Source organism: Spinacia oleracea, chromosome 6 (assembly GCF_020520425.1).
Source record: "Spinacia oleracea cultivar Varoflay chromosome 6, BTI_SOV_V1, whole genome shotgun sequence".
Lineage (NCBI taxonomy): Eukaryota > Viridiplantae > Streptophyta > Magnoliopsida > Caryophyllales > Amaranthaceae > Spinacia > Spinacia oleracea.
The window spans coordinates 105858968-105931056 of NC_079492.1; the positions used below are offsets into that span (position 1 = coordinate 105858968).

The 72089-nt window shown below is 36.2% G+C and overlaps 1 protein-coding gene and 1 long non-coding RNA gene across 3 annotated transcripts; both read left to right on the top strand.

Annotated features, from left to right (window-relative positions):
* The first annotated feature begins 12423 nt into the window (after window positions 1–12423).
* On the top strand, window positions 12424–38892 carry LOC110802534 (uncharacterized). Of its 2 annotated transcripts, none has more exons than XM_056833829.1 (3): window positions 12424–12791; window positions 12943–13071; window positions 38639–38892. In XM_056833829.1, exons 1-3 carry the CDS (start codon window positions 12476–12478, stop codon window positions 38722–38724), a joined length of 531 nt encoding a protein of 176 aa, XP_056689807.1. In that variant the 5' UTR covers window positions 12424–12475; the 3' UTR covers window positions 38725–38892. The 2 variants fall into 2 exon arrangements, with proteins under 2 accessions (XP_056689807.1, XP_021863651.2); XM_022007959.2 differs by lacking the exon at window positions 38639–38892 and adding an exon at window positions 13222–13461 and having other exon boundaries at window positions 12425–12791; window positions 12943–13109.
* Window positions 14770–21700, top strand: LOC130464318 (uncharacterized). Its single transcript, XR_008924697.1, has 2 exons — window positions 14770–14956; window positions 21305–21700. It is a non-coding gene; the product is annotated as an uncharacterized lncRNA (long non-coding RNA).
* Window positions 38893–72089: the final 33197 nt, after the last annotated feature.

Below are 72089 nucleotides of genomic sequence, written 5' to 3' on the forward strand. Positions count from 1 at the left end.
TATTAAGGGACGGATGAAATAATGGATATCCGCATTATGCGCTTTTGAAATACTCCGTATTACATAGGAAAGTGCCTTACCAAGTTTATATTTTTGGGTCTGCTATTGACGGATACTATAGATTGAACAAATCCTGTTCAAGTGAAGTCGTGGATATCAGGTTTTTTTTTATCAACCTGTAACTATTACAATGACATGTAGTATAGTTTGATTGTTACTACGCGTAAATATTAAATATAACGCCTAAACTTTGTTATGTAATAGACCATGGTATGGTTTACTTGTTTTTCTGTTGAGCTATTCCATATGACATACTACGTATATATGGGTCGGCGTAGATGACAAGTACGGAGTAGGCACTAAGTATTCATTCGCATCTATAGTAAATTAGTAATACCTCAAGTCTTATATGTGATCAGTTACACCATCAAGTAACGTGTTCACACCTATAAATAAGCCCACCGTATTTAATGCCTATCGCATTAGTTAAGGAAATATAAAAGTAACACCAGCGTAGAAAATAAAGTAACGCCAGTCTATATATGGAACCTCTAACATGAAACTGAAATAAAAAAAAGAAAAGTAACGACAAATACAATGTATAAGTAACACCAACATAGAAAGTCAAGTAACATCAGTTTATGTAAAGAACCTTTAACATGAAATTGAAGAAACTGCAATAAAAAAAAGTAACACCAACATAGAAAATCAAGTAACACAAGTCTATATCCGGAACCTCTAACATGAAGTTGAAAAACATGCGACAAAACAATAAAAGTAACAATGAATACAATTTATAAGTAACACCAACATAGAAAGTCAAGTAACGTTAGTCTATACCAGGGCATCTAACATAAAATTGAATAAACTACAATAAAATAAAATAAAAATAGTAACAACGAATACAATGTATAAATAACACCAGCATAGAAATCAAGTATCAACGGTCTATACAAGGAACCTCTAACATAAAACTGCAATAAAGCAAGAAAAGTAACAACGATTCCAATGTATAAGTAACACCAACATAGAAATTCAAGTAACACCAGTCGCAGGGAACCTCTAACATGAAGTTTAAGAAACACCAACATAAAACAAGAAAAATAACAAGGAATACAATGTGTAAGTAACACCAGCATAGAAAGTCAAGTAACACCAGTTTATACAAAGAACCTCTTACATGAAATTGAAGAAACTACAGTAAAACAAAAAAGTAACAACGAATACAATTTATATATAAAGTAATCCCAACATAGAAAATCAAGTAACATTAGTCAATAACCTTTTCCATAATAATTGTTCACATCACACCATCAACTTGATGGTGTGGCTGGTGAAACAAGAAATGCGTTGATAGTAATATCATCATGTGAACGGAGAACTAAAGAAGATGCGTGGATAGTAATATCATCTAGCTAGATCGATGTACTCCGTCAATCCGTATATCACATTTGTATAATAAAGAAAGAAACTATAAGAAGTCAATTTATTAAAGGGCTGGGATATCAAATACGGAGTAATCAAATATCATTGTCGATCAAATTGTCAATATCAATGTCGATCAAATGTTCTAGGAAACTCTACGCGGTGATTTTGTAATTGTTGTGATAATATGAAAATTAGAACAAATTTATTCGATGGGATGAATTGATTGATGAATAATCGTTGTGTTGTGGACATCTACTGTCATAAAAGACGATTTCGCATTATATTTCGGTGCAGTAAAATATAATGCGGTCGCCCTCTAAGATTAACGCAACTCCGACTTTGTGTGAGATGGAGCCATAACATATACCCAAAACCAAGAACAATTTTGTGTGAGATCGAAAAGAATGTGTTTTTGATTTTTCTGGAAGAGTGTTTGAATGTTTTTGGAATGAACTGAAATTTTGATTAAGTAATCAGAATTAAGGAGAGCAACAGTCATAAACGGCTGAAACAATGAAGATCGTAACAACAAAAACGGACAGAAATTATCAATGTTGTAACTGAAGCCATTAATGGTTAATAAATCCAACAGTTACATAACCAATACAAATTACCGTAACAAGGATTTAACCAAAACAAAGCCCAAGGCCTGATCCCCGAGCCCGTCCCGGTCAGCACGCGAGCGTGTATTATGTGTCCACACATACTACTCTCACACTTTCTCAAACAAAAATTACATCCCCCAATAAATAAACAAGGAAGTGAAGAGTTCTTTTAATATAGGACTCTCTTATTTTGAACTATTTTCTTTGTATTTCACGACAAGAATTTCCAACGGTGATTTGCAAAAGCCTATACGTAATAACGATAATTATGTATATGCTATGGTACGGTTAAATAACTTACTTTTCTCCTCTTTTATTATAGGACGATGACACAAAAGCCGTTAAATAGCAAATAACTTTTCCTAAAAAAACCCCTAACCCCCTTCATGCGTTTATAGTAAGGATGATACTACATGTACACCTACTGTACAAAGGATCTTGTACACCAAGCTTCCTATTGATTGGGATGGTATCTTTAAAGATGCCATCTTTTCAACTTCCTCCAAAATTTTCAGAATATTTTGTTTTGAATTTTAAATTTGAATTTCAAACTTTTTACAATTTCCAATAAACATAATTAATATTTGCTGATTTTTTTTTCCATGGGAGAGAGAAAACATTTTTTCTTCCCTTGTTTTTTCACATGAGAGAGAAAACATTTTTGTTTTTCCTCTTCCAAAATTTTTCGGCGCCATTGTTGTTAATGACGAAGCTCTTAGCGGGTTTAATCGAATTTTTCGATGTTGATGACGAAGCTTTTGGTGGGTGTAATCGAATATTCGATAGTGATTTTGGGCGACATCTTGAAGAAGAAGATTTGATACTTTATCGAATGATGAAATACAACCGATTGAGAAATCACAAATTAATTTCCGATTTAGTAAATTTGCTATTGAAATTTCCCAAATTAAATTCGGATTTGATAAACTAACAATTTTTGATCCCAGTTGAAATTTAGATTTAATAAATTAACAATTTTTTATCCCAATTGAAATGTATATTTGATAAACATGGAAAAGATGTTATAGAACCATATCTTTCTTCATCCTTCGATGAAGTACCGAATATTTTTTTGACGGATATGATTTTACTGGATTAGCTATGATTTTAATTACAAGATCGTTTTTATTTTAAGAAAATCACATAATGTAGTAAAATCATACCAAATCTAAATAGATTAAAAGAATATCAGTGGCAAATGTTGATGTGCTGATACCCCCTTGTCATAATGGTCACTGCTATGTTGCTTGAGTTTCTAATAATTTACGTGCACCCGTGTTCAAATCATAACAACAACAAAAAAAACAAGATTTTTTTTACTTCGACGATGAATTTATGGGATCATTTTAGTTTTTGGGGAAAAAATAACTTTTTTACTTTGACTATGAAGTTATGGATTATTTTAGCTTTAAGAAAGCCAAAAAATAAACTAAAATCATACTCAGTCTACACAAAAGTAGATTAAAACAAATATGTTGCAATTGTGAATGCGTGGATACTCTCTTGCCATAATGGTCACTACAAAGTTGGTTGAGCTTATAATCTAATTGCGCGCACCCGTGTTTTAATCCTAACAAGAGGAATATACATTTTTTTAATTAACTTTGACTATTAATTTATAGGATCATTTCACTTTTAAGGAGATATTAGCAGCTACACATCTCATTTAGGCAATAATTACCACCAAGTGCGATATACATAATTTTATAATTCCAATATATCCGTCCGATAATAGGGCAATCAATAATTATATTCCGAGAATCCCGTAAAAATAACGAGTTTTCATAAAGTCATAGTTAAAGTTTAATAAATACTCTCAATGTTTTGATTTCCTTCTAACAGAAATGATCCCTTAAAATCTTAATTAAAAAGTTCATTTTAGATCATTTTTTATTTCCTTAACATTGTAATTCTCTTTAAAATCAAAATCCACGATAAAAAAATTGTTTTGCAATTAGATTAGAAGCTCAAGCAACTTTGCAGCGGGACCTATAATGATAAGTGGTTATTAGCACATCAACGTTTGTAACAGATAAAAGATGTAAGCAACTTAGATTATTACACGCAAATACAAAGATTAGGAGTTACATATTGTTAGGAGTTATGCATCTATCTTACTTGAGTTTGGTTTTATATAAATTTAATTATTTTCAAAAGTTAGATGATCCCGTGTAATCATAGCCACTCTTGGTAATTAAAAGCTACCTCTACGTATTTATGTCCTAAACAGTTTATTTACATCGTACAACTATTTACCATTTTACGCGTTTAGAAATACGGTAACAAAAAAAATCATTTAGTGATCGGTAAACAATTTATCTAGCACGAGTATCGGATGTGTTGATACCCCTATCAAATTGTTTAAAACGAATCGTACTCGACCATCCTTAGATTGTTGTACCCGTGTTGATCCTTTAAATGTGGATCGGTATTTTTAATTTGGGGGTTATTTATTATTATTATTATTATTATTATTATTATTATTATTATTATTATTATTATGATTATTGTTTTTATGCGTTCTTGTTACAATTTACGGAATCATAATGCATCATCTATAATCAGATTGCATATTTCAATATACGACTATTGTCACTTTAGAAAAGCCATTTTCATCTTCATCAACCTTAGCGAAAAAAAATATCAAATTCATAAAATAATCCAGCTTTTGTCGTCATTCAAGAACAAAACATCAACATAGCTAGCTAGTTTTCTTCTACGTCTTATTCCAATCCTACATTGTTGCAACTAAAACTAATTTAGAAAACGTAGATTCAATTAATAATTCAATTGAGCATTTTATCAAACATATTATATGATTACAAAGGAAGTTTATGTAATATAAAATCCAACTCATTAAGTCGATTAAACAAACACCATGCCATTATAACCAAGACCAAGTAGATTAAGTTATAATAATGTAGATCCTTCGGGTCCTTTAATTTAGGTCTTTACAAGATATAATAATGTAGATTAAACAAATGACAAACGCAAATCCCTTAGGTGTTTACACGACTCCATTGAAATACGCTCATGTCATTATAACCAAGACCAATTACTAATTCATCTAATTTATATATGCTCCCCATAGATGACTGAACAACAATGGAAGAAACAGGAATCACAATCTCCCGAAAAAGGAAGCAGCGACGCATGGATGTAACATATGTTGCCTGCATTTGTATACAATTTGTTAACACACAAAAAAAAACCATTTTAAAGTTGTCATCACCATCACCATTAAGAACAAACGCAGCTTCCCGCAATCCCGCTGCTTCAATTGCTTGCTTTTTACCATATCAATGGTATTTTACGCAATCTTCTGAAAAAAGGAAGCACAATTTGATAATTTTGTGCAGAGGTTTTGTTGAACAAAAATTGCAGAGTTTTTGCTGAACAATAATGGCAGAAAAAAGGAAAGAGAAGGAGGAAGATGAAGGGTCAATGACTCAGTTGGCGCTAAACAAAAGAATCCCGCCCAGTTCTGTAAAAGGGCGCAATTTGCCTAAATATTATCCCGCCCATTTCTCTATTTTCATTCCCTATTTTCCCACTAATTTATGAATGAAATTGATGACATGTCAAAATACTATAAGTGGTGTACAAGATGCTTTGTACACTAGGTGAACATGTAGTCTTTTTTCTCATAGTAACTAATTTAAAAAATGAACCATGTATTTCTTTCAGAAAATGAAAAGCATCCGATTTGATCCCCTCCCCTTTTTTCCGGGTGATAAGCTATGCTTTTAAATGACAAATGGATCAAAGTATATACTCCCGATCCGTTCCATAATGTTCTTCACTTTTCCATTATGCGCGGTCTCCAATGCACTATTTTAATCATTAATAGTTTTAATTTCGCATTTGAAAAAATTGTAAAAAAATGATATTTAGAAAATTTATATTGAAATAAATCCAATGATATCCCACAAGTTAATATTTTTACTCTTAATTATACTATTGATTACGGTCAAAGTTTTTCAACTTTGACCATATAAATAGTAAACATGATGAACATTATGGAACAGAGGGAGTATTACGTAACTACGTAAGTACGCAACAAATAGGAATTAAGTGTACATGTTGAACTAGCATAAAGCCATTATGTTCAGTAAGGATATAATCAGGGTGCGTTCTGTTCACCTTAAAAAAAATAAGTTTCAGGTCCAATAAGTTCAGATAAGTTCCCATAAGTTCAAATAAGTTCCAATAAGTTCCAATAAGTTTCACTATTAATATAATAATATTATTATTATTTATTATTTATTATTTATTACTTAATTTTTTTTATTATTATGTTATTATTTTATTATTTATTACTCTGTATTTATTATTTTATTATTTATTACTCCGTATTTATTATTTTATTATTTATTATTTATTACTTATTATTTATTATTTATTATTTATTATTTTATTATTTAGTACTCCGTATTTATTATTTTATTATTTATTATTTATTATTTATTATTTATTATTTATTATTTATTATTTATTATTTATTATTTATTATTTATTATTTATTATTTATTATTTATTATTTATTATTTATTATTTATTATTTATTATTTATTATTTATTATTTATTATTTATTATTTATTATTTATTATTTATTATTTATTATTTATTATTTATTATTTATTATTTATTATTTATTATTTATTATTTATTACTCCTTTCCATTCCTTTTTGTTGTTCCCATTTCCTTTTTTGGCGTTTCTTTTTGTTGTTCCCCTACTGAATCTTTACTATTTTTGGCCATAGTTTTTTTACCAATTTACCCTAAGATTCCCCACTATTTACCAAAAAACCCTAAGATTCTACACTTTTTCTACCATCTTTTTCCCCACCACCCTTATTTAATTATTTTCCCATTTCCCATAACCCCACCCACTACCCGTCTCTTTCAATTCTCTCTCATTCACTTCACCCCCCTCTCCCACCTCTCTGATTTCTCTCTCTCTCTTCATTTTCTCTCTCCTTCATTTTCTCTCTCCCTCCCTCTATTCATTTCTTGCTCTGTTTCTCTCCTCCTCTACGTTTTTCACTCTCTCTCCTCCAAAACATCTCTCTGTTCTTCATATTTGGATGTGAGGTCGCCGCCACCACCACAACCAAACCTCCGCCGCCGACACCACTCTCCGTTAAAGTCGTAAAATACGGAAATATGGCTTTAGATGGTGAAATTCGACTACAAAAACTCTAGATCTAGAGTTTTCATGGTCGAATTTGACCTCTAAATCCTTAAAATCGTGAGTGATAGTAAGGATCAAGTGGGTATTAATTTTTTTTGTATTTTTTTGTCGAATTTTCTGGGTGGTTTTTGTCGAGTTTTAGGTTGATTTTCGTTGAATTTTTCGGTTGATTTTCGATGATTTTTTGGCAGATTTTTTGGGTTATATTTGGTCGATTTTTGGGTTAAATTTGGTCGAATTCAATTGGTGGTTGATTTTGGGTTAAATTTGGGTTGAAATTGTTCGCATTTCTGTGTTGAATTTGCTCGATATTTGGTTGAATTTATTCGATTTTCTGGGTTGAAATAGTTCGATTTGGGTTGAATTTGTTGTTCGATTTTCTCAGTTTAATTTGGGTTGAACTTGTTCGTATTTCTAGGTTTAATTTGGGTTGATTTTTGTTGAATTCTGGGTTGATGTTGCTCGATTTTTTATTCGATTTTGGTTGAAATCTGGGTTAATTTGTCGATTTTGTCGATTTCTGGGTTGATAAATCGATTTTCTTGGTTGATTGCTTTCGATGAAGATAGTTTGTCGATTTTGGTTGAATATTCTGGGTACAATTTGTTCGTCGATTTTGGTTGAATATTCTGGATACAATTTGTTCGTCGATTTTGGTTGAATATTCTGGGTATTCTGGCCTTCTGAGTATTCGAAATTCTGGGTTTAATTTCTTACAAATTCTGGGTTTAATTTCCATTTATCTTATTTCTTTAATATTTTCTCTCTCTTCACTTTATTTTAAATATATAATTTCTTACACCCAATCATTATTCTTACACCCAATAATTACTCATATCCCAATACAACTCAAGATTCCATATTTCTTAAAAACCCCCCAACATTCCTTAGGGGAACAACAAAAAGGAATGGAGGGAGTATTTATTATTTATTATTTATTATTTATTATTTATTATTTATTATTTATTATTTATTATTTATTATTTATTATTTATTATTTATTATTTATTATTTATTATTTATTATTTATTATTTATTATTTATTATTTATTATTTATTATTTATTATTATTATTATTTATTATTTATTATTTATTATTTATTATTTATTATTTATTATTTATTATTTATTATTTATTATTTATTATTATTATTTATTATTTATTATTTATTATTTATTATTTATTATTTATTATTTATTATTTATTATTTATTATTTATTATTTATTATTTATTATTTATTGTTTATTGTTTATAAAATTCTAATTATTAATAATCAGTTTCAATAAGTTCCAATAAGTTCAGATAAGTTCCAATAAGTTAAGATAAGTTCAGATCTGATAAGTTCAGATAAGTTCAGGTCAAATAAGTTGAACAGAATGCACCCTCAATAAACTGCAATAACCTTAATTTGAGCGAGTATGACTCAAGAAAACATGTATATATGGTGCATCTAGCTCTAGATCAAGTATATCACCTCATTTCTGAAGGAAATAATGCCTTTGGTCCAAGTATGCATTCAATGCTAAGTCTAATAAATGCGGTTAAATATTAATTAATTAATCAAGTTAATAATTCAGTGAGATCAAGTGAGCTTAATGCCTAGCTAGAGGCCGCTTCAGTTCAAGTGGAATTAATAATATTAATCCACAACTTACTCTTGACTGAACCCGTAGGGTCACACAAATAGTACGTGAACGGATCAAGTATTTAAGTAAATTAAATACTCTATATATGAATATTCCGAATCGACGGATCTTGGTTCCAGTGGGAGCTGAAATCGTCAAAAGGCAAAATATGAATACGCCGGAAATGATGATATTGCCGGAAACGGAAATATGGATCATAACGGAAATATAAATATTATCCAAGTCGTAGATGTTGCCGGAAACGAAAACATGGTACGTATCGGAAAGTATTATCGGAAATAGAAATATGGCCGGAATTGGAAATATTGCCGGAAACGGAAATATTACCGGAATCGGAAATATTTCCGAAATTGGAAATAAATTCCGGAATCGGAAATATTAAATATTGTTCGAATCAGAAATGAATTCCGGCATTCGGAAAACGAATCGGAAGCGCGACGTACGAAATGATCGTCGGACGAGCTTGCTAGACGCAAGGCCTAACACGAAGCCACGCCCGACCTAGCGTAGCCCGCGCGCACAGCGAGCAGCAAGGTAGGACCAGCGCGCGAGCAAGGCAGGCCCAACCGCGCAGCAAGCGAGCAAGGCAAGGCCCAACAGCAGCGCCCACGATGGGCCGCGTGCTGCCAGCGCCCTGCCTTGTGCCAAGCCGCGCACCAACGACCCTTGTGGGCTGCGTGGCTGCAATGCTACGTACGACCAACTCCTTGGTCGTTTAGGATTGCTTGATTAAATCGTTTTCTTAATTCTACACGAATTAAATGTTTTTGTGTTCAATTAAACATTAAATTCTAATGGATTAATTTAACTAGAATCCTCATAGATTTGTTTATTTGAATCCTAGTAGAAATCTAAATTCGTTATTTCCCCCCTATAAATACGTGGTTCATAATCACAATTTATATACAACAATTCAATAAGTATTCATATAGTTTAAGTTCAAGTATGAATTTAATAAACTGCCTAAGTATATAACTAAGCTTTCGAATAAACATATATAATACCTTAGAGAATATCCTAGTTGGTTGAATCTAAGGCGGATCCGAACGGGCTGTGGACTATCTACGGAGGGGCGACATTTGGAGTCCTAAACTTGGGACGGATTCAACAGGGGAAAGATGAATCACTAAGAAGCTATGTGAAGCATTTCAACCTAGAGGCTGGACAGATCCCAGACTTGCCCGATGACGTCTCTTTTGATAATTTTATCAGAGGATTGAAGAAGGGATCCTTTAAGTTTGACCTGGTCAAGAAAAGCGTGAGGACTATGGCCGAAGTCTTGGACGAGGCCTAAGCATTTGTCCATGTAACAGAAATATGCAGCGCGTCAAAGGAGGGAAGGATTGGAGAAACAACAGACTCCTCAGGCTAGAAAGATAAAATGGACCGAAAAGCCCCACGAGTAAATGGCACATGGGCCCTCTCAAAAGAGCATGATACCAACTCTCCTGGGCACAAGAGAGAACGTCCACAGGAAAGGGAATATTTTGATTATAACACGGACCTCCTCACGATGCTGAAAGACGTCGGAACCAGGTTTGACCTTGAACGACATTTCCCCATGAAATCTCCTGCTGAGAGTCGAGATCCAAAGTTATATTGTCAGTTCCATGAAGACATAGGACATGAAACTAAGAACTGTAGAAGCTTGAAAAGGGCTCTAGACGGCCTAGCCTCCAAAGGACACCTCAAGAACTATTTACAGAAGAATGCTCACGGCTTTGGAAAAAACCAATACAAAAAGAACAAGTCACCTGCCTCACCTGCGGAGGGACAGCACAGCGAAGGAGGGTTTGTAGCCGTCATATCTGGAGGACCAGCCGTCGGAGGACCCACCATGAGGGGACAGAAAGATTATGATCGCCTCCTGGGGCAAGTAATGCTGTCAGCAAAGTCACATCTGGATCCATTCCCACGGATAGAGATATGTGAGTCGGGTGGTGGACGAATAGCCACTCCGCATGATGATCCTCTTGTGGTCGAATTCAAGATATCCAACATGAGGGTAAAACGCATTCTAATAGACACGGGAAGCTCGTCCGACATAATGAGCCTGGAATGCCTCAATCGCCTAGCACATGATCCCAAAACCATGGAAAGTATTCACTATCCCATCATTGGTTTCGGATGGAGCATTATACACCCTGTGGGCGTCATCACTCTGCCGGTTCGAATTGGGGATAGGGAAAATGGACGGAAGATGGAGGTGGACTTCCTGATTGTTAAGGACTTAACAGCATATAATGTCATCTTGGGACGACCCACCTTGAACAAGATTAAAGCTGTAGTCGTCACCCATCTGATGCTTTTGAAGTTTGTGTGCAATGATGGGGCGATAGGCACCATACATGGAGACCAACAACAGGCTAGGGACTGTTACCTTAGTTAATCGTAAAAGAAAGATTGAACTGAATATTTACTGAATATTTTGGTCAAAATTACATATTAAGCATATCGAATATCAATAAAAGAAAATATATTTACTGAATATTTTGGTCAAAATTACATATTAAGCATATCGAATATTTTTGTCAAATTATCATATTAAAATATATAATATATAATACGTAGTAGGACGAAAGTTACATATTTGATGATTAAATAAGTACGTTCAAGATTTACTAATCATGTACGTATTAGATTTAAGGGATAAAAGTTTCAGTAAATATTTTATAAAAATGACGATCAACTAACATTTTTTGAATATACGTGCATGCACCAGATCTAATCTAGTTAAGCATATACTCCCTCCGTCCCATATTTATAGTTCTGTTTGACCAAAAATATGGGTTTTAAGTAAAATGGAATATACTACATGGAAAAGTGGAATAAAGTACAAATGGTGATTGAGTTGGATGGAAAAGTGAAATAAAGTACATGGAAAAGAGAATATAGTACATGGAAAATAGAATATAGTACATAGAAAAGTGGAATATAGTACATAGGTGGGGTTTTCAATGCATTTTTAATTAATATAGTAAATGAGAAAGTGGAGACCTTAATAGCTAAAATTAGAAATATGACTATACTTTTAGGACGCCCGATTTGAAAAACATGACTATAATTTTGGAACAAAAGGAGTATAAACCACCTTTTGATAAATCTAAGAATTCGTAATTCCTTTCTAGCTAAGAATTTGTAATTCCTCGATTAGTTAATCGTAAAAGAAAGATTGAACTAATGTGTGAGTTGAGACTCGATTAGTTAGCTCTAAGCCGGTTTAATGAAAGAACAAACCAATATCCACCTTCCCAAAGAGATTCTCTTTGATCGATCAATATGAATGCAAAATCTTCTAAGAAAATCATTCATACTGAATTCATAACATAACATTATATTACGTACGTAACTAGCTATTTGATAATGTTTAACACATGCATACGTAGTACTACGTACGTAGCATATATATAGAACATAGTACTTGCATTGGAGGAAGTCAATGAGCATCGTAATTAATTATGCTTAATCTGCAACTTGATGATTACGTTCTCTATATTTATTATTGCATTCTCTACTCTATATAAACTCACCTTCAATCTTTCCAGTCTCATTCATAATCCTTACCTTATATTTCTTAATTATCTCATTCATAAACATAATGGGTTCAATAACTTTTATGGCGGTGGGAATCATATTTTTGTTGTCATTAACAATTATGCCCTCATCAGCACAACAAGCTTCTCTATGTTGGGAGAACATTACACCTTGTTTGGAAACTGCTAGAGCTCAAAATTATGCACCCGCTGCGTTACAACCGTGTTGTCCAGCTATATCAAGCGCTGTTATGAACGACACGGCATGCTTCTGTCTCGCCAGGACTGATATAGTTTCACAGCGTAATGCTCGAAATATTTATAATAATATAATTTTCACAACGTGCGAAATTACTACTACGTTTGATGCAATATGCCCCGGTATGTATACATGCATTTTTATTATATTTTACTTTTATTTTTAGTGGTAATGACTAATGAGTTACAGGGGTAATATAAATTATAAATTGTTAGAAAATATTCGAACGTGTGACCTTTGACATATCATACGCTTCTCGGTGTTCCTTCGCAGATACTACTTCGCCAACCCCAAGCGAATCTCCATCAACCCCAGATGATGCAGATACTCCTTCACCAACCCCGAGCGAAGCTCCATCAACCCCAGATGATGCAGATACTCCTTCACCAACCCCGAGCCCAAGTCCATCAACCCCAGATGCAGAAATGGGCAACTAGCTAGTAATTCTTTTCTTGACAATTAATAAAATAGTTTTGAGTTCAACTTATGCCACTTTCTTTACTATGTGCGATCTAGCTTCTGAGTTTAAACATTACAAATATTGTTTTGCAGGTACTTCAGACAATGGTGGCTCCCAAAAGATCTCAAGCAAATCAATTTCAGGCATGTTCATGATCATATAAATAAATGTATCGTTGTAGTGGAGATGAAGGCGCAGATGTTCTTCGTTATTTTTTTTGTCTTTGTAATAATTGGTGCTAAGTGATGACACGTCCTATGCTTCTTTTTTTTCAAAAATTAATAAATGGGTGACTGTTGTATGCTTTTGTTAATAAATTCGGTTTTAGGCCACATTTTTTGAATTTGAAGGGACATTATGATGTGAATAAAATTACAAGAAGTGATTTTCATATATGTTCATATAAGTTGAGGATAAATATAAGCTACTCCAGTTCAACTTATACCTATTAAATAATTTTTGATACATACGTATTAATAAGTTTACAATTTTTAACAAATGGAACATACAGTGAATAAAATGTACCATTGCTATAACTTTTTTTTCCTTACACTAAGGCTATGTTCGGAAAAACTAGCGGTAGCGGGCAGGTTTTAGCGGTTGAATAGCGGGTAACGGTCAGAGTAGCGAGTGGCGGCCAACAGTAGCGGGTAGAGGTTAGCTGTCAAAATAGCTGTTAGATACGGGCCTGGGCCGCGCCCGTCATCAAGAGAGAGAGTCCACTTAACAAGACCAAAGGAGGTTCCACCTTAAAACCATATGGCAATAAGGGGAGTTGCCCCTTGGCCTTATTAAGTGATTAACTCTCTCATATTTTATCAAAGTGGAACTCCCACACATGTTGTTTGGGAAGGCTTGCTTCAACACCCCCCCTCACGTGTGAGGTCCCTTTTTTAGTTTGGTCACGTGTGATGTTTTATGGGTTAGAGCGCGTTTCTCGACACTCCCCCTCACACGTGCCATTTTAATTTGGCCTAGAGTATTAGCGGTCCAAGTTCTCAGTTGTGGGCTTGACTCTGATACCATGTCAAAGAAACAACTCAACTAAAAGCTTAAGTTGATGGTTGAAGCCCCAAGATAAGTTTTATACTATATCACGCCCCCTCACGTGAAAGCCCTTTGAGCTTGAATTGTGGATGCAGCATAGACCTCCTTATACCCAGCACGAAATATTTCACTTTGAAATGAGGGGTGGATGAGATTTGAACCCGTGACCTTTGTGTCACGTTGGCTCTGATACCATGTCATAGGACCAACTCAATTAAAAACTTAAGCTGATGGTTGAAGCCCAAAGATTAGTTTTATACTCTATCACGCCCCCTCACATGAAATTCCTTTGGGCTTGAAGTGTGGATGCAGCATAGACCTTCTCATACCTAGCGCGAAATAATCCACTTTGAAAGGAGGGGTGGATGAGATTTGACCCCGTGACATTTGCGTCACGCTGGCTCAGTGGCTCTAATACCGGCCATGTCAGAGGACAAACTCAACCAAAAGCTAAAGACGATGGTTGAAACCCCAAGATTAGTTTTATCAATTGGTCTTGTGCGCAACAGGTTTACGTTAATATTAACGTACACCATAATTTCACACGTGCGAACTTATTTCACCCAATTCCTTCCTCCTTCCTTTCACGCAATTTCAAGAGGAGAAAGAAAATAAGAAAACCGCAAAAACTAGAGGAGAGAGAAAGTCGCAGAGAAATGCGATTTGGGTTCGAATTTGCGATGGATGCACCAATGGAGGATCGAAAATCTGCTATTGTGAAGGAGAAAACGCGAAAAAATATGCGAATTGGAGCTTGAATCCCTCACGCGATTGATCTAGGTATGTATGCAACCTCTTTGAATTTATCTCTTTTTTTGATAGATCGAGGAATTTAGGTATGTATTCAAAATCTTTAGAATTAGTAAATGGTTTTCTAGATTGATGGTGAAAATTTCGTTCATCTATTCGTATGCCTGGTTGATTTGATTTTGATTGATTTTCTAAGCAGTTGTGTTGTTATTCTGTTTTGTTCTTGCCATTCTTAATTAGTCAATTTAATACTCTAAAATTGAGCTTGATTTTGTCTCCATTAGCGGATGTAACATCACTATCGTTGTAATTGAAATTGGATTGAATTTATTTATTACTGTTGCTTGTTGGGATTGATGGTTAAGTTCTAGTACAATGTTGGTGAATCAGATTATTTCATTAAATTTGTGGTTGTGAGGATTGTTGTTCCTGGTCTTACTGTTTCTGTTGTTTTGGTTCTGATGATCTGATATTCTATTTTGATCTAGTGATGTTGTACTGAGTGTTCCTATGCTACTGTGTTTTTCCTGGTGTTGTTGTTTGGTTTAGGAAGCAAGTTGACTTTGGATGACCTTGTGGTTGTGTCTTTAGTTCACTTGTGGGGTTTTTGTTGAGGGGCTTGAGTCTTGACTGCATAGCTGAGGTGTGTGGTTAGCTGGTTTTGTCGCTGAGCTAGTGTATAGTTTGTGTATCGGACTGGTGTTGGGCTGCTTTTCTATTGCAGCTGCCTCTTGACAATGATAAACCAGTCCAGTGTCCACTGCCATAACCTTCTATTGTGAATATAAGTTTTAGTTTGATAATGTCCAGATTTTCATACTTCTTTGCTAGTTGTCTTCCAATTTCTGGTTGTCATTGATCGTTTTATACTTAATATTTACAAGGAGATCGTTACCCAGAGATGTACAGCGAGTAGCTGCATCCTTAGAAATCATCCTAGCCTTGCCAGCCCTTTCTTCTGAGAGTTTCTGAAGCACAAATCCCTCTCCTTTACACTCTGAGCATATACCAGAACCGCCACAATCTTCACACATTTTTATGGAATATGACTCATTCAGTATGATTCGGTTATATCTTAAGAGAATTCAACAACTAACTGAAGTAGATACTTATAGGGTAGTCGAATTCAAACAAACAGCAACAACAACTAGGTAGATAGATTGTTGTCATTGCTTGGTGCTTTGAATACTATTATTAGTAGGAGTATTGCTACCATCATGAATGCTACTAGTATTACCATGATCTGGCACCATATGTGAATGTGAGTTACTAAGCACAGGGAATTTGAGGAAATAAACAGGGTCTATCCCATTCCCAGTCATGGTGTGATCCTCTTGATCTGTATAATAGTTCTCCTGATGCTGCTGGAAATGCTGAGGATGTTTAAGTGCCAACTTTGGCCCAAAATCTGCAAACTACATAACATGTTGATTATGAAAGGGTAGTGGAATAGAGCAACCAACAAATAACACATTGATTATGAAAGGGTAGCTAGAGTAGACAGAAGGTAAAACAAAACATATCAAATTATCAAGTACTAAAACAAGAAGCCACTACTTTTTTTAAGGTTAAGATTGTTAGCAGATGAAACAATGTACTACTATAAATTCTAAAGCCATGATTTGTCTTTCATCTTCTACATTGTGTGTGTGTTTATTTTTGTAAGCCTATTAGCTCAACTGGTCGAGCACCGTGCAACTTGTGCGGAGATGTAGGTTCAAATCCTACATAGGCTATTGGTTTTACTTGAAAAATAAGTCGGCATTTTGGATAACTTTTACCAATTTAGGGATGAATTTAATTATATTGATAGTCGTATCTCAGTATATCAAAACACAACCCAATAGTATGTAGGCTATATGGGACTTGAACCCACACCATATACATAAATGCACATTGCTCTACCATTTGAGCTAATAGCCTTACTGTTCAAACATTTGCATATTGGGTAGACTAGTACAAAACTTTTCTTAACTTTTAACATTTTCCATAACTTTAACCTATAAAATTACAACTTTAACACAGAAAAGTACAATGTGTGAAAATAAAAATAATGCAGGACTCACATTAGCGGAAGAAAGGTAAAAATATAAAAGTAAGAATTTTAGCAGTTAAAGTTAAGTTATTAAAAGTAAAAGTTGGGTTTGAGATGACGGAAGACTGCCTTAACTTTTAGAACAATTTTCATAACTTTAACCTATAGAACCACAACTTTAACACAGAAAAGTACAATGAGTGAAATAAAAATAATGCACGACTCACATTAGCAAAAGAAAGGTAAAAATATAAAAGTCATACTTTTAGCAGTTAAAGTTAAGTTATTAAAATTAAAAGTTAGGTTTGAGATGACGGAAAACTGCCTTAACTTTTAGAACAATTTCCATAACTTTAACCTATAAAACTACAACTTTAACACAGAAAAGTATAATGTGTGAAATAAAAAGAATGCACGACTCACATTAGCTGAGGAAAGGTAAAAATATAAAAGTCAGGCTTTTAGCAGTTAAAGTTAAGTTATTAAAAGTAAAAGTTGGGTTTGAGATGACGGAAGACTGCCTTAACTTTTAGAACAATTTTCATAACTTTAACCTATAAACTACAACTTTAACACAGAAAATTATAATGTTTGAAATAAAAAGAATGCAAGACTCACATTAGCTGAAGAAAGGTAAAAATATAAAAGTCAGACTTTTAGCAGTTAAAGTTAAGTTATTAAAAGTAAAAGTTAGGTTTGAGATGACGGAAGACTGTCTTAACTTTTAGAACAATTTCCATAACTTTAACCTAAAGAACTACAACTAAATACACATAAAACTACAATGTGTGCAATAAAAAATTGAAGGACTCACATTAGCGCAAGAAAGGTAGAAATATAAAAGTCAGACTTTTAGCAGTTAAAGTTAAGTTAATAAAAGTAAAAGTTAGGTTTGAGACGACGGAAAACCGTCTTAACTTTTAGAACAATTCCATAACTTTAACCTATAGAACCACAACTTTAACACAGAAAAGTACAATGAGTGAAATAAAAATAATGCACGACTCACATTAGCGAAAGAAAGGTAAAAATATAAAAGTCATACTTTTAGCAATTAAAGTTAAGTTATTAAAATTAAAAGTTAGGTTTGAGATGACGGAAAACTGCCTTAACTTTTAGAACAATTTCCATAACTTTAACCTATAAAACTACAACTTTAACACAGAAAAGTATAATGTGTGAAATAAAAAGAATGCACGACTCACATTAGCTGAGGAAAGGTAAAAATATAAAAGTCGGGCTTTTAGCAGTTAAAGTTAAGTTATTAAAAGTAAAAGTTATGTTTGAGATGACGGAAGACTGTCTTAACTTTTAGAACAATTTCCATAACTTTAACCTACAGAACTACAACTAAATACACATAAAACTACAATGTGTGCAATAAATATATTAGATGACTCACATTAGCTGAAGAAAGGTAGAAATATAAAAGTCAGACTTTTAGTCGTTAAAGTTAAGTTATTAAAAGTAAAAGTTAGCTGAAGAAAGGTAGAAATATTTAATAAAAATATTAGATGACTCACATTAGCTGAAGAAAGGTAGAAATATAAAAGTCAGGCTTTTAGCAGTTAAAGTTAAGTTATTAAAAGTAAAAGTTGGGTTTGAGATGTCGGAAGACTGCCTTAACTTTTAGAACAATTTTCATAACTTTAACCTATAAACTACAACTTTAACACAGAAAATTATAATGTTTGAAATAAAAAGAATGCAAGACTCACATTAGCTGAAGAAAGGTAAAAATATAAAAGTCAGACTTTTAGCAGTTAAAGTTAAGTTATTAAAAGTAAAAGTTAGGTTTGAGATGACGGAAGACTGTCTTAACTTTTAGAACAATTTCCATAACTTTAACCTAAAGAACTACAACTAAATACACATAAAACTACAATGTGTGCAATAAAAAATTGAAGGACTCACATTAGCGCAAGAAAGGTAGAAATATAAAAGTCAGACTTTTAGCAGTTAAAGTTAAGTTAATAAAAGTAAAAGTTAGGTTTGAGACGACGGAAAACCGTCTTAACTTTTAGAACAATTCCATAACTTTAACCTATAGAACCACAACTTTAACACAGAAAAGTACAATGAGTGAAATAAAAATAATGCACGACTCACATTAGCGAAAGAAAGGTAAAAATATAAAAGTCATACTTTTAGCAATTAAAGTTAAGTTATTAAAATTAAAAGTTAGGTTTGAGATGACGGAAAACTGCCTTAACTTTTAGAACAATTTCCATAACTTTAACCTATAAAACTACAACTTTAACACAGAAAAGTATAATGTGTGAAATAAAAAGAATGCACGACTCACATTAGCTGAGGAAAGGTAAAAATATAAAAGTCGGGCTTTTAGCAATTAAAGTTAAGTTATTAAAAGTAAAAGTTATGTTTGAGATGACGGAAGACTGTCTTAACTTTTAGAACAATTTCCATAACTTTAACCTACAGAACTACAACTAAATACACATAAAACTACAATGTGTGCAATAAATATATTAGATGACTCACATTAGCTGAAGAAAGGTAGAAATATAAAAGTCAGACTTTTAGTCGTTAAAGTTAAGTTATTAAAAGTAAAAGTTAGCTGAAGAAAGGTAGAAATATTTAATAAAAATATTAGATGACTCACATTAGCTGAAGAAAGGTAGAAATATAAAAGTCAGACTTTTAGTCTTTAAAGTTAAGTTATTAAAAATAAAAGTTAGGTTTGAGATGACATAAGACTGTCTTAACTTTTAGAACAATTTTCATAATTTTAACCTACAGAACTACAACTTTAACACAGAAAACTACAATGTGTGCAATAAAAATATTAGATGACTCACATTAGCTGAAGAAAGGTAAAAATATAAAAGTAAGACTTTTAGAGTTAAAGTTAAGTTATTAAAAGTAAAAGTTGGGTTTGAGATGACGGAAGACTGCCTTAACTTTTAGAACAATTTTCATAACTTTAACCTATAAAACTACAACTTTAACACATAAAATTTCAAGGTGTGGAATAAAACAGATTGCCGACACACATTAGCTGATGGAAGGGAGAAATATAAAAGTCAGACTTTTAGTAGTTAAAGTTATGTTATTAAAAGTAAAAGTTAGGTTTAAGATGACGGAACACTGTCTTAACTTTTAGAATAATTTTCATAACTTTAACCTATATAATTACAACTTTAACACAAAAAACTACAATATGTATAATAAAAATATTGGATGACTCACATTAGCTGAAAAAAGGTAGAAATATAAAAGTCAGACTTTTAGTAGTTAAAGTTAAGTTATCAAAAGTAAAAGTTAGGTTTGAGATGACGGAACACTGTCTTAACTTTTAGAACAATTTTCATAACTTTAACCTATAGAATTATAACTTTAACACAAAAACTACAATGTGTATAATAAAAATATTAGATGACTCACATTAGCTAAAAAAAGGTAGAAATATAAAAGTCAGACTTTTAGTCGTTAAAGTTAAGTTATTAAAAGTAAAAGTTAAGCGTGAGACGACGAAAGACTATCTTAACTTTTAGAACAATTTCCATTACTTTAATTTACAAAACCACAACTTTAACCCATAAAGTTATATTGATTTTCTTAACTTTTGTTGATATTCCTATCTTTTCACTTAAGTGAAACCTCATAACTTAGTTTGCAACTTCCAAGCATGTAGGCTATGCGGGATTTGAACCCACATCATGTACATAATTGCACATTGCTCTGCCATTTGAGCTAATAGCCTTTTGTAGTAGCACTGGAAAAAGCAATAGAATCAGATGAGGCAGGATGCCAATGCAAGCGTATTATTCTGGGCAAGCTTAAGGTAAAAGCAACAGCAGCAACCTCCAAGTCTTGGTGAAGCGCAACTTCCAATCCTTCTAATCGTCCTCAATCCCCACCAAACCCTACTATAATCACCTCAGCCTCAGCCTATAACCTTCCCAGGAATGTTATGCCCCTCCGAAGCCTGACATGAATCATGTTGTCTACAGAACACTAGAACAACCACTGCAGCAGGCCCACGGCTCGCTCAAGTCAACATCAAAAGCTAATAGTGCAATGTCCAGTGGTGGCACACTTCCCTGCAAAAGCTGCACAAGATTACGAGAACCAATGTAGATGCTTACTTAATGTAAACGTTGTGATACTGCCCATTTGACACCATGTAAATAAGCCAAAGCATCCATTTGTAAGGCGGGGACTCCGAAAGTTTTCAAGCAGCTACCATGTATTTTCTGCAAACGTTCATCCTTCATGATCCCGGCTGCCCCGCCTGTCAAAGACCTTTTTTGCCTATGTAGGATGCATTTAAATCACTTTCGTGTGCCCTCGATAGGAAACTAATTTACGACTTTTTGCAGGCTTGTTCACATGTGGAAAACAATGAATGATTGCCATCAAGTTCAGAGTCATATCTCACAGTAGGTGCTTCTTCTGGCCAGTCACAACGCATAACCAACAACAAAGAGTCATCGTGAAGCAGCAATGCAGCTTGAGGGTGGGGTCAGCTTCTGGTATAACAACCATTGTAGACTCACAAAGTCTCAAAGAGCTTATTTAGAAGCCTTGTACAGGTGGATTCAGCTTACTGACTTTTGCCAAAAATCAAAATTTAAGGTCTGTGCTACAGCTTAGAAACTCTCTATTGGTGCAAGTCCTAAACAAGGGCCTCTTTTCTCAATTGGCTTTTCTTAACAAACGCTCTCTCTCTCTGTCTTCCTCTCCCTTTCACATGGATCTCAACCTTTTCTTCTATATTCTTTTAACCTTGTTTTCAGCTATTATACTCCCATACCTCTCTAACAAGCCAGCATATCTATGCTAAGTAACAAAATCGCAACAACACCAAACACCCTAAAACAAAATCGCAACAACACACATAGAAAAACAAAATTTCAAACATAATTCGCAGAATAAATCCTAAAAATCTCAATAATCGATAAAACCTAAATCAAAATAAAACATTGAAAATTATGGACAATGAAGAACAAACAATAAAACTTACTAGAAAACCTAAATCAAAGCTAAAATATGAAAATCTAAATATCAAAAACCAAAAGAAATGAAGAAAACAAACCTTGAAGAACAATGGAGGAGAACGCAGAAAAATCGCAGTAGAGAGATTCGTAGATCGCAACAGATGAACGGAAGGTGGAAGAAAATGGTGAGAGAAATTGCAGCCAAGAGAAGAAAGGGAAGAGAGAGAAGAACGCGTGAGAGGAGAGAGAAAGAGCAGAGGAGAGTTGTTTCACGGTATACATTGAGTTCACACGTGTGAGCTAATTGGGCTTGCTTAAAGTGGGCTTAGTGTACAGTAAACTAATGTACAACCATTATAAACAAGATTTTGTGTAGTTTTATACTCTATCACGCTCCCTCACATGAAATCCCTTTGGGCTTGAAGTTTGGATGCAGCATAGGCCTCCTCATACCCAGCGCGAAATATTCCACATTGAAAGTAGGGGTGGATGAGATTTGAACCCGCGACCTTTGCGTCACGCTGGCTCTGGTAGCATGTTAAATACGGGCCTGGGCCACGCCCGTCATCAAGAGAGAGAGTCCACTTAACAAGACCAAAGGAGGTTCCACCTTAAAACCATATGGAAATAAGGGGAGTGGCCCCTTGGCCTTATTAAGTGATTAACACTCTCATATTTTATCAATGTGGGACTCCCACACATGTTGTTTGGGAAGACTTACTTCAACAGTAGCGATTGATAGTATATGTGTTTGGCAAAACTAGCAACTGGAATGCAATAGACAATAAAAATTATTAAATTTGATTAAAAATAATAATTACCATGCCGAGATCAAACTCTGGAATTCTGATCAAACATATTTCTCACTTCTTGACAAGTTTATTTTATATGATACAAAGTCAACATGAAATAATATTGGAGCGATGCTTCACGTTGTTTTTAATCTACAAAAGGTCTTGTGCGCACAAGGTGTATAATAAATTTATTGTACACCAAGATAACTTTTACCCATTTTTTTGTGACTTTAACTTAGTTTTGATTAACTTTTATATTAGTAAAAAAAAAGTTGATAGATAAACATTTTAAAGAGTTCAATGATTAATTTTATACATTATTAGTGATTTTGAAGAAATAAGTTTTATTAAAATGAAAAAAATTATCACTAAAAAATAGATAACTTTTACATATATAAGCTTAACTTTTAAGCATTTTAAGTTAACTTTTACTCTTGTGTACAATATTTATTGTACAACCCTTGTATATAAGAATTTGTGTTTAATCTATCCGGATTATTTGATCTTAAAATCATAGACCACCAAAATTTAATACATGCAAATTGTTGATTTATGAGAGCCAATTAACAAATACTACCAGTACCATACCTGTAGTCATGTGGAATAGCAATGTCTAGTTTGATTTGTTGTTGAAAATTGAGAATCAGCATTCGGCAAGTTCAATTACTGAATGCCTATGGGCTATGAATACAAGAGTATATATTACGGAGAATAAAAACAGGACCTTTCTTACTCTTTTTGCTGAAAATCACCTACTATAATATTTTTTTTTTTTAAAGAGTATAAAACCAACTTTAACATTATTTTTCTCAAACGCATCTAACCGTAGGAGCAATAATTTACATTGATTATAGGAGTACCATCTTTATGATTTGATATTAAATTTTTAAAAACTCCATAAAATTAAGCATATTATTAATATTAGAAATTCAATGAATTACATATAGGGAAAGAGATATTGAGAGAGAGAAGACATACATGAACGATGGTGGAAGCTGCAAATTTAGTTCGAGAGAAATATCGAGATGGGTGATGGAGGAATTTAGGAGATGAATACTTGCACCGCTACTATTATAGAATGAACGCTACTTTTTTAAAGATTTATGAAAATCTACCTAGCCGCTACGTACCTCTCCCGCTACCCGCTACTTAAATCGCTACTTTGTCGAACACCTTTAATTTTACCAACTAGCGTTTTGACTACCCGCTACTCCAATCGCTATCGCCGAACACGCCCTAACATAACTTCTACTCTACTACTACGTTGTCTATCTTTTTCCCAAATACACTTAGGGGGCGTTTGGTTCGCACGGGGTAGCACTACAAAAAAGCAGCCCATTAACGACAACCCATCTATCACAGGACCCAAATCCCGTCGTTATTATGATGGGTTTTACGACAGGGCCTAAATCCCGTCATAATTTTAATGGCTTTTACGACAGGGCCCAAATCTCGTCGTTATTGTAATAGATTTTACGGGGAAAAAAACTTGAAACTGCAAAAACCCACCCACAAATACAAGTAAAAACCTACAGCAATATCATATTTTCTCTCCTCCCTCGTTTTGTTCCTTTCACTCCATCAAACAAAGGCGATGAAGGCGATGAAGTCCTCTATAGAAATTGATCAAACTCGCAGGGTTTCATGAAATTCCTCAACAAAATCGAGCTTTTCAATTTTGATTAGTCTAATTAAGCTGCAAATCAGAGACTATTTGAATCAAAATCGAGTTGTATCAAGTTTTATTTCCGGATGCAAGTTAATTAGGTTTTTTTCCTCCAGGTTTGAGTATTATCAGGTATTAATCTCTCTTTCATGGTCGTTTTTTTCTCTTCAATTTAATTTCTGTGAGAATTCCAATTTTATTTGTGAGATTATAGAGTTTTTTGTGAATTTCATGACAAAATTTTGTTTGATTTTCCGTGAATGTGCTACTTAATTTGATCGGAATTCCCTGCAAAATTTACTAGATTACTTGTCATTTAGTTGCGAATTCGTATCTCCTAGTTATCTGATGGTTTTGTTTGCTCATTAGTGTTTTATTCCGATCAACTACTAGTTATTGGATCTGAATATGATTATGGAGGGGAAAAATCTGCTATTATATTTGTGTTCTAAATAAATCTGTGTAACATTGAAGCATCAGGCACTTGGTATACCTATTGTATAAGAAAATGTTGTAATTACCTCTTTCAAAAAGATTGTCATAATGCCTGCATAACCATCGTAAAGAGTGTAATGGTGTCATGTGTATTACTATGTTTTTCTTTCAGCTATGTACACCAGAACCTTAACCTTTACCTAAATTACATGACATGAAAGAAGTAATTCAGTTATAGAAGTCTAAGGTGTGAGTATGTCATAATCATATTTTTCTACTAAATAAGACAATCACACCCAAAGTTCAATAGCTCTAGAACATATTGCATATGTTATTATATATGTTTCCCTCAAATGATTCTGTCTAGGAATGTGGGTTTGAATGACTTTGTTATTGTTAGCAATGTTTAATGATGGCTCTGTTAAGTGTCAAGTATGTTTATTATGTTTCCTTCAAATGATTCTGTCTAGAAATGTGGTTTTGAATGACTTTGTTATTTACTATTAATAATGTTGTAGGATGAATAAGGAAAAAGGACGAGAATGGATGCACTTGAATGATAGGTTTGGCAAAGCATATAGAGATGGAGTTTTAGAGTTTTTAGATTATGCATTTTCTAAAGTTGTAGATTTTCAACTTATTACATGTCCATATAATAGATGCAAAAACTCATCTCATAATGATAGGAAAACAATAAGTAATCATTTGATTATTTATGGGAGGGACAAGGGGTACACGACTTGGTATTTTCATGGGGAAAGTTTGGTGGATGTGGATCTTGAAGAAAATGAGGAGAATAATGAAATAGACGACGAGGATAAGGAAGAGGATGAGATGAGAGAGATGTTGGCTGATATGTTTCCTGATATTGGTCAAATGGAGGGAATAAAAGTAGAAGAGAATGAGCCAAATGACTATGCAAAAACCTTCTATAAGTTGCTTCAAGACAATGAACAACCATTATATGAAGGCTCAAGGTGCTCAAAATTGTCAGCATTAGTGAATTTGCCTCATATCAAAAGTCTCGGTAGTTGGAGTAATGAGTCATTTGATATGTTGTTAGATTATTTGTACAAGAAAATCCCCCCTTCTAACTCTAGTTTGCCAGATTCATATAATGAGACGAACAAAGTGATTTAAGACCTTGGGTTGTCATACAAGAAGATAGATGCATGCCTAAACCATTGTATGTTGTATTGAAAGGATGATATAAATCTAGAGTGTTGCAAAATTTGTAAGAAATCTAGATGGAAGGAAGATAATCATATCGAAGTGGGGGACCTAAATTAGCAAGAGGGGTAAGAAAGTTCCAGCAAAGATATTAAGGTACTTTCCACTAAAGCCAAGGCATCAAAGATTGTTCATGTCTAGCAAGATAGCATCAATGATGAGTTGGCATCATGGCAGAGATGTTGATGCTAATCTTGCACATCATCCCTCGGACTCAAAGGCATGGAAATATTTTGATTAGTTGCATAAGACCTTTGCTATGGAACCCCGTAATGTGAGACTTGGTATGGCTAGTGATGGATTCCAACCTTATAATAATTCACGTACATCTTATAGCATTTGGCTTGTTGTTCTCATTCCGTATAATCTTCCTCCTCACATGTGTATGAAACAACCTAATTTCATCCTCTCTATGCTCATACCGGGTCCTGATGGTCTGGGAGATGCCATAGACACTTATTTCCAACCACTTGTGGAAGAGTTAAAGGAGTTGTGGGAAGTTGGTGTCCAAATCTATGATGCTTCCAAGAAGCAAAATTTCACGATGCATGCATCTTTGCTTTTATGATTTCCCCGCCTATGCCAATTTGTCCGGGTGGAGCACAAAGGGGAAATTAGCTTGTCCTTGTTGTCACAAGGAAACTTGTCATGTGCATTGTGGTGGCAAGGAATGTTTCTTAGGTAATCGATGTTTTCTTCCTTTTGATCATCCATGGAGGGATGATAAAGATAACTTTTGTGACGATAAAGGGCATGGTTTAGCACCAAAACCATTGAGTGGGGATGATGTCCTTAGTCAAGTTAAGGACTTGAAAAACATTAACTTGACAAAAGACCCTAGTGTGAAGGTCACAATATCACATTAATAGAGATGTGATAACTGGAACAAGATGAGCATATTATTTGAGTTTCCATACTGGAAAACCCTCTTGTTAAGGCATAATTTAGAAATAATACACATTGAGAAAAAACATATGTGATAATATCATAAATACTATTATGGATGTAAATGGAAAGACAAAAGATACTTTCAAATGTCGTGATGATTTGAAAAAAAGGAACTTAATACCACATTTGCATCCTGTTGATCTAGGAGATGATAAGTTTTTGGTGCCTCCTGGTGTATACACGCTTCCTCTATACAAGAGAAAAATAGTGTGTGAGTTCCTCAAAGCACTCCAAGTGCCCTATGGATTTGCATCCAACATTTCCCACTGTATAAATATGAAGGAGTAAAAAATTGTTGGGCTTAAAAGTCATGGTTGTCACATTATTCTTCAACGTCTACTTCCTCTATTTACTCGTGGGTTGTTGCCTAAGGAGGTATATGAGCCGCTTTTTGAGTTGTCCTCATTTTTCCAAATATTGTGTGAAATCCAGTTAGATGAGTTGGAGCGTGTAGAAACTCTAATTCCCATAACCCTTTGTAAACTTGAGCAAGTTTCCCCCCCCCTTCTTTTTTTACGGTTATGGTACATCTCACTGTTCACTTGGCTACTGAGGCTTTTCTTGAGGGTCCTGTTCAGTATAGATGGATGTATCCGGTGGAGCGATTTTTGTATACTCTTAAGTCGTTTGTTTGTAATAGAGCTTGTCCAGAAGGGTCGATAGCAGAAGCTTTTGCAGCTTATGAATGCTCGACTTTAATTTTAAGGTATTTGCATGACATCAATACTAAATTCAATCGCCCGATAAGGAATTTTGATGGTGGTGTCATTGAAAATATTGGAGGACTATCCATATTTTGTCACCTTGGACGACCATTAGGGGCTGGATAAGCACATGAATTAGCCTTACATCAGTGGGAGCAGGCCCATGCATATGTTCTCAAGAATTGCCGAGAGGTGAAACCATTTATCCAATAAGTTATGTTTTAGCTTTTCTTTTTCTTTTGGTACTTTTTGTTGCTTTTATTATGCTTACAAATATAACATAATGCAGGAAATTCCATGAGGTGGTAGATAAAAGAGGTTTGGAGATACCAATTCAAAGTTGGAATTCAAGTTTCATAAAGTGGTTTCGCAAAGCGGTAAAGTTACTTAACATAGTGTTTATGTCACTACTACAAAAATGGGCAAAGAGACCCTTTAGAAAAGACCCCTTGGTCGACATAACGACTCTCTTTAATATAAGAGATCCATTGTTATACATAAAGGCTCTCTTATGTGTCAAATGTTCCACTTATAAAAAAATAAGAGACCCGTTATCTGATTTAACGGGTCTCTGGTGCATAAATAGGACCTTTTATTTCCCGCACAAAATAAAATAAAAGAAAAAACATACCTGTTATGTTACTTAACGAGTCTCTTCTGTATCAAGGACCCACCACTCTCTCATAAAAAATAAAAGTAAAATAACAACAGACCCGTCATTTAACCTAACAGGTCTCCTTTTGCATTCTTGGCGCCAAATTTTCGCAAAACCCGATTTCACCCTAGCTTTTGTTTTTGCCTCTTCTTCTTCTTCCCTGGATTTACTCCTTTGCCAGCCACCACAAAGCTATTCATGAGGAGTTCCTTAGCAACTCTCACTCGCTGGTAATTGACTATTTTCTCTTCCTCTCTGCTCCTTGAATTCTCCAGCCATCGCTCGAGTTTTCTTTGAACACAATCAGATCTGACCTCAACTCGTCGCCAATATCTCTCATCGCTCTGTTGCTTCCTCTGCACTCAACAAACTACAATGCACTACTACAAAAAAGGGCAAAGAGACCCTTCCAAAATGGCTTAAGAGATCTCCTTTCAAGGGGTCTCTATCTCACAGGTCTCTTTGATAAAGAGACCCCCTCATCGAGAGGGGGTCTGTTTGTTAAAATCTAGAGACCCCCCACGTAAGAAAGAGGTCTCTTATGTAAAAGGTGGTGAAAATAATTTAGAAGGGAAAGAGACCCCTTATTAGAGATGGGAGATCTGTTTTTTAAATGGTTCAGACCCCATAAGTAGGATAGGAGGTCTCTTTGAATATTTTTATTTTTGTTTAGTAAAGCAGTTAAGACCTCATATATAGATAAGGGGTCTCTTTGTTATTTTTTTTACAAACTAAGACCTAATATCTTAGATATGGGGTCTCTTTTAATTTTTTTTTTTTATTATAACTAGAGAGCCTTTATTACACCTGACGGGTCTCTTTGCAACTTTTTTTTTTAAAAAAAAAACGATAATAGCAAAATAATACACCTGGTCGATCAGCGATATATTAAGAACTAATTAATATGCATATTCAACCTGCGTTTACACCTCTATAAATACCGGCCAGCGGCATCAAACGCACAAAACCACACCTGCTATAATAAATAATTTGTAATAATTCGAGAACAACTCCATAATCCATATATTACCAAAAAAAATATTTCCAACAAGTAATGCTCAAAATGCAAGCTTTACATAAACTGTGATTTTCATAAGCGTCAAACTTTACATCGCAATTTCCAAAAACGTAAAACAAAAATCAATTCCAAAATATAATCATTTACACCAATTAACCAACAATTGGAACCGAAACTCATGGAGTTATTTCCATACCATCAACTTTGTTTTCTTGATCCGCTTTTTGCTTGAGCAAATACTCGACCGACATGTCTCTAACCTCATACACATTTTCCGATGAATAAGTTTTTTCATAAAACTGTAATAAGTGGCATAACTATTAATTAGTAGTTAAACAAAGCATAATTTAAAAAAATCGACTCATTTACCGATTAACGATAACATGAATGATGAGAAAGACATAAACATCTGAATGAAACTTCGAATACAACCAGCAATATATTAAGGACAATTTATTTGGTTGCCTAAACTAAAGGGCATTAGCATCAAGGCAGGTTGAAAACTCCAAAAACAAAACAACGGTCACACTGTATGCAGACTATGCAACACGAATTATCTTACCAGATGAAAATATCGTTTGAAGCATGCAGCCGAGAATATAAATAAATCAACTGTAAACTAAAGACCTAAACTATCCAAGATATGCAGATGCCCATGCACATAAACAAATTCGCCTTTACAACGACTATATCACATAGACCTTTGAAAGAAGTTTCAAAACATGATTTATGGCAGTAGACCTCTATGGGATTCTTTTTCTTCTAGAAACTAATATCCTCTAGGAAAATTAAAACCTCTTTCACCAAAATTGCACCAGAAAAGCTATCTATATATGTAAGTAAAGGAATGCCCCTACTTCTGATAATTAATCTACAACTACCATTCTGCTAACGTAAGATGACAGCATTCATGAATCATGGCTAATTTTCTTAATGTATACTTTCTGTTATCGCATGAAACAAGGTCCACCTACAAAGATTTATAAAGAATGATACAAGTGTATCTTATAAAAGACCACGGACATGTATAAGAAGAGTAGACTTACTGTGCATATTCCATGCGACCTTGCTCGTCAATAGGTGGGGGAGATATAAGCACCACTAACATGGTGGGGGAGCATTTCTGCAATTTATAGGGACAAGTGATTATATACAAGCAGAAAGTGATGATCATAGATACAAGTCGAGTATACTTGAGGGAAAATTATGTAGCATGAAAACAACGGGTCTAGTAAAAGTTCCAAACTTCCAATAAGTCTGATAATATGCAGAAGGAACAACTTTTACAGAACTTTAGAAGAACGACCTACAAAACCAGAATCTGAAAATTCTTAGACGCAAGGATATATTTCTACTGGCAGTAATACTATCTCTTTCACTCAAATCAATTGACTCGAATTAGAATCAAAAGTATGTATGCAAATTTCAGCATTTCCAGATAAATCAAATGAGAAAGTAAATATTATAAGTGGAGAAGACTATTCTTTAGAGACATCCTGAACTGGAAAATGAGACTATTGACTTGCAAGTTGCAACAAAGTATTAACACTAATAAGTTCACAAAGACAGGAGAAAGGATAACCTTCAAGTGAAGAACAATCTTTCTAAGGTTCTCTTCGTATTCCTCAATAGGAACATGTTGCCGTTCACTATTCCTCCCAAGCAAAGCCGCGTCATTAGCTCCAAAGAAAATGGTGGCCGCAACAGGAGGATTAGCCAAGCCCAGCTGGTCGGTGGAAGGCAAAAGATAAAAATAATATTATGGTCAGTGTGTAGACAGGAAACCAGTAAAAGATCATTCACATAGATGTCAGATAGCACAAGCCTCCAGCTTAAGACTGGAGTTCAAGTTCCATGTTATCAACCTATGACAAGGGAAGCATTACAAAGCTTGAGTTGAATCATTACCTTACCTTGTGTAAATTCGACAAATCCTAAACCATTGCGCTCATTCAGACAAGCTCTTCAACCTGAATAATTCCCTATTCCTCAAGACTTCTAATATCTTCAGCAATCCGACTTTGAATCCTAAGGACAAGTCGTACTTCTGCCGCAATCCTTTTCGACTTATCTGTCCTATACCTAAAAATTCAAAATTCGAGAAATTGAATTCAGAAACATAGAGTTAACAACTCAAACAATTCAATTGGAAAACCTTCAGCCATGGGAGAGACATATAGAGTTAGACACCAATATTTGTAGAGTGATTTGTGGTAAACGAAAGCGATTGATTGTTGTTGGTGAGGCAAAGAGGGAAGTCGGCAGAAAGCAACGAGACCCACCTTAGGGTATATACAAATAAATCACAAGTCAATATCTCATTCAGGCATTTTATCAAACACTTAGTGTGCAACTCAAATAATATAACTTCCACTACTCAATACTAATAAAAAAATTCATCTACCATCAATAAAATCCGGGAAATTAACAACATTCAATAAATCGCTACACAATAAACAAAAAATAATAACTAATTCGTCCTAATTAGAAAACCTAACTTAATCGAAATTCTAATCCTTTGAGCAATTCATATGTTCGAAAAAAGAAATTCAAGAGAAGGAGAGAGTGATAGATAAAGCCTAAAAACCTTCAACTGGGACCCACGCGAGATAACAAACTTTGTAGTTAGTTCGCTGGTGGTAGTGAAAATCTGCCACACAAATCCTTGCCCCCAATTTGGTATCATAATAATTTTACACGATACATCAATTAATAAGAGAATGCTAAGATTTATCACAATGACTACATCAATTAGAAACTAGATACAGAAAATCAATTAGAAACTAGATACAGAAAATGGAATGAAAACTGTCTCTGGAGGCAAAAAAAATCAATTCAATTTGAACGCAATTGAAACCCTAATTTCTAAAAACTAGATCAATTAAATCGATGAATTAATTGATAAAACCTAAATCTATCACCAACAAATATAACATCATAGCTAACAATACCTGCAATAGTCACAATTTCACTACAGATGCTAAAAAACTGAACAAATTGTTGCCCTAATTGGAAAAAACTACACCTTAGGCAAATATCACCATCCGATTTAAACCATAAAACCTTTAATTACGACAGAACTACAAAAAAAGTAGCAAACTTTGAAGAGAAAGGGAAATAACAGTGAAATCTGAAGTTCAATTTGTGAATGGCGAGGAATACCTTGTATTAAAAGCGTGGAAAGAAGGTGTCGGTTGCGGTTCTTCAATTTCTCGATTATTTTCTTCTTTGGATCGCAGATTTGCACCAAAAGCTTCTTCATCGTTGCCGGTTTTAGGGTTTCTACTGAGACTCCCTCTTTTTTTGTGAAGAGTGAAACTTGTTGAAGGTTGAAGAGGAGAGAGAAATTAATGCTTAACTTCTGGTTGCTCGCATGTAGAGCAGTAGAGGAAGAGAGATCGCAAAAGGAGGGGTGTTGAAAAGAGACCCGTGTTTTTTGATATTAGATTTCTTCATTTTCTTCAACTGGGACCCACGCGAGATAACAGACCCATGTTCTGTGATAGTGGCTCTTCTCTTTTTCTTTCAACGGGGCCACGTATTATAAGAGAACCGTGTTTTGGGATATGAGGTCTCCTCCATCAAAGAGAGCTGTTTTTTACATAACGGGTCTTATTTAAGAGATCTATTTGCCAATTTTTGTAGTAGTGATGGCTGATAAACCTAAATTATCCAATTAAGTTTTTCGTCTCCAAAGATCTCGATCATCTTCCCGATGTCTCGCTTAATTCAAACAGTTTATTTTACCATCTAAAATTTTTGATTTGGATTGAATTTTTACTCAAAAATTGCGTCTTCTCTTGTAAAAAATTCACAGTAAGGGCAACTAAAGAGACTGCAATACACCGATTCTGGAGTGCAAGAAGTGACCAAATCGGTTGGTTGTTGATGAAGCCGTCAATAACGATAATGCAGTTGTTGCTATGCGTCCTGATACCATGGAAAAGTTTCAGCTTTTTCGCGGCTATACTGTTCTAATCAAGGTATAATTTTTATCATTGATAATGTTTTATTTGGTTATATTGTTGTATTTCTCTGGTTTCTATTGTTGTATTGTCTCTTGATGTTCCAAGTTTGTTAGGGTTATGAGAATTGAGTGTGTTTGAAGTTCTATTGGTTAAGTTATTTGTGTAGAGCTTCATTCTGTGGTTCGGGTAGTGAATCTGATACTCATAATTTGATTGAAGAGATTGTTGAGATGTTTCTAGGACTGTGTATGATTTTAGTTACTAGAAATCTTCGAGTTTTTCCCTTTATTGAAGGGTCTCGGGGAATTTTGCTGAATATGTCGTTTGGTTTACTTCTACCAATCAATTTCTTCTTTCTCATGAGTTTTTGACCTATTCTGTTGTAAGGTGTTAATTGTTTGTATGTGAAGTTGAAGGTTTGACCTATTACTCCATGTAAAGCCAAGTCCCTCGTAGTACACCTTCTCCAGTTGAAAATAACTGACCGCATCACGAAAACCATCAATTTCCGCTTGTTGTTTAGGGATGCCTCCTTGCTTCTCAGAGTGGGATAAGATTCCATTGGAATCCCCAAAGCACAACCAAGGCCTCGTGTTTCCATCTTCCAGTCTCCGTAACAGGTTCCAAGTTTCATGTTTGTTTTCCTCCTCTAGGTGCCCGTACACCCCTGTCAATCTCCACTGAAGACTATCCACCCTCTTTATAATAAAGTTCATGTGGTTCAAAGAGCAAGTTTGCAGGTCCAAACTCACCGTATCACGCCAGAACATCGCTAACCCACCTCTTCTGTGACGGCCATCCTCGTCACAATCTACACACAAAAAGTTCTCCATGTGAATCTTACGTTTTATGATTTCCCATTCCTTGCCTTTCAGTTTTGTCTCCATAAGAAAAACAAAATGGGGATTTTCGAATTTTACCACGCCTTTTAGCGCATTCTCTGCATGGGGACTCCGCAATCCCCGACAATTCCATGATAGGCCCATCATTGTTGTTCACGGGGTTGCACTGCAACCTCCGCTACTTTTGGAAAACCTGCGTAAGCCAACTCCCCTTCCAATGCCTTTGATTTCTTTGGGCCATCCTTATCACTTGTAATGCCTGCCTTGTCTATCTCCATCATGTCTTTCCTCTTCCCACACTGCACACTGTCTTTTTCCCCTATTAGCACCCTTTCCTGTTTCTTGACAAGATGTACCTTCCTGAGCCGTCTAGTTGGGGCTACATGTGTTCCCACCGAGAAAGTGATTGGGATTTCAGTGGGTACCACGCTCGATGGTGGTTCTTCACTGAGCACCTCATTGGCCTCCACCTCCTTGTCTTGTCTCACTTGGTTTACAGGATTTATTGTCCCTTCATCTACACTTTCTTCCTCTTGGGCTTCATTCTGCACATCCAAAGGTAACGTGACCCCTTCTAGCTTTCTTGTCATAGCCAACATCCATCTGCTACCCCTACTCTTCCTTGTCTTTTCTCTGCTCCCTGTCCGTTCTTCTTCACTATGAATAATATTTTGGCGCATGTTTTCGTTTCCTCATCTCGGTCATCACCAACTTCCCCCTTGTTCGCCTGCCATGGTGACGCCCTCATGTTGTCATTGAAATTTTTCTTAGGGTTAGTCACATTGGCAGTCATGTCACTGTCCTTCTCTCCATGCTCTAGTTTCCCACATACGTAACAAAACAAGGGCAGCTTCTCGAACTTAACACGAACATTCTCCTTTGTCCCTCCTCTTATTGACAGATTCACCTCCTTTACAAGCGGTTTACGCACATCCATCATGACCCTGATCCGCAATGATTTATTAATACCAATGATGTTTGTTTCGTCTATGCTGACGAACTTCCCTATTTTGTTTCCGATCGCTTTTGCATTCTGCTCATTGTGACGACCAAGCAAGGGGATATCGTAAATTCTAGCCCAGAAACGGACCAGATGCATTGGGATTTAGGATGGCTTGATCTCTCCGTGAACATTATTTAGGGCTAAAACGTGTCTGTCAAAATGCCATGGTTGAGAGTTCATGACAAACTCCGTATCCTTCCAGTGGTAGAATTGGAAGAAAAATATATTCCTTTCAATGCAGTTGCCTTCCATGCCATGTTTCGGATTCCAAATTCTCCTCATCTGAGCGATTAGGGCTGGGGAATTGACATTACGATCGGTCCATAGCTTCCCAACCAACCCTAACTCCACCTGTGCCTTCTCTTCCTCTTCGCCCTCTACAATCCATCCCAGCGCTACCTCCTCCTCTTCTTCTCCCTCTGATGGGTCCTTGTTTTGGATCGTCTCATGTTCTCCTATAAGATCCATCTTGAATGGCCAAAAAACTCGACAAGATCGAGATGAAAAGCTTCCTACGAAGGAAACCCTAGCAAAACTAGAACAAAAACCCTCCCAAAGAGACAAACCCTAGAGGGAAAAGGTGTTTAAAGTTTGGTTGTCATCCTTATGGCTATTTGAATGATAACTAGAAAATAAGTCCCCCGTTCTTTAGCTTAACTTCACAACTGTTTCATACTACCTCCGTTTCATAAAGTTCTTTACGCATTGAAAAATGTGTCCAAAAATCAAAATTTTGACCATAAAAATTCTCACGATTATATCTATCAAAATTATCATGAGATATCTTGTTAGATTCCTCTCAAAATGTATTTTATAAATATCAACTTTTCATAATTTTTTGCCATATAAAATTGGATATATTAATGGTCAAACATTGCACCGGAATCTGTGTAAATAGTAAGTGTAAAGATATTTTTGAAACGGAGGTAGAACAAGCTAAGGTCCACTATTAAAAATTTCCAACATTTTTTCTAAAATGTTAACGGGCGGTAAAGTAGATGGAAAATGCTTAATAATATCAATTTTACTTGGTAATGTCTAATAACAAAGAACCATTTTAGATAATTAAACTATTTTGTTCCACCATCTAAAATTTTGCAAAACACAAACTTAGTAGGTGATGATCACTTATGAATGAGAGTAAAGATTAAGGTAAGTTTAAAGTAATCATCAAGTTGAAGATTAATTAAGTAGATTAGGTATAGTATACCGCCCTTAACAGATTTCTTCTATATGTAAGTTAATTAAATTGGTCAATGATTTATGATAGTAATATATGTATATTGTATAACAATTATCTCACCTATGGCGTATTTACTCTAATTCGATTACCAGAATAATTTTCAACTTTGCCATGCGCGTATGTCTAATCTAAAATATAATTTATTTTGCATGCAACCATGTAAGACACAAGATCACCACGTTAACATTTCGAAAAAATATTACTATTTCCTAGAAAATTATCATTTATATTGACTATTTCTTGGGGCTATGTCCCTCTCATTTACCAAAAAATAAAAAAATAAAGTTATTCATATTGACAATTTGAATCCATTTAATATATTGACTTCCTATAGTGTCTTTCTTTATATTTATACGAAAGTGATACATTATAATCGATACATCATATTAGTATGAACATAAGTAATTAATATGACGATTTCTCATTTATTATGAATTTTTTTTTCCTTTTCTGAAAGTTTATTTACTCCCTTCGTCTCTTTTTGTTTTTTACGTTTTGTATTTTTCACGCGTTTTAACGAATACTTAATTTGCCTCGAGATTCCTAAATTATTTTATTTAAACAAGATAAATTACGTTTATTTATAATGTTTTCACTTTTATCAAAATTCTGATATTGGGAAATGAGAAAAATTTAATGTCAAATGGAAAAGTGTGAGAGATTAAATGACCCAATGAATTTAATTGGTTAAAATAATAATTAGACACAAATTTTGATAGAATATAAGTTATTTATGCGATAATATAAAAAGAAATGTAAATAACATTTTAAAATACCCAAAAAGGAAAACGTAAAAAACAAAAGGGGACGGAGGGAGTATTTGATTATGAAACTCTCTAATCAAAGTATTGCGATTAGAGGGGAAAAAGAGATTAAGAACAATAAAGGAGCATGATTAAGATGAATATAGGAGTAATTAATTGGATATAGAGTTTCGAAATTGAAATTGTTATTTAGGAACCACTTAATGAACCTCACTACTTCCTCCCTTTCGGATTATACAAACTTTTATATAAGGCGGTCTTACTCAAAAGACCACATTGGTGTCATATAAGTTATGTATGAAACCAATTAGTTAAACAATAAAGCCAATTAGTTATGCACTGTAATCAATTAGTTAAGTACTGAAACTCATTAGTTAAACACTGAAACCAATTAGTTAAGCAATGCAACCAATTAGTTAAACAATTAAAGTGGTCTTTTCGGTAAGGCGGCCTTACACAAAAATTGCCGTTCAGATTATTGATATAGTTTTCACTATGATAACTTAATTGCACTAAAATATATATCATTATTATTAGTATAAACTGGAGCTGGAAATATAAAACATTTTTATAATATGTGTATGTTAGATTATTTGCAATTACCACAGCTTGAAGGTTTAATGAGAGATAATTTAGATAATATTTGTATAGTAATTAAATTTTTTATTTTCTATCGGGTCGTCACCTGATTGTTTATTTTCTGTACCTTCAAAATCCATTAATCGTAGTAATTTGTTGAATATGTTTTTCAAGGACATAATCTTGGATGCATCATATCATGAAGTTGAATCATCCATAAAATGATAACATAAAATTAAAAGTAGAAAATAATGTTTAACAAATACTTGAAGGAGGAAATCGTGACCAAATTATAATCAAGTATACTTAATCTGCAACTTGATGATTACGTAATCTATATATTTATTATTGCATTATGCGCCCTATATAAACTCACCCTTAATCTTTCTAGTGTCATTCATAAATCATAATCGATATTTCATAATTAGTCTCATTCATAATCTAATCTTTACCTCATATTTCTTAATTAGTCTCATTCAATTAAGTCAAGTAAAATGGGGTCAATAGCTTTGATGGTGGTGGGAATCCTAGCACTGTTGTCATTAACAATTATGCACCCGCTGCGCTACAACCGTATTGTCCAGCTATATCAAGCGCTGTGATGGACGACACAACATGCTTTTGCCTCGGCAAAGCTGATATACTTTCATAGCATGCTCAAGATATTTTTAATAATATTTTGACAACGTGCGAAATTACGACTACTTTTCAAGTAATTAATATGCCCTGGTATGTAATTTTATTTATACTTATTGTCTTATGAGTTATGACAGATTAATATACGACTAGTAGTTATATATAATAATGAGATAGACTGACCCCAGTCCCCAGATGATGCAGATACTCCTTCGTCAACCCCGAGCGAAGCTCCATCAACCCCAGATGATGCAGATACTCCTTCACCAACCCCGAGCCCAAGTCCATCAATCGCAGATGCAGAAATGGGCAACTAGCTACCTAGTAATTCTTTTCTTTCACAATTCATAAAATAAATTTCGACTTCAACTTATGCCACTTTTTTTACTATGTGCGGTATAGCTTCTTAGGTTAAACATTACAAATATTGTTTTGCAGGTACTTTTGCCCAAAAGATTGAAAGGTTGGAAGAATTATGATTTCCATTAATATGTGCAGCAATATATATATTGCAAACCACTAACAAACTCACCTAGATACAAGATGAAGACCGAGTATTAAGCTAAGCTAGTAAAATAAGATATACACAGCTAGAGTATAGGAAGTATACAACTAATTAAACACCTAGATATTAGGAACTGATTTACAACTAATATTGACACATTCAATGCTTATCACTAACATGCCCCCGCAAGATGGACGGTCCATCCGAAAGTCCAATCTTGGCTAACAATGTATCAAGGCGTGGTCTAGATAGGGGCTTCGTCAAAAAATCTGCCAGTTGGTCTCCTGATGGAACATGAGCTACCCGGAGCTTGTCCGACTGAACTTGTTCTCGTATAAAATAGAAGTCTAGAGCCAAATGTTTCATCTTCGAATGAAATACGGGATTTGCACTAAGGTGTGTAGCACTCAAGTTGTCACAAAAGATGACTGGAGTGTGATTAATTGTGACACCCAATTCGCTCAACAAATTCTTAACCCACATTAATTCAGCTGTAGTGTTGGCTACTGCTCGATACTCGGCTTCAGTCGACGAGCGTGCCACAGAACGTTGTTTCTTGGACATCCATGTTATGGGATTTTTTCCAAGGAAAACAATGTGACCCATGGTGGAGGTAAAATCATTACGATCACCCGCCCAATCGGCATCCGAGAAAGCGTGCAAGTGAAGAGGAGAGTCTTTATATATAGTAATACCTCGGTCCATGGTGCCATTCAAGTAACGAAGGAGTCTTTTGAGAGCTGACCAATGATCTGTCGTAGGGCAATGCATAAATTGAGATAGCTTATTTACCGCAAATACAACATCAGGACGTGTAAGAGTAAGGTATTGCAGACTACCCACTGCTGCCCTGTAGTCTTTAGGAGCCTCCAATTTAGCACCTGAGTGAACATTCAAAGATTGAGAGACAATTATTGGCGTTGGAGAACTCTTAGCATCCAACATCCCCATTTTCTCTAAAAGATCTTCAATATATTTCCTTTGACTAAGAAATAATCCACTGGTAGTGGGTGTCACCTCTACTCCCAAAAAATATGATAAATCACCAAGAACTTTCAAAGAGAACCGTTTCGCCAAAGTCTCGATAAACTTATCAAGGTTTGTTATGTTTGGACCCGTGACGATGATGTCGTCCACATACACAATGAGGTAAAGGGGGGTAGAGGAATGATGTGAAATAAACAAAGAGTTGTCTGCAACTGACCTTTTAAAACCAACCCCAAGGAGAAAATTTGTAAGCTCCATGTACCAAGCTCGCGGAGCTTGACGTAGACCATAAATGGCTTTGTGTAACTTGCAAATGTGGGATGGAAAGGCCTGATCCGTAAAGCCCGGGGGCTGCGACATATATACTTCTTCCTTTAGAGTGCCCTGTAAAAATGCCGTATTAATATCAAGTTGTCTCAAATGCCAAATATTGGTTACTGCAAGCCCAAGAAGCGTTCGAATTGTTGCCGGTTTAACAACTGGACTAAAAGTTTCCGTGAAATCAATCCCCGGTCTTTGTTGGAAACCCTTTGCAACCAAACGAGCCTTGTATTTTTCTATTGAGCCAATTTTGTGATATTTTATACGAAAAATCCATTTACATTTCACCAGATTTTTTGTACCATCTTGAGCTACCAAACTCCAAGTACCAAGTTCATGTTGAGATCGAAGTTCATCTTCCATGGCCTTGCGCCAAAGAGGATCTTGAAGTGCTTGAGCCACTGACTTGGGCACTTTGGGTTTTTCTTTGACATCTGTCACATTAACATACTTCGGATTTGGCTTGAATATGTTATTTTTTGATCTCGTAATTGTGCCGAAAGGAGGTCGAGGTGGTACTTGATGTGGGCCAGTAGCTGGAGATGTGTGATTAATGTGCTGCTCAGACTCATTGGAGGAAGTGTTTAATGTGGCTTGGGCATGACTAGTAGTAGTAGTAGGTGAAGAACAATGTGACTCATCTCTTGAGTGGGAATTAGAAGATAAGGAATCAACATATGGGCTGCTTACTGATGGGGTGGATGGTGGGCTAGACTGACTGGTTGGGTCGGGTATGAGGGGTGTAGGTTGGGCCGAAATGAGTATTGGCAATGACATAGGACACCAAGTATCAGCACTAGGTGTAGGTGGTAGAGAAATTGTTGAATTGAGGTGAGTATAGGGGAACTCATTTTCAACAAAACGTACATGCCTGGATGTGTATATTTTCTTAGATTGTGGATCATAGCAGTGGTATGCACTTTGAGTTTTTGAGTAACCTAAGAAAATACATGGCTTAGACTTGGGATCTAGCTTATGACTGGTATAAGGTCTTAGCCATGGATAACACAAACACCCAAAGGATTTTAGTTTCAAATAATTAGGCGACACACCAAAGAGACAAAAATATGGAGATTTAAGGTCTAAAGTAGGTGTAGGTAACCTATTAATGAGATAGGATGCCGTAGTAAAGGCATATGTCCAAAATTCAAGAGGCAAACGACCATGGTCAAGAAGAGAAAGTCCCGTTTCCACAATATGACGGTGTCGTCTCTCGGCAAACCCATTATGTTCGGGTGTATGAGGTGGGGATGTGAGGTGGGAGACTCCGTCGATGGTTAAGTAAGAAGCGAGGGCTTGATATTCTCCGCCATTATCGGAGTATAAATTAAGTTTTAATTACTTTCCCAAAAAATTTCTCTACAAGTGCTTTGAATCTGATAAAGACGGCTTTAGTATCTGATTTTTGATTGAGAGGGTAACACCAAATATACTTGGTATAATGGTCCACAAAAATAACATAGTATTTAAAACCATCCAAAGAGTGCACATGTGAGGTCCACAGGTCAGTATAAACAAGATCTAAACAATCATGAGACACCATAGTAGATTGACTGAAAGGAAGTTTGTGGCTTTTATTACATTGACATGAATTGCAATTAAAGGAAAAGTTTCTTGGTACATCAAGATTAAAGCTAGAAGCTATTTTTTTGAAAATAGAAAGGGATGGATGACCAAGGCGGTGATGCCAATCTATTGCTGATGCTTTGACTGTGGAGAAAGCTAGGATGGAAGGTGAAGATGGCCACTCATAAATGCCTTGTTTAGTTGGTCCCCTAGTGAGATGTGCCCCCGTGAGACGGTCCTTAACAACAAAATGGTCAGAAGAAAACTCAATTAGAAGGTTATTTTCTGAGCAAAGTTTGGAAATGGATAGGATATTACGAGTCATAGTAGGAGCACAAAGCACATTAGATAAAATTAAAGGAGTAGAGGAAGTAGGGAAAGAAGTGGAACCTATATGAGTGATAGGAATGAAGGAAATAATGCCCTTGGTCCAAGTATGCATTCAATGTTAAAGTCTAATAAATGCGGTTCAGTATTAATTAACAAGTTAATAATTCAGTGAGATCAAGTGAGCTGAATGCCTAGCTAGAGGCCGCTTCAGTTCAAGTGGAATTAATGATATTAATCCACAGCTTACTCTTGACTGAACCCGTAGGGTCACACAAATAGTACGTAAACGGATCAAGTGTTTAAAGGCATTAAATACTCCAACTATGGATATTCGGAATCGACGGATCTTGGTTTCAGTGGGAGCTGAGATCGTCACAGGCAAGAAATGAATACTCCGGAAACGATGATATTGCCGGAAACGGAAATATGGATCGTATCGGAAATATAAATATTATCCAAGTCGTAGATGTTGCCGGAAACGGAAACATGGTACGTATCGGAAAATATTATCGGAAATGGAAATATTGCCGGAATCGGAAATATTGCCGGAAACGGAAATATTGTCAGAATCGGAAATATTATCGGAATCGGAAAATAGTTCCGGAAACGGAAATATTAAATATTTGTTCGAAACGGAAATTAATTCCGGAATCGGAAATATTAAATATTGTTCGTATCGGAAATGAATTCCGGAATCGAGAATTTAATCGGAAGCGCATCGTACGAATTAGCATCGGACGAGGCCTGCCAGACGAAGGCCCAGCACGAAGCCGGGCCATCACCCAGCAAGCCAAGCGCAACAACCACACGCCAAGCATGCGACCAGGCCCAGCGCAAAAGCCAGGCCCAGCCAGAGCTTGGGCGCGCGCGCGGGGCTGCGACGAGTGGGCTGGCGCTGTGCGTGGGCCGGAAGGCCTGCGTGCGGTGCTAGCGTATTACTCGAATCCTAAGGCTACCGGGATTCGTCATATGATTAAATCTAATCCTAAAAGATTTAGTTTATTTAATTAGAGTCCTAGTAGGATTATAATTAAATAAATTGGTATCCTAATAGGATTCCAAATCCTTTTCCATAACTCTGTAAATAGGTGCCTAGCGGGCGTGCGGTGCTTGTGCGCCACTCGTGTGTGTTACTCGGAATCCTAAGGCTACCGGGATTCGTAATATGATTAAATCTAATCCTAATAGATAAACTTTGTTTAATTAGAATCCTAGTAGGGTTATAATTAAATAGATTTGTATTCTAATAGGATTATAATTCCTTTCCATAAACTCTATAAATAAGTGCCTAGGGTCACATATTTACAACGAGTTTTCAAGTATTCAAAGTGAGTTTTTGAGAGAAAAATCCAGTCACACAATTGCCTAAAAGTGCCGAAAATAATAGTACCTTAAGGGCGATTCTAGTTGGTCAATCTTAAGGCGGATCCGGACGTGCTGTGGACTATCTACGGAGGGACGACACTTGGAGTCCTAAAGACTTGTTCTTGTTCGGTTCGGGCGCAGCTAGGGAAGGCACGCAACAAAGAGTATGCATCTAAACTATGCTAAATGATTATGTGTAAATAATATGTTTTCCTGGCTTTATGGTTTTTCCGCATGATTTATGAATTGTCATATGTATCATAACCTAAAAGTGGTATCACGAGCCTCTTATTATTTTCATAATCTAAATTGCATAAACATGGTTAAATATTACAAATTTGCAAGAATTAAAAGGGGTGATTAATTTTCGTAATTGTTAATTAATTGCAAATTGCGTTTATTTAATTATACGTACGCAGTTTTTCGGCAGTTTCTTCGTTACTCATCCAAATCGAGTGATTTTTGTGTCAATTCCGCATGTAAAAGGCATTCTAAAATTTTGACAAAAATAGTAGTTTTCTGCCGAAGCCAGAATTCTCAAATTCGAAGCCTAACTATGACTTTTCGGAGGTTTTAGTTTTTCGAATGCAAAATTTCGTAAATTTAAGATGTTAAATTAAATATTTGCGATTCTTGTTGATAAATCTTGAATTTTTGATTGACCTACTGTATATGTTTAACAAGTTTGAATGCCTAGCCTTGTTAATTATGCAATCTAATTTGTAATTATGATTAATTTGTTGAAAATTAGAATAATTTAGAATTAATTTGATTTTCATAATTAATTATAATTTAATTAGATACCTATGATTAAAAACCACCATAAAAATTGTAAATTTATGATAAATTTTAAATTTTAATGACCTAGGCTTGAATCCATGTTAATCGGAAATCAATTGAATAATAAATTTTCGATTTTTCGCCCTAAAATTATGAAATTAATATTATTTATTAATTTGTCATTAATTTTAAATATAAATTTTTTAAATTTTATGCGATTCGTTCATATAACTTGCACGCACAAAGCAATGGACGCTACGTGTTACCCTTAAGGGGTGTTGTATAGTGCGGGCATATGACGACGAGCAAGGGAGCTCGTCGCCAATGCGGCACGAATGCAATGAGCAAGGCCATGGTGCACGAGCACAAGGCAGCAGCCCTGCCTTGTGTCGTGGGCTAAGAGCAATGGACGAATGGGCATGGGTGAAGGCAAGGCACGGCAGTCGCGTGTGGGCAGCAAGCGAGCTGCGCCACAGCGCGCACTGCCTCGCGCAAAGCGTGCGGAGCCTCGCGCGCAGCGAGCGCAAGCTCGCGTGCCACGAGTGCTCCGCCCAGCGTCGATGCCTCGCATAGCGAGCGATGGCTCGCAGCATCGAGCGCTGGCAAGCGCGCGCAGCGAGCGCTGGCGAGCGCGCACAGCGAGCGTTGGCTCGCATGCAGCGAGCGCTGGCGAGCGTGCACAACGAGCGCTGGCGAGCGAGCGCAGCGAGCGATGGCTCGCGTGCATCGAGCGCTGGCGCGCGCGCAGCGAGCACCAGCTCGCATGAGGCCTTGCGAAGGAGAGTAGCAGCAGCGATGCGACGCAGCGCATGGGCTGCGCGCACATGGCCAGCGATGGCTGTGTGCGTGTGGCCCATGGGCGTACGTCGCGTAGGGTTGTTGCGTTGCGATTAGATCGTTTTGAAATTTTAATTTGAAATTTTCAGTTTACGTAATTTTAATTAATTTTAAAATTAATAATTTAAATTATTTTCTTGGATTTTAATTTTGAATATTGTAATTATAATAAATTTTATTTATTCTAATTATTTTACTAAAATTAAAATCATGAATTAATTTAAATACGACTGAAATTAAATTAAACTTTTTGGTTTCAATTATAAATTTATATGAGCTTTAAATTTTAATTAAATTTGTATGTTTCCGGTTAAACTAGAAATACATTTTTATGTTTAAAATTAGTAAAGCATATGAATTTATTGGTTTAAGTGGGAGCCCTTTTAGTCATAAACTCTTGATTAGGTCTACAAATCCTTAAGGTTAAAACAACTTGATTAGAATTAATAAGGACTGAATAATTGGTAGATTATTGGTGCCCTTGATTAATTGCTGCAAATGTTTACGTGATGCATAATGTGTTTTACTAACCAGCTATGTGGGCCATTCATGATAATGAATGGGTGAATGGTATATATTATATGTACTGTTTTGCAGGTTATGGAGTGACTAGTATGGCCCAAATAGGATAGAAAATATGGTCTGCGTGCCATTAATTTGAATGTAATTGGTGTAAAGTACCAAAGTTGTTTTTCAATTCAAATATGGTCTGCGTACCATCAAATAGTTGTAATTAGTTTTAATTATAGCTTATCCTATTTGAAGAAAATGGTGCCTCCCACGGAGATTTTCAAGACGGACTTTGAAGTTAAAGCTTCAAGATGAAGTCGGGCCATACTAGATCACATTTATCTTATGCATGTTTTAAGTTATTTATTGCTTTTAAATATGTCTTAAAATGCATGAGATCAAAAGCTTGATTATGTTGCATGATTAAGGATTTTAGTTCACTTAAAATCTAACCAACATAGTAAGAGCCTTAAGTTCCAAACTTAAAAATTGAGTTAAAAGGTGCCATGCCAAAATATACACTTTCTTGGATATCCTTTACATCAATCTAGTAATAGTTTTCGCTCAGCGAGGTGTTACTTATTGGTCCTAAAGGGGCAAGGTACACAAATAATTGTGAGTACATGTTAGTTTTGGTGAAACTCAACGATATAAGTAAGGAGTCCTTTTATGTCGTGGCAAAATCGATAGGTTTACCTAATAAGTTCTTAGACGTACCTATCAACCAAGAATAGTTTCTAGACTATTAGCAAAAGGCTTTTGCTTACCTAAGATGTTTTAGGATTAAGTCGACAAACTGTGCTTAGTTCTTCAATGATTTTAGGATCTTGGAATCATTTTATTCACACCTGCCGGAACACATAACTTGAATAAAATGCTTAATAAACATTGAATTATGCATGTATGCTAGAATTTAAGTTTATTAAGAGAAACTGTGAATGGTTATTTATTTGTTTATTCTTTTCAATTGTAGTTTTAAATATGGCAAACAACAATTCATTCAACATTCGATCAATTCTCGAAAAGGAGAAGTTAAACGGGAAAAACTTCCTTGACTGGCAAAGGAACTTGCAAATAGTTCTTATGCAGGAAGAAAAGGAGTATGTCCTAGAAGAGGTGATGCCCGAAGCCGCAGGCGACGGGGTCACTCAGGCAGCCCTCAATCGTTGGATTGATGCCAACAAGGATGTGAAATGTCTAATGCTCGCCACCATGAGTGCGGATCTACAGAAAACGTTAATCGACTCATATGCTTTCACAATCATCAGTGAGTTCAAGAACATGTTCCAAGATCTGGCTCGAGTCGAAAGATTCGAGACTCATAGGCAAATTCTTGAGACCAAGCTTAAGAAAGGCGGGCCCGTAAGTCCACATGTTCTCAAAATGATTGGACTCATTGAGAATATGAGTCGGCTGGATCAACAATTTTCTCAGGAAATGGCTATAGACACCATCCTCCATTCTCTTCATAGCGGGTATGATCAGTTCAAACTGAACTACAGTATGAATAGTCTGGACAAAACGCTCACTGAGCTTCACGGTATGCTGAAGACCGCTGAAAAGACGCTCAAAAGTGATAAGCAGGATGTGCTTATGGTGCGTGGGGGCAAGTTCAAGAAATCTGGAAAGAAGAGGAATGCTAAGAAAGGTGGCAACAAGGCCAGCCCAACTAAGCAAACTGGCGCCAAATCTGTAAAGAGGAAGGTCAGTCAACCCACTTCTGAATCCGAATGCTTCTACTGCAAGAAGAAGGGGCATTGGAAGAGAGATTGCTTGAAGCTAAAGGAAGATCAGAAGAACGGAACAGTCGTTCCATCTTCAGGTATTTTCGTTATAGACTGTATACTTGCTAATTCAACTTCTTGGGTATTAGATACAGGTTGTGGCTCACACTTATGTTCCAATCCACAGGGACTAAGAATAAGTAGAAAGTTAAGCAAGGGTGAAGTCGACCTACGAGTGGGAAATGGAGCACGGATTGCTGCATTAGCTGTAGGAACTTACTATTTGTCGTTGCCCTCCGGGCTAGTTTTGGAACTGGAAGAATGTTTCCATGTTCCAATTCTTACTAAAAACATCATTTCAGTTTCTTGCTTAGATGCTAAGGGATTTTCCTTTTTAATAAAAGATAATAGTTGTTCGTTTTATTTTAAAGAGATGTTTTATGGATCTGCTAGATTAGTAAATGGACTTTATTTATTAGATCACGACAAACAAGTATATAACATAAATACCAAAAAGGCCAAAAAGGATGATTCAGATCTCACCTATCTGTGGCATTGTCGATTAGGCCATATAAACTTGAAACGCTTAGAAAGACTTCAAAAGGAAGGAATTCTAGAACCATTTGACTTAGAGGATTATGGTGAATGCGAATCATGTTTACTTGGCAAAATGACAAAGCAACCTTTCTCTAAAGTTGGAGAAAGAGCAAATGAACTATTGGGTTTAATCCATACAGATGTATGTGGACCAATGAGCACAAATGCTAGAGGTGGTTTCAGCTACTTTATCACTTTCACTGATGACTTCAGTAGATATGGTTATGTCTACCTAATGAAGCATAAGTCTGAATCCTTTGACAAATTCAAGGAATTTCAGAGTGAAGTAGAGAATCAATTAGGCAAGAAGATTAAGGCACTGCGGTCTGATAGAGGCGGTGAATATCTGAGCTATGAATTTGATGACCATCTGAAAGAATGTGGAATTATATCAGAATTGACTCCTCCTGGAACACCACAATGGAACGGTGTGTCAGAACGGAGGAACAGAACCTTGCTAGACATGGTCAGGTCAATGATGGGTCAGGCCAAACTTCCATTAGAATTTTGGGGACATGCACTAAATACAGCTGCACTCACTATAAATAGAGCTCCGTCTAAAGCTGTCGAAAAGACTCCATATGAGTTATGGTTTGGAAAGCCTCCAAATGTGTCTTTTCTTAAGATTTGGGGATGTGAAGTATACGTCACACGATTAATTTCAGACAAACTTCATCCAAAATCTGACAAATGTATCCTTGTGGGCTATCCAAAGGAAACAAAGGGGTATTACTTCTACAATACATCTGAGAACAAGGTGTTTGTTGCTCGAGATGGTGTCTTTTTAGAGAAGGATCACATTTCTAAAATGACAAGTGGGAGAAAAGTAGACCTCGAAGAAATTCGAGTCGAACAACAAACTCTAGAGAATGCTCAAGATGACATTCAGGATGAAACTCAGAGATCTTTAGAAGAATCTGGTGAGAATCATGGTCAATCTAGAAATGTTACCCCGCGTAGATCGCAAAGATATAGATCTCAACCGGAAAGGTACTTAGGTATTTTGACGAACGAGAGCTATGACGTTTTATTACTTGAAAGTGATGAACCTGCGACTTACAAACAAGCTATGACGAGCCCTAGCTCCAAGCAATGGCAAGAAGCCATGCAATCTGAATTAGACTCCATGTCTGAAAACCAAGTATGGGATTTGGTCGATTTGCCAGATGGCTACCAAGCCATTGGAAGCAAATGGGTTTTCAAACTGAAAAAGGACAAGGATGGGAAACTTGAAGTTTTCAAAGCTAGATTGGTTGCAAAAGGTTACAGGCAAGTCCACGGTGTGGATTACGATGAAACCTTTTCACCAGTTGCAATGCTAAAGTCTATTCGGATAATGTTAGCAATCGCTGCATATTACGATTACGAAATATGGCAGATGGATGTCAAAACTGCTTTCTTAAACGGCGTTTTAACAGAAACTGTGTTTATGACACAGCCTGAAGGTTTAGAGGATCCAAAGAATGCTAAAAAGGTATGCAAGCTAAAGAATTCAATCTTCGGATTGAAGTAGGCATCCAGGAGCTGGAATATACGTTTTGATGAAGCAGTCAGTGACTTTGGTTTCATCAAGAACGCAGACGAATCTTGTGTATACAAGAAGGTCAGTGGGAGCAAAATTTCTTTCCTAGTATTGTATGTCGATGACATATTACTTATCGGAAATGACATTCCTATGTTGAACTCTGTCAAGATTTGGCTTGGGAAATGTTTTTCGATGAAAGATCTAGGAGAAGCACAGTACATATTGGGCATCAAGATTTACAGAGATAGATCTAAAAGGATGATTGGACTTAGTCAAAGCACTTATATAAATAAGGTGCTTGATAGGTTCAAGATGGAGGACTCCAAGCGAGGCTACCTACCCATGTCTCATGGAATGACTCTAAGCAAGAATCAGTGCCCAAAAACACTTGATGAGCGTAGACGAATGAATGTGATTCCATATGCATCATTGATTGGTTCAATAATGTATGCTATGATATGTACACGCCCGGATGTTGCGTACGCACTCAGTGCTCCGAGCAGATACCAGTCAGACCCAGGAGAGGCGCATTGGACTGCTGCCAAGAATATTCTGAAGTACGTGAAAAGGCACAAAGATGACTTCCTAGTCTATGGTGGAGATGATGAATTAATTGTTAAAGGCTATACGGACGCAAGTTTCCAAACCGACAAAGATGATTTCAGATCACAGTCTGGGTTTGTCTTCTGCCTCAACGGAGGAGCAGTAAGCTGGAAAAGTGCTAAGCAAAGCACCATTGCGGATTCTACAACTGAAGCGGAGTACATTGCTGCACATGAAGCAGCAAAGGAAGCTATATGGCTAAGGAAGTTCATAGGTGAACTTGGTGTCGTCCCCTCCATTAAAGGACCAATAGCCCTGTATTGTGATAATAACGGAGCTATTGCACAGGCAAAGGAGCCTAGACACCACCAGAGAGTCAAACATGTACTTCGTAGATTTCACCTTCTACGAGAGTTCGTTGAAAGAAAAGAAGTCGAGATAAACAAGATTGGAACTGATGACAACATATCAGATCCATTGACTAAACCTCTGCCGCAGGCGAAGCACAACTCGCACACTGCAGCTATGGGAATCAAGCATATTGGAGAATGGCTTTGATGTCTCTGTTTAATGTTTTAAAGTTTTAGAGTTTAAATCTTTGTAAAACATTATTGGTTAATCATTCACAATAAATGAAAAGAATTCATTTTTCCATTTAATTTGTGGTTTATTAAACGATGAGTCCCTTCAATTTGACGATATATTCAAGATAGACTGTCAGGACCAGTCCTGTGACTAAGAAATGTCTATCAAGTGAACTTGAATGTCAAAGGTTGAAAATGGTCCCTAGTCGGAGTTTTCTATAAAATTGGACGCATAGAAAACGTTAGACGATTAGAATGCAAGATGACTAGTAGTTCTGTTTCTTGAACTATGTGGACATGGCAATGTCATAATCATTTGCATAGATACTTACTTTGGGAAGACTAGTATCGGACAAGACCTATGAAACTTTACTGTAAGAGATGAAAATCTGTCATAAGTAAATTTCATTAAAATTATTAGACACTAAATCCTCAATACTTGAGTGATTTGAGATTACTTGTTTGAGAACTGGTTACTTTGACGTTTACCAACCGTCGCACCGTAAAAGGAGGCTATAAAGGCAACGCTCAGGTAATCACCTATCAAACGAAGTCTAATCTCAAGATCGCAAGATTGGGATTGTCCTCCCATAAACCGGGATGAGATGCTTAAAAGTTGTACAAGGCCACTCGGAGAGCTAGAAACTGTGAAATGCATGGTCGTGCTCGGATGAATCATAGGCTATGATTATCTGTTTATTTGATCAGTTGAACTCTGAAACCGAGGAACACCTCTGGACATAATAAGGATGACAACTCTTACCTTATGTTCAAGAGCAAGCATCGAGCGACAAAGGAATTAGGAAATGCACACTTGTCCCTAAGGACAAGTGGGAGACTGAAGGAAATAATGCCCTTGGTCCAAGTATGCATTCAATGTTAAAGTCTAATAAATGCGGTTCAGTATTAATTAACAAGTTAATAATTCAGTGAGATCAAGTGAGGTGAATGCCTAGCTAGAGGCCGCTTCAGTTCAAGTGGAATTAATGATATTAATCCACAGCTTACTCTTGACTGAACCCGTAGGGTCACACAAATAGTACGTAAACGGATCAAGTGTTTAAAGGCATTAAATACTCCAACTATGGATATTCGGAATCGACGGATCTTGGTTTCAGTGGGAGCTGAGATCGTCACAGGCAAGAAATGAATACTCCGGAAACGATGATATTGCCGGAAACGGAAATATGGATCGTATCGGAAATATAAATATTATCCAAGTCGTAGATGTTGCCGGAAACGGAAACATGGTACGTATCGGAAAATATTATCGGAAATGGAAATATTGCCGGAATCGGAAATATTGCCGGAAACGGAAATATTGTCAGAATCGGAAATATTATCGGAATCGGAAAATAGTTCCGGAAACGGAAATATTAAATATTTGTTCGAAACGGAAATTAATTCCGGAATCGGAAATATTAAATATTGTTCGTATCGGAAATGAATTCCGGAATCGAGAATTTAATCGGAAGCGCATCGTACGAATTAGCATCGGACGAGGCTTGCCAGACGAAGGCCCAGCACGAAGCCGGGCCATCACCCAGCAAGCCAAGCGCAACAACCACACGCCAAGCATGCGACCAGGCCCAGCGCAAAAGCCAGGCCCAGCCAGAGCTTGGGCGCGCGCGCGCGGCTGCGACGAGTGGGCTGGCGTTGTGCGTGGGCCGGAAGGCCTGCGTGCGGTGCTAGCGTATTACTCGAAGTGTGTTACTCGAATCCTAAGGCTACCGGGATTCGTCATATGATTAAATCTAATCCTAAAAGATTTAGTTTATTTAATTAGAGTCCTAGTAGGATTATAATTAAATAAATTAGTATCCTAATAGGATTTCAAATCCTTTTCCATAACTCTATAAATAGGTGCCTAGGGTCACATATTTACAACGAGTTTTCAAGTATTCAAAGTGAGTTTTTGAGAGAAAATTTCAGTCACACAATTGCCTAAAAGTGCCGAAAATAATAGTACCTTAAGGGCGATTCTAGTTGGTCAATCTTAAGGCGGATCCGGACGTGCTGTGGACTATCTACGGAGGGACGACACTTGGAGTCCTAAAGACTTGTTCTTGTTCGGTTCGGGCGCAGCTAGGGAAGGCACGCAACAAAGAGTATGCATCTAAACTATGCTAAATGATTATGTGTAAATAATATGTGTTCCTGGCTTTATGGTTTTTCCGCATGATTTATGAATTGTCATATGTATCATTACCTAACAAGGAACCCCTGTACCATCTCCAATAATTATTTCTTGAGTTCCATCATAGAGATTATGCAAGGCCAGTATGGAGAGATCATGAGTGACATGGTGTGTTGCTCCCGTGTCCAATAACCAAGGGGCCGAGTTGCTAACGGATGAAGCTGTGGCCACATGTGCTTGTGGGGCAGATTGACTATAGTTGTTTGGCCGAGGAGGCGTCTTAACACTGGGAAACCGTTGCTGAAATACGGGGCACATATGAAGAGAGTGACCCTTGGTGTGACACCATTGACAAGTACCTTGATAACCACCCTTGTTGTTGGAGTTGTTACGCTTGTAGTTGTTGTAAGAGCCTCTGTGAGGTGCATTGGACCCACTGGACACTTGTTGATTTTGTGTGCCATGATAGTTTGCACTGTAATTATTGTGGGTGGCTTGTGGGTGTGGTTGAGAAGTAAAAGCATTAGGCCTGGCCATGGTGACATGTGCGGAAGCAGGAAGTGGTGACGGGTTGGCTAAGGCTTGAGTTCGAATGGTGTTTTCGCGAACAAGACACTTTTCATACAATGCATCAAAGGTGATGGGGGAGTCTCGTGCTTGAACGGCATCAATCACTGCTTGGTATGAAGTATCAAGGCCCTCCAAGACACGACCAGTGATGTCTTCGGGACGAAGAGGGTAGCCAAGTACTGCCAATTTATCGGAGCATACCTTGATTTCATTCATAAATTCAGAGATGGATTTAGGGCCTTTGGTAATGGCCTTAAACTCAAGCTTGAGAAGTGTTTCATGCCCACGAGACTGCTTGGCAAATGTATTAGCAAGAGTATCCCATAATTGCTTCGACGTCTCCGATCGAGCAACAAGCGGAACCACAGTAGGTTCAAGAGTGCCTATTAGGGCACCAAATAGAAGATTGTCCTGCCTAACCCAAGTGTCATATGCGGGGTTGGGAACAGAGACTGATTCTTTGATGATAGATGTTGGTGGAGCAACGAAGGATCCGTCAAGAAATTTGTAAAGGCCATAACCTATGAGGGTTGCCCGAACTTGCAGCCTCCAAGACAAGTGGTTGGAGGTGGTGAGTTTGAGGATGTTTCTTAGCGTGACAACAACTAATGGGGAAGATGGTTCAGCATCATTTGGGATAGTGTTTGAGTTAGCCATAGGAAGAGTTGTTGATAGAAAAAAAAATTGGTCGATTATCGAACCCGCTCTGATACCATGAAAGGTTGGAAGAATGATGATTTCCATTAATATGTGCAGCAATATATATATTGCAAACCACTAACAAACTCACCTAGATACAAGATGAAGACCGAGTATTAAGCTAAGCTAGTAAAATAAGATATACACAGCTAGAGTATAGGAAGTATACAACTAATTAAACACCTAGATATTAGGAACTGATTTACAACTAATATTGACACATTCAATGCTTATCACTAACAAAGATCTCAATCAAATCAATTTCAGTCATGTTCATGATATTAATGCCATTGTTCATATAAATAATGTATCGTTGTGGTGGAAATGAAGGCGCAGATGTTCTTCGTTTTGAATGTCTATCTTTCCTTTTTATTTTTTTTATTTTTTTTTATTTTTTTTTGGCTTTGTAATAATGGGTGCTAAGTGATGACACGTCCTTTGCCCTCTTTATTTTTATTTTAATTTCATAAAAGTGTGTTGTATGATGTTAATAAAATTACAAGAAATGATTTTCATATAAAAGTTGAGGATACATTTGAGTAATTGAGTTATTTCGATCGAGTTCAATTTATACCTATACAATAGTTTTTGATACGTAGCAATATGTTTAAAAATTTAACAAATGGAACTTACGGTGAATAAAACGTATCACTACTTGTAATATTTTTCTTACACTAATCTACCTTCTACACTATATTTAATTTCGTACGCTAACCATCTTTTTCCTACATACGCTTACTTTCTTATTCACAGTCCTAGAAATGGTCGCAATAGTATTTTTTTCACGTGAGTAAAACATTTACGAAAATGATAAAGGTCGCAACATGCGACCTTTAAGCCGTGTCACAATCATTACATGGCATGCTTATTTGTCATGATTTAAATTGGAATTACTTATATAACCTATTATATATGTTACAAAAAAAATGTAGGAAAATCTTAATATTCTAATTTGTTTCCTTCCTTATGTCGACTACCTTATTTACAAATTTTCATAGTAAAAATATTACAATGATAAAATATTTCGTTGACACATAGCCTAGATGACGCATATATGTAACAATTAAACTACGACACGTAAGATTGCGACAATTAAATGTTGTCGCAACTTGCGACCTTTATCATCACCCAAACATTTAAAAACGAAAGGGGTATATAGTTTATGCATCATACTTCATTAATAAAGTGAATGTATACTAGCTAGCTTATTTGGTTAAAACTTAAAAGTCATAGAGATCGTACGTACAAATGACTTGAGATGGAATCTCGTTTAATTACATCATTTTTCTCTGACTCTATCTACACAAATAAAATACACACATCGTGAAGTTCAATCATTCATCTATACTGCATAGTAAAGTTCAAACAATGGTTCCTAAATAACCGGTTTGGATTTTGAAACTTGGTACCCAATTATGCTCATCTAGATCTGTAATCATCCTAATGATGCTCCTTTAATTTTATTTTTCCATTTTCCCCTCCTTTCAAAGTACTCCATATATGAGTTGCCACTACAAGAAATGCACTACGGAGTACCTCTTAACGTAAACTAGCTCTTCTCTTTCTTACCCTCTTTTTTTACTTTATTATACAAAAGATGTTGATGTGGCACTGACTTTTTTTAGATTTTTCACTTACAAACTCTTATTAAGAAACTTCCATTATTCACCTAATAGTTACTCTAACCGTTCTTTTTTTTCTTTACGTTTAGTATCATGTACGCGACTTGACTTAACGACTAATTAATGTGGATTGAGATTCTTTCTAGTTTTTATTTAAACAATGTAAATTACATTTATTTACAATTTTTTTTTCATCAAATTTTGACATTGGTAACATATGAAAGAATTAATGTTTCAATGGAAAAGCGTTAGAAATTAAATTACCTAATGAATTTAATTATTTAAAATCATCATTTGACACAATTTTGAAAGAATATAAAAACATTTATTCGATAATAAAAAAAGGAAAGATTCTCAATGTAAAGAACAAAGTGAGACATCTTAAACGAATACGTTAAAACAAAAAAAGTACGGAGGAAGTAGATCTTAATTTTCCTCTCTCCTTTACAGCCACTTAAGAGCCCCCACTATCCAAAGATTCCCCACAATTATTGTTCTAATAAATGGACTTACAAATAAATAAATAAATATAATATACTAAATGAAAAATACAAACTTGTAAGAGACGGTCTTACAAGAAAGACCGCCTTGTTGTCACTCAATATGCCACGAGTTTGCTGACGTAGTCGTAATGTCAGCATTTTTTCTGAAAATATATATTGTAATTTTCATTACTTTTTCATTTTATTTCTCTCTCATCAAAAACAATTTGGCGCTCTCTTTCTCTCTCCCCTCCTCTCAAAGTCTCCGCCTCTCCCTTCCCTCAAAATCGCCGACGTTCTTCTCTCCTATCTGTCTGATCTCACTTGCAAGGCGGTGGATGAGCAATGTAACCAATTAGTTAAACAATATAACCAATTAGTTAAGCACTTGAAACAATTAGTTATTTCTGAAATTCAATTAGTTAAGACTGAAATTCAATTAGTTAACCAACAAAACCAATTAGTTATGCAACAGAACCAATTAAATATATAAGCACTGAACCAAATAGTTAAACAATGAAACCAATACTTAAACATTGGAACAAATTAGTTAAGATTTTATGAGTTTTAGTTAATAATAAGTTTGTTTTAAATCATAACTATTCGACTTATAAGTTTAACTAATTTGTCTTTATACCTTAACATGCAACTTGTTATTCAATCATGATGATTTCATTAATTTTAGTTATGTTTTAACCTAGTTTAGTTAGTACATTTTTTTTTTTGAAACATTTAATTTTTGAAAAAAAAATTTTTAAAAAATCGAAAAACAAATGTAAAGCCTGAAATTCAATTAGTTAAGCCTGAAATCCAATTAGTTAAGCCTAAAAAAAATAATTGACAATTTTTTTTCCATATTTTTTAATTTTAAATTTTAATAACACGCTGGCGTTAGCGTGCGAGCCACATGACTTCCAACAAGACTGTTAACAAGCCGGTCTTTCATGTGAGATGGTCTTAAACAAAAGTTTCTCAATGAAAAATCATCATACAGATCAAGCATATTACTTCTCTGTAAATGGGCATGACCCCAGCCCCCAGGCCAACTACAATAATTATACCACCCTGTTTTGTAATTAAGGGTGTTAACGAGCCCAACACGGCACCAAACCTGCGTGGGCTCACCTTAGCCCAAAAATGTTTTAGATGGAGATCGCCTCGTTAACACCCCAAACTGAATGAATCTAGCTACTTCATAGTTTTCCTTTGATTTCTTTTACACATGACAAATATTATTGTTGTCTCCCGCCCATCTTTGACTGAACAAAGACTTCTAATTTTGTTTGCTACTCCCTCCGTCCCGGAATACTTGACGTGTTTTCCTTAGGGTCGTCCCTTAATATTTGACCTGTTTCTAAAAATGGAAATATTCTAACAATATTATATTATTTCTCACTCCACCCCTATTAACCCACCTACCACCTACTCCATACAAAAAATAATTAAAAATTCAACCCCTACTTTCCCCCAACCCCACCCCTTCACACATTTCCCACTAACTACATTAAAATAATACCCCACTATCAACTACTACCTATTAAATTAAATAAGTCAATTCAAGTCCCTTAAACTCTGTGCCGGTTAAACCGGGTCGAGTATTCCGGGACAGAGGGAGTAATTGTTTGAGTGTCTAATTGGCTCTCAAATGGACCTACAGTCCAAAAGCCGAATAAGGATTACTTCTTCATATTTTTTTTAGGAGACACATGTTGACCGACACAAATATTAAGGAAGCATAGTTGAATTTTATATAGTAATGGTGTAAGTGGGGTAGTTGACAATAAAGAACTATAAAAAAAATACAAATGAGCTGTAAAAGTTGAGGCGTGATACACCGCTGGGGGACTGAGGATTTTTCTCCCATACCCATGGGTAAAATAGTATTTTCGCTTAATTTGTCGAAAAGTCAAATAAAGAACTAAGTATCAGCCACAATGAAAGTAATTTATACAACAATGATAGTATTTGAATACAACAATGACAATATTTATACAAACGACAGTATACATGCAACACTTTTACCCATTCATTTGAGTGATCCCTTTTCTTTTTCTTTTTCTTTTTCTATTTCATTTCATTTCCTTCTTTTTGGGTGGTTATGACAGACTTTAATATAACAATGACAATATATATACTACAATGACAACACTTGTATAACCGCTGACAGTATATAGCAAGTTAGCAACACTTTTCCCAATTCATTTAAGGGTGGGCTATTTTTTTCATTTCATTTCCTTTCTTTTACTTTTTTTTTTGGGTGGGTATGTGGATGAAAATCCGATGTCCCTCTGCAGTGTATCACGCCTTGTAAAATTTACTAAAATGAGATTATTTATGATTTAAGTGAGCTCATAGAAAATTAAAAAACAATAAACAATCCAGAAGTGGGTGTAAAAGTTACCAAAAATGCAATTGTAACTCCCAAAATGTACAGCCGTAAATAGTAATTTGTGACTCCTAAAAAAATACGAAGAGTGTTAAACACACGACAGACTTCCACAAGGATTCCAAATTTTCTTTGTGGCTCAAGGCCAATCACAATAAAGCCCATCAACATTTATTTTGGAAACACTATAAATATGTTGTCTCATTGCACATCCCAAGATACGTACATTTATTGCTTTCACACACACTTTAACATAGTAAGAGTTTTCTTACTTCCGAACCTACTCTTGTTTAGGCATCGGAGAGGCTTTCATCGGAATGCCCCCGATGCAAGTTAACTCAATTGTGCAGGCATTCTCGAGTCCAATCAACCCAAGTACAAGCAATATCTTCTTCCGTCAACGAATAGGCTTCATTCGACGTCACTTGTTTCATAGGAATCCGATACAGGACTTTCGACTCCTGACAAATGGGTTCTAAAATCTGATAAGAAAATGTGGAATACGAACAGATCTTTTAGGGAGTTTTTATTTGACTCTCTAATCAGCTAATAACGCCCTCATTTCTCGCATGAAAGTACACTTTTACCCTTTCTAAAGAAACTCACCCTCACCTCCCTCTCAACCTCACCTTCCTCACCTGTGTTTGCTCAGCCCCCCTCACCACAACTGCGCGCGTTCATACTCATCGGACTTTTTAATGCTAATATTAACCACAAATAAAAATTATATGAACAAACGAAATATTAACGACAAATATTAATAATATACTTAATAAAATATTAACAATATATTTAACTATATTATTATATATAAATAATATACTTAATAAAAATTAATTTGAAAAATTATAATGTAAAATAATTTTACAAATAATTCCTAAAATCAATAACACTCATTTATGACATAATTTACACATATATTTTTAATTAACATTAATTCTTAATCTCTAACTCAAATTAAAAAAAAAAAATTTGAATTTTAAACAAACCCGCGCACAAGATTTGCTTGGCTCACATGGTAGTCGTGCACGGTTATTGTGTGGCTACCATGTCAGCCAAGCAAATCTTGTGCTTGGCTCACATGGTGGCCACACAATAACCGTGCGCGGCTACCATGTCAGCGAAGCATATCTTGTGCTTGACTCACATGGTAGACACATACGGTTATTGCGTGGCCACCATTTGAGCCAAGCACAAGATTCGCTTGACATGGTAGCCACGCAATAACCGTGCGCGACTACCATGTGAGCCTAGCAAATCTTGTGCGCGGGTTTGCAATAGTAAAAATTAAAAAAGAAAACATTAATTTTTACAACCACCTCCGACGATTCCATTCGAGAAACGCAGCTCTTTCCAACACTACACCCGCTGCTTCGTCAAGCTCCGCAAGTACAGCTCCAGCTCCGACGTCAAGTTCCAACGATAAAAGGAAAGAAACCCAAGTTTTCCGGCAATATTATGTTGTAGCTAAATGAGTGAAGGTGTTGCCAACGGAAAAAAAAAATGAAAAAGGCCGGAATTAATAAACTCCGGCAAGATAATTTGTCTCCGGCGAAGGGAGAGGGGTGAAAAGTTGGGTAAACAAATTGAAGGGAGGGGGTAATATTTTATAAAGGTGTAGACACCTAAATCGTGTCTCCCCATTGGGATGATGAGGATACCATTATCCTTGTTAGGTGGTTGGAACAACTCTGTGCGGAAGTCCCAATTGCTAGAATATATTCCAAAATCCAAGAGCCAAAGTCCAAACCCCGAGACCGTTCCCATTCTGGAACTCGGTATAAAATTCAATTTTCGAAAACCGATTTCAAAATCCAAGTACAATCTCACCCACTGGACCAATCCATTGGTTTTACAAGGCCTTTTCCAGTCAAAATGACACTAAGCAATCCAAATTCGGGCGCCTACCCACAAAACCGAACAAGGCGGGCCTCGTCCCGTAAAACCGAATTCAAAAACCGAAACGGCTAGTTTTTAGTTGCAAACTTCCTTAATCCCCAAGCAACACTACGTGGCAAAAAACGTACAATTCGTACAAAGGTACGCCCACTACAAGACAAACACAAGGACGGCATCTTCGTCCTTGTTTGGCAGCTTATGTGCCACGTCAGCAGCGTCTAGCGCAGCTGCTGCGCTGGCACTGGCGTCAGCTGGCATTTAGCCCTTCATTTTCCTATTTAAACCCCTAATTTTCAGCATTTTAGGGGAGGCAATACACAACCAGAACGTCGTAATACAAAAATTGCTTCTCAAAATCCAAAATACAACTCTTCAAAAATCCCATACAAATCTCAAATTTCTAATCAATTGGGAGCTCCAAGAGGAATTCTAGCCTAAACCTAACTAGGTATTTTCGAATCCCAATCCTAATCTACTATGTTTCTATAATTTCTCTTTCAAAATGATTAGTAAAGTTGGCACTTTTATTCTTAAATGTGTCACTTACAACAATCACATACTGTTACAAATTCAACACTTTTTATGATACAAATATAAAGTTTCAAGATTCAATGATGTTTAAGGTTGTTTGTAATCACTTCCTTAAACTAGAATCATTTTCAAAATATGGAGTAATCAAAGGTGAGGCCTTTTTAATGTTTAAAGGTCTAATCTTTGAGATTCAAGACTCCATTTCTCAATATTCAAGTTCAAGTTTCCAAATTTCAAGATTCAATGATGTTTAAGGTTGTTTGTAATCACTTCCTTAAACTAGAATCATTTCAATACATGGAGCATATCAAAGATGAAATCTTTTTAACATTAAAAGATCTAATCTTTGAGATTCAAGACTCCTTATTTCAATATACAAGTTCAATGTTCAAAATTCAATATTTCAAGTTCAATTTCTATGTCCAAAATCTAAGACACTTGGGTTGAGCAACTTGACCTAAAGTTGAGATTTTTAGACTTGAATCCGTGTCGGACGCACTTATTATTAAGAAGTCGTTTGACGTTCGAATCTCAAATTCAATAGTATAATTTCTATATCGCATCTTTCGATTATGCACTTTAATATTGCAATTTCAATAATGCCTTTAAATATTGCACCTTTCAATTCCACACTTTCTATTTATGCAACTTTACTTGCCTAGTATTTCTAGGCAATGTGCTTTCCCACCTAGTCCTTTTCTAGGTGGTGATGTATTTTACTAATTACACACTTATTTTCTATTTATGATGTTGCTTTACTTGTTTATCGCTTTCATGACCTCACATGCTAAATACAAAATACAAATTACACCACGCTTAACAAAGATAATTTTTTGGACAAACCGGCCTTAGGTTCCCTTAAATTAACTTTAAAGCAAAGCCAGGGACACCATTCACAAAACAATGCCAAACTAATGTTTATTTATGTTATTGTTATGAAATACTAATAACAATTTAACTTAGCTCATTAAATTATGATTATTTATTTGTATGAATGTCTTTTAGTTTTTTCAAGTTTTTTTTTTTTTTTTTTTGGAGGGGAAGTCTTTTGGGTTTTTCCTCTTTAAACACAAGGACATGTACATTAATAATGATGTATTTGATTTTTGTCTTTTTTTTTTTAAAAGAGAAGATTGTGATGTGAAGACACATGTCACATTATAACATATGATTACATGTCACATTCTAACCTATGGTTTCAGTTTTTAAATACTAGGTATAGATTTTATGTTTAAAGCGTATCTAGGTTATCAACATGTTGGTTGATCTATGATGAATTTGCCTTATATATTGGGTTGTAAACTTTTTTGACAGGTATATATTAATGTACTAGGTTAGGTCCCCTACAACGCACGAGTGAGATTAAATAATTTTTTTTTTGTTCTGAATAATTTATTTAAAAGAAGATTTTTACAAAATAAAATCAAGTTTTATCAATTGGGGTGGGGAAAATCAGAGAAAATTATTATTTATTTGAAATTTCAAGTGATTATTGCAATTTTAGGAGTTTAGCGTTTCGACAAAAATACTTAAGTTGAGAAAATATAAGGAAAAAAAACATATAACACAGTTATTAGATACCCTTTACTTTTGGAATTGAAAAATATATGTAATCGTAACCATACCCGTACCCTCGACCTATCCAAATTATTGAATATAATATTGATTTGATAACCATATCAGTTATATTACCATATTTTTAAGACCGGATATATAACTTGCTTTCCGGTTTATAAGTAATTTGGTTGAACCCACTTTTTAACTCTTGTTTTGCACAAAATAAAAAATACTTCGTAATTTTTTTTGTTTAGATATGGTTGTATATGCTGAGTGATTTATTTATTTATTAACTATTGTAAGAGTATTAATGATGATTTTTTTTGGAAAATTTTATATGAAAATCCCTACTTTTTTTTTTTGTATTTTGCTATTACGGAGTTTCCGTAATAGCTTACTACATATATTATAGAAACAGTAATATAAAAGAAATGTGATTTTTTCCATTCCTAACATATGTATTCTTCAAATCAGTATTAATATTTTTTTTTATCCTTGCATACATGAAATCATAATTTATTTTTTCACATATGTATACTTCTATTATATTAAATAGAAGAAAAAAACAAGAAAAAAATTCAGGAAATTAGATATTTTAAATGATTCTTCAATGATTTTTTTTAAAAGAAAAAATCTGAGGGCACACCAGGAAATGACACGTGACATTCTCGGTGTGTCTTTTTAAGATTCTTTAAAATTTATATGGCGAAATCTTTTCGACATGAAAGTAATAGGAAAAAAGAAAAAAAAATACTAACGACTCACCAGACTTTACACGTATCATTTTTGGTGTGTATTTTATTACATAGTAATAGATAGATAGATGAGAATGAAATATTGTGCCATTTTTTTCCTCACAAATAACTTTAAGTTAATTGTTTCTTAATATTATTGTTGGATGAGCAGGGAGTATATATACTGTTGCTTATGGCCGGTTGAATTCCAGGTAACTCTAAACTGTTGTGATTATTCTGGATTCTGGAGATTACCGGATGAGCAGAGAGTATTTTTTAATTTTTTTGCTTGCCCAAATAATCTATATCTAATTTTTTTAATCTTTTCAAATAAATTGATGTTATCTTTTATATGCATTCCCTATTTTGTAGGGACTTTGGAAAATTTCTGTTTTGTAAAATATCTCTTACTATATACTAAAAGAGACATCAGGAATGACACGTGTCAATTCCTGGTGTGATTTTTTCCCGCTAAAAACCACTTCCTCAAAAAAAGTGTATCTGTTTTATTTTATTTTTATTTTTTACCTTTTTTTATAAACTATTTATGTATGGAAACAAAATTTAATTTATAAATTATGGCAATAATAGACAATCCAACGTAATAATAATTATTCTAAATTGGTAATGTTTTAGTCAAATCGCTATATTAATAATGGAAAATGTATCAATCAATATTTTGGTCAATCTACCATATTAGCATTTTAAATATGCACATTAATTAGATGAATAAATTTAAACGAGTATGTTAAAAATGTTATAACTATGCAGTAGTTTGGGAGATATCCAGTTAAATATTTTGTGAAAAAATGATCAAAATTCGTGCATGCACGGGATCTAATCTAGTTATATATACTGCTGCTTACGGCCGGTTGAATTCCAGGTAACCCTAAACTGTTGTGATTATTCTGGATTCTAGGTATTACTTGATGAGCAGGGAGTATGTTTTAATTTTTTTGCTTGCCCAAATAATCTATATCTAAATTCTACCTGTTTTTTAATTTTTAATGTTTGTGTACATAATCTTTTCAAAGATATTGATGTTATCTTTTCTATGCATTCCCTATTTTATAGGGACTTTGGGAAATTTCTGTTTTGTACAATATTATTTTTTATTTGTTACCTACTTTGTAGGGACTTATGGAAATATTTATGTTTGTACTTTTTTTTTAATCTGTTACCTACTTCTGTCATCCGAATTTTCTGGGTTGATTTTATATGTATTTTTTTTGATAATCTGATTTTATATGTATTATATTATTATTCATATTTGTACGTTTTTTTAATAGTAATAGAAGTTTTATTCATTTTTTGTTCATATAAATATATTGGCCGATGGTTTCCTATATTTTTGGACACTTTGTACATAATTTTCATTTTTCTTTTTATTCTTCTATTCTATCTAGATAAGTGTAATATTTTTTTCTTATTTCTTACCTACTTTACAGGGACTTATGGGAATATTCATGTTCTGTAAACTAATTTTTTTATTTGTTACCTACTTCTGATATCCGTATTTTCTGGGTTGATTTTATATGTAGTATATTATTCATTTTTGTACCCTTTGTTTTTATAGTAATAGAAGTTTTATTAATTTTTTGTTCATGTAAATATATTGGCGGATGGTTTCCTATATTCTTGGACACTTTGTATATTATTTTTATGTTTCTTTTCATTCTTTCTATTCTATCTAAGAATTAAAAAGAAAAATTCCAGGTATACGTTTTTAATAATATACCTCATTTTGAGGGAATTTAATTGTTTTAGTTTTGTACTTATCTTTTAGTCGTGTTTTTCTCCATTCATACCTATATTTTTTCTACCTTTTCTTACTTTTTACCTAATTTTAAAAAAGAAAAGGCCAGGAGATAACACTGTGAGGGGTCGAAAAAGCACGAGGCTAATGCATGACCTCGTCCCTCATGGGCGTGACGTCGTCAGATCAAGTGTAGTTGGATTTCCTGTGAGTTTACACCCAATCGACTAGTAACATAGGAGTCGCCATTCAGTTTTTAACGACAATGAGAAAAACTGACAAAACCCGGTTATCGTGACATAAAGAGAGTTCAATTATGTTCGACCACGACGGCCATAGGTTCCCTTGTGATCCCTGGTGTGGGGATCGCTCAACGTACACCCGCAGGGCAGAGATTGAGAGTCGGGGGACTGTAGCTACCGAGAGGAGTGCTCATCGATAATACTCCAGAGGCAGGTTATCCTTACTAGCTCAGCATAAATAATTGAAGGGACATGCGTTAAACTTATTAAACTATTCTGTATTGATTTTAGCAATATGCAACACATAACACTAAATCGATCGTGATTATCTTATTTAGATTGATTTAAGGTACCTAGCATGATAATTCAATTGTCCAAGGTATTATCTTAGTAGGCGTGATAGATCAATCAAATTAATAGTTTGACAATTTTATAAAAGGGTGATGAAAGCGATTAAATTATACGAGGGACACATTACAACGCACCCTTGAGAGGTGCGTTGTGGTTCTCAGAAAACTAACCACTTGGCTTTGCTATTTCTCCTTTTATTTAACGAATCTTGGGTTTCTAAGCAATGTTCCAGTATTTAGGCTTAATTCATCAAGCTACAAGGGGCGGGATGCGTTATGTTCGACTTTTGGGTTGATTGCGACAGAACGCTGGATCAATTTCGCAGCGTGAGGCTTAGGCTTAAGGCTAGAGTCAATACTCAGGTTATGGAATTGTGTGTTCTTTTTCACGTCGATTTTAGGTTGTATTTATAGGAAAAGGGTGTGTGGAAAGATAGATTTTAAGATACGGATCCAAAAAGAACCCGGAAATAAAACGGCCCCAGGCATTTTCAGCGCCCAGGGCTGGGCGCCGAAGATTTTGGCGCCCAGATTGTAGACACCTACTTTTCTCCCCATTCCCGAAAGGGAAGGTTCGATGATGAAAACACAAATCTCCACTTGACAACGCATCTCCTATAAAATAACGAATCTCAATTCCCCTTTTCATTTCACCCGAAACCTGCTATTTATAGAAACCTGCTATTTATGAAAACATGCTAAAAATAGTAACTGCCGTAATGGGTAGTTGTTAAAAGTGGCAAGTCATAAAAGATAGAAACCTGTCAGAATTAGGTGTTGCACTCCAACATAAATCCTAAATGAGATAGTGATTACGAGAGAATCCTATTCCTAATATGATTCGAAAATAAGAGTCACGTATTAATTAAAATCCTAACGAGCCTAGAGTTCGTAACGGGCCCAGACGCATTCCGTCACAAGGTTAATACGCACTAAAAGACTCGATTAAGTCTCAAACACTCCGGATTCTAGGAATCCGAATCTGATTAAGAAAACAGCCCAGATCCTATTTTCAACGCCTGGCTCTGGGCGCCGAAATCTTCGGCGCCCAGGCCTGGGCGCTGAAATTACCTGGGACGTATTCTTTCCTAATTCCTCGTGGATTAGAGCTCTACAATTCTATTTTTCCACGAACTCTTTTCTATAAATATAGCCCAAGTTCGACGTGAAAAGAAAAAACACACAATTATTATTCTGAGTATTGACTCTAAACCCCTAAGCCTAAGCCTCACGCTGCAAAAACTGATCACGCGTTCTGTCGCAATCGATCCATAAATCGAACAGAACGTATCCTGTCCCATAACTTGAGATTCGTCAAATAAAAGGAGAAATAGCTAAGTCAAAGTGGTTAGTTTTCTGAGAACCGTGACGCACCTCTCAAGGGTGCGTCGTAATGTGTCCCTTTTCTATGATTTAATTGCTTTCCTCGCCCTTTTTATGAACTGTTAAACTAACTAAATCTGATTGTTCTATCACGCCTAATAAATATAATATTTTTGGGAAATTGGATTATCATGCTAGGTCCCTTAATACAATCTAAATCAGATAATCGCGCTCGATCTAGTACTATATGTTGCATATTGTTAAAATCAACTCAGATTAGTTTAATAGTTAACGCATGTCCCTTCAATTATTTATGCTGAGCTAGTAAGGATATCCTGCCTCTGGAGTTATCGATGAGCGAGTACTCCTCTCGGTAGTTACAGTCCCCCGAACCCTCAATCTCTACCTTGCGGGTGTATGTTGAGAGATCCCCACACCAGGGATCACAAGGGAACCTACGGCCGTCGTGGTCAAACATAATTGCACTCCCTTTATGTCACGATAACCGGGTTTTGTCAGTTTTTCTCATTGTCATTAAAAACTGAATGGCGACTCCTATATTACTAGTAAATTGGGTGTAAACTCACAGGAAATCCAATTACACTTGATTTGACAAAAAGAAACGTCACACCCACGAGGGACGAGGTCACGCATTAGCCTCATGCTTTTTCAACCCCCTCACAGTGGCGACTCCACTGGGAATAGTGAAGGAAATACTCGTGCTTGTAGGTAATCAAAATAGCCGAAGGGTGAAACGATCCTACCCCGCGTTTATTTCCCCATCAAGTTGGGACGACCTGAAAATCAGCATATTAATGTGAACGGGCAGAACCGCATAACGAATCTTGGCTCCCTTGGATGTTTCATCTCGGGAGTTGGGACTAAGGATACCTATCGCCAACCGGGGGGTGCATACGCTTCGAATGTTGTCCACTCGACACTTTCGCTAGTAGTACACCCGTCCCAAACCCAATCGCTCGCCCATTAGGTCCCTCTCATTGGTGCATGCCCCCTTGGCTTACATCGTGATTGGCCTCTTGGGCGAAATTCGTCTGTTGAAGGCACTACCTCGACCGGGGCATGTGTTGGATCTGCGATAGAAGCGGTACCAAGCCAAGCGCAAAAACTACCCATAGAAGCCTATCATAAACTACATGACATATTATTATTGCCTCATGATGTAATGTTAGTTATGTGTAGCGAAATATGTGATTGTGTGTGACAAACAATGTTAAGAAAACCAACGACCTAAAAAAATTGCCCAAACATTCATAAACTGATTGGCCAAAGAGTTATACCGAAATACGTGTTCCGCAAACCCGAACGATCGCCACAAAATAAGCGACGCTCGGGATGGCCTGTAATGAATCCCACAAACGCTGCACAACGCGTAAAGGACGTTATTGGGCAAGCACGCAAAATCGAAGTCGCATAAACAAAAGTAGACGCAAACAGAAAACGAGAACCAGCCAGGGACGCATTTCCAACGCCCCTGGCTGGGCGCTAGAATTTCTCACGCCCTACGCTGGGCGCTGAAGTTGCTGCTTGGCCTTCTGGTCAGGCGCAGCAGCCTCGGTGCCCGCGCAAAAGGAAAATACGTAGCACAAAAAACCGTTCGTAAAAAAAAAATTGCTACGAGGGCGTAAGAAAAAGCACTCGATCCTAAAAACGACTCATAAAAAATAAATAACTCTTTGTGTCGTTGTTAGGCCTCCTACGACGACAATGCTCGGCACCAAAACCGAACATGCCAATAACTATGAATGTCAAAATGGGCAAGTGTTTCGAAAATCCAAAGAATGACCAAAAGAAAGAACTAAAAGTGTACCAACAAAAGAAAAAGAGAAAAACCAATAGAGAGAGTCAAAGTCTAGACTAAGTAATGCTTGAAACTTTGGGGCCTAAACTTTAGGTTATCTTATGCATAGGACTGGTCCTGCCACTTGGTGCCGATCGGGAAATCAATGGTTAGTACGTCTCGAAGATACATCGCCAACACCAGGTTTAGTGACTCCAAGCTCCGTCCGTCATCCCTCCTTTCAAGGATCTCCGCTTCCCCAACCTCGATTCGCACCCTCAAACATGTCCATCGAAGAATTGCGAGACCAGATGGCTCAAATGACCCAACTCATGGGCCAACTAAAAATGGAAAAACGAAGCCTTAGCGGCTGCACAAGCAAAAAATGACCTCGATAACGAGAAGAGGATTGAAAAAATGGTCCTACAGCAAACCATGGGGAGCAAGTACTTCTCCCTCGATCCTGAACCTTTTCCTGGCAAACTACCAGAAAAGTTTAGTTCATCTGACTTACCAACGTTTAAAGCCACGGACAATCCCCGTGATCACCTATTGAGCTTTGTGAATGCCATGAACTTGAAAGGCGTAGACAAGTCCATGTATTTACCTACCTTTCCTTTGTCCTTGGAACCTGTGCCGCTCAAATGGTACTATCACCAGGACCCTAAGCTCTTCCCCACTTGGGAAGACTTTGTTAATGTCTTCATCAAGCAATACTCGTCGAACATGGATTTTCAAGTCACTATGCGCGAGCTGGAAGTTCTCTTCCAAAAGAAAAATGAGGGTTTCACAACCTACTTTGCTAGATGGAGGGACCAGGCGGCCGAACTAATCAATAGGCCTCCCGAAACAAAATTGGTCCAAAAATTCATTGACAACCTAGACCCGGCTTACAGACAACACCTTAGGTACCTGGGACTTGACACTTTCAAAAGAGTTTATGATGTGGGAATAAAGATCGAGGATGATCTCGCAAAAACAATACAAAGTAAACCCGCATACAAAAGCAACACCTACAACAGGGGCAACACATCCCAAGCCCAAGAAGTCCATGCCGTAGAAGAGACTCCCGCCCGAAGAAGCCCTGGAAGATGGGTCCGAGACCGAAATTTTGCCCCACTCGGGTCGACTTTGGTACAAGCCTTCGAAAGACTAACCAATCAAGGAAAGTTGAGACTTATAGGCCCCACCCGTGACCCTCCTGTGAAGAGAAAATATTGGGTCGAAGGTACTTATTGCAAATTCCATCAAGGAAATGGGCATGACACTGAAAACTGCTGGAACCTAAAAAATACAATCCAGGACATGATAGAGGATGAAGTGATACCTCTCCCTAACGTAGGCAAACCCAACAACAACAAGAGCCCACTCGACTCTTGTCACATCTCTCTCGACCAACCAGAAAATGAGAACTTCGACCCTACGGCGTACATTACACCTCAAGGTGCACCACTCGCTGTGGTCCCTATAGATCGAATCGAGAGAGAAGTGTGCGGTGTGTGGGATGATGATGCTGAAGATATTTACCTATCTCAAGTGTCGGGCCAGGACCCCTTTACTGAAACTTGGCCCGGGTATGCTCTCATTGACACCACCCCTCAGGAGCCCGAGGTCGACAACCTCACCCGATCCAGAAGGATATACCAACCGGATATTCGCCCACCTCCTATGGACGATATCCCAGTTAGGCAAACTCCTGAGAATGGACGGCACACCACCGTCGCGGAAGTCATTGAAAATCCTCTCTTGAAACAACTAAAAAGAACCAAAGCCGAAATTACCATCTGGGATCTCATGTGTACTTCAAAGGAACATCGCGAAAAGCTTATTCGCTCACTCGACCTCATCTCAGTACCTATAGATATTACACCTGACTCATTGGTTAACCACGTCACGAGAGATGCCGGAGAAAAGGCTATAGTTTTCACTGACAAAGACTTGCCCAAAGAGGGGGGTGCTCACAATAAAGCCCTCAATCTGGTAGTTGGATGCAAAGGACAAAACATCCCCCTAGCGCTCGTAGATAACGGTTCGGCGGTTAATGTTTGCCCATTGCAAACCGCCCATTGCTTGGGGCTAGGAAACGATGACTTCCAAACCTCCACGCAAGGGGTACGAGCTTATGATAACTCCCGAAGGCCTGTGTTGGGAAAAATTAACCTTACCATACAAACCGGGCCTGTGGCACGCACCACGGAGTTTCAAATAATCGACATCAAGCCCACTTTCAACCTCCTCTTGGGGCGACCTTGGCTCCATGACTTAGGAGGTGTGGCTTCTACCTTGCACCAAATGGTTAAAATTAACCATAACGGGGTAATACTAGAAATTCGCGCCCCTCCTCTCGACGTCAGTTGTACTATGGTTGGAACGGCCGAAACTGCAGACGACCTTTATAGGTTTCAAATGGAAGAAGCAATCCAGTTCTTCGAAGACTATGATCCAGCATTCCTAGACCCGCACGCATCCCGAGTCATCCCTAGAATGCTGTTAGCTCAAGGTTATTTCCCTGGAACCCCATTGGGAATAAGGAAGAAGGAATGCACATTCCATCCTTTACCCAACAAATCTACTCCCTTTGGCTTGGGCTATGAACCAACGGAGGAAGATATTGCTGACCGCCTGTCTGGGCTACGCCTTAACAAGGCCAAACAAACCACCCTCCTTCCCCCATATCAAAGGACCCTTAACGGGATGTTCATTCGGGAAGGAGAAGAACACCCATGCTGTGATTTCCCTGAACCCTTCGTTCAGGATGGCTTGCTAAAACCAGGATTTGAAATCTTCCATGACTGCCACACCTTGGATGAGGCACCCCACCTCACCAAGACTAAAACAGCTGAAATATTGGACAACCAGGCTCTATGGACATTGTTTAACGAATCGAGGCCTATGGAGGACGAGACTGTGATGACTACCCTAGCTTTACAAGATGAAGGTTTCGATCCAACCCGGTTAATCGCTCCTGCATCAACACTAGAAGAGATCGAGAACGGATGGGTGAAGACATATCAGTGGGTCAATGCAAAAGGAATAGAATTCAAGATGAGTACCGGTGAAGGACCAAAGTTTTACGAGACTAAACCCAAGGCTTGAGCCACATAGAGCACCTTAGTAAAAAGCGCCTAGTAGTTCTTTAGATTGGTTGAAAAAAATAATAAAGACTTTAGATAGTCCTAAAACCCCTTAGAATATAGGTCAATTTTATTTCAGTGTGTTTTCCTTACTTTACAAATTAATAAAGGCGTAATATTTCTCCTAAAATTTTTATTCTAACACTAAGTAAGCACCAAATGTACTTGCAAAATACAAAAATAAAGAGGCGGCCCACTCTAGGCCCAACAAACGAGGCCCACTCGGTCTTGAAATCGTGCCATGGGAATCAATTCCCGAAACCCACAAAATTAACCATACCATCCCCT

Excerpts from the sequence above, each read along its gene's own strand:
- LOC110802534 (XM_056833829.1), top strand. The coding sequence starts at position 12,476 with ATGGGTTCAATAACTTTTATGGCGGTGGGAATCATATTTTTGTTGTCA. Across the intron at positions 12,792-12,942 it reads GTTTGATGCAATATGCCCCG|ATACTACTTCGCCAACCCCA; the intron begins GTATGTATACAT and ends GTTCCTTCGCAG. Across the intron at positions 13,072-38,638 it reads TTCACCAACCCCGAGCCCAA|CTCCATCAACCCCAGATGAT; the intron begins GTCCATCAACCC and ends CCCCGAGCGAAG.